The 72089-nt window shown below is 38.1% G+C and overlaps 2 protein-coding genes across 3 annotated transcripts; one reads left to right on the top strand and one right to left on the bottom strand.

The window, feature by feature from the left end:
• Window positions 1-14212: 14212 nt before the first annotated feature.
• BMS1 (BMS1 ribosome biogenesis factor) lies at window positions 14213-70281 on the bottom strand. Of its 2 annotated transcripts, none has more exons than XM_054576855.1 (23): window positions 70206-70281; window positions 68508-68722; window positions 67604-67794; window positions 65970-66049; window positions 61085-61273; window positions 60300-60442; window positions 59467-59588; window positions 58973-59166; window positions 57809-57948; window positions 49099-49856; window positions 48789-48890; window positions 47931-48088; window positions 43285-43366; window positions 24472-24545; window positions 23298-23462; window positions 20757-20945; window positions 20489-20669; window positions 20238-20296; window positions 19076-19198; window positions 17867-18014; window positions 17338-17513; window positions 15194-15355; window positions 14213-14697 (listed from the first exon to the last, which is right to left on the bottom strand). In XM_054576855.1, the coding sequence occupies exons 2-23, from the start codon at window positions 68681-68683 to the stop codon at window positions 14467-14469; spliced, it is 3843 nt and encodes a 1280-aa protein (XP_054432830.1). In that variant the 5' UTR covers window positions 68684-68722; window positions 70206-70281; the 3' UTR covers window positions 14213-14466. The 2 variants fall into 2 exon arrangements, with proteins under 2 accessions (XP_054432830.1, XP_054432829.1); XM_054576854.1 differs by lacking the exon at window positions 70206-70281 and adding an exon at window positions 69871-69942.
• Window positions 51297-51866, top strand: LOC129073175 (protein tyrosine phosphatase type IVA 1-like). Its single transcript, XM_054576856.1, has 2 exons — window positions 51297-51445; window positions 51535-51866. The coding sequence occupies exons 1-2, from the start codon at window positions 51358-51360 to the stop codon at window positions 51864-51866; spliced, it is 420 nt and encodes a 139-aa protein (XP_054432831.1). The 5' UTR covers window positions 51297-51357.
• Window positions 70282-72089: the final 1808 nt, after the last annotated feature.

The raw sequence follows: 72089 nt of genomic DNA, 5'->3' as shown, positions 1-72089 counted from the left end.
GGACCCTGCCGCGCTGGGAACGCGCTCAAGGAGCCCGCGTGAGAGCGCAGAGAGATCCCAAAAAATAGCTCAGCCCTGACCGAAGGGGTCACAGAGCTGCTCCAAGCAGGAGTCAGACACAGGCATTAGACTCCTGAAACACTCAAACAAACAACCCAAGGCTGTATCGGGTCAACAACTGACATCATCAGAGGCAAGCCCAGAAAGAAAAGTAAAGGACAAAAATACTTAACAGGCTCTCACAAAAATGGGAAGAAAAAGAAGTTCCCCTCCAATGAGTGGAAAAGGGGACTCCACACAGAGAGAGCTCAATGAAATAGAGGCAAGGGAACTATCAGATATGGAATTTAAAACAATGGTTCTAAGGAAGCTCAATGAGCTCAGCCAGCTCAAAGAGAATTATGAGAAACTGCAGAGAAACTATCAGGATCTTACAGCAAACTATATCAGCCTGGAAAAGGACATAGAAACTATCAAGAAGACACAAGAGGATATGAAGAATACCATTTCTGAATTGAAGAACACAGTAGAAGGAATCCAAAGCAGGCTGGATGAAGCTGAGGATCGAATCAGTGAGATGGAGGACAAGGTAGAAAAAAGCTCCCAGAAAGAACAAGAAATGGAAAAACGACTCAAAAAGAATGAAGAAGCATTTAGGGAAATGCAAGACAACCTGAAATGCAATAATATCCGTATAATAGGGATACCAGAAGGAGAAGAAGAGGAGCAAGGAATAGAGAACCTCCTCGAAAAAGTAATGATGGAAAATTTCCCTAATTTGAGGAGAGAAAGGCTCTCATGGATCCAGGAGGCACAGAGGACCCCACTCAAGAAGGACCCAAGGAGGTCCACTCCAAGACACGTCATCATTAAAATGGCAAATGTCAAAGACAAAGAGAGAATCCTCAAGGCAGCAAGGGAGAAGGAGAAAGTAACATACAAGGGGGCCCCGATACGCCTAGCAGCTGACTTCTCAACAGAAACACTACAAGCCAGAAGGGAATGGCAACAAATATTCCAAGCCATGAAAAGCAAGGGCCTACAGTCAAGGCTGCTCTACCCAGCTAGGCTCTCCATTAAAATAGAAGGAGAAATACAGAGTTTCCCAGACAAAAGAAAGCTAAAAGAATACATCTCTACCAAACCAGCACTCCAAGATATGCTAAGGGGACTGGTTTAAGCAGATGAAGGAAAAGAATGAGACAGAGAGGAACACAAGTACAAAGAGAAAAGATGAGTAAGTTTCTATCAGTAATATCTCTCAATGTGAATGGACTAAATGCCCCAATCAAAAGACACAGGGTAGCTGAATGGATAAGAAAACATGACCCACACATATGCTGCCTACAGGAGACCCACCTCAGAGCCAAAGACCTACACAGATTGAAAGTAAAGGGATGGAAAATAACATCCCAAGCAAATGGACATGAGAAAAAGGCTGGCGTTGGCACACTTGTATCAGACAAAGTGGATTTCAAAACAAAGGCCATAAAGAGAGACCCAGAGGGGCACGTTATCATACTGAAAGGAAGAATCTATCAAGAAGACATCAACATTGTAAACTTATATGCTCCCAATACAGGAGCCCCCAAGTTTATCAGGAAATTGTTGGATGACTTCAAAAAAGATAGAGATAGCAACACACTGATAGTAGGGGATTTCAACACCCCACTGTCAAAAATGGACAGATCTTCCAAACAAAACATTAATAAACATATCGTGGCGCTGAATGACACACTGAATCAAAGAGACTTAACTGACATATATAGAACCTTACATCCCAAAGAAGAAAAATACACATTCTTTTCAAATGCTCATGGAAGTTTTTCAAAGATAGACCACATGATAGGACACAAAGCAAGCCTCAGCAAATTCAGGAAAATTGAAATAATACCAAACTTTTTCTCAGACCACAAGGCCTTGAAACTCGAAATCAAACTCAAAGAGAAACTTCAAAAACTTGCAAACTCATGGAGACTGAACAGTACACTATTAAACAATGAATGGGTCAATAATGAGATAAGAGAAGAAATCAAGAAATTTCTGGAAACAAATGAAAATGAACAGACAACTGTCCAAAACCTATGGGACACAGCAAAGGCGGTCCTGAGAGGGAAGGTCATAGCAATACAGGCTTACCTAAAAAAGATAGAAACATTTCAAATAAAAGACCTAACATTACAACTTTAAGAACTGGAGAAACAACAACAAATAAATCCCAGAGCAAGTAGAAGGAAGGAAATAGTCAAGATTAGAGCAGAACTGAATGACATAGAGACAAAAAGAACAATTCAGAGGATCAACCAATCCAGAAGCTGGTTCTTTGAAAAGATTCATAAAGTGGACAAGCCTTTAAGCAGACTCATCAAGAAAAAAAGGGAGAGGACCCAAATTAATAATATCAGAAATGAAAGAAGAGAAATAACAACTGATACCACAGAAATACAAATGATCATCAGAAACTATTATGAACAATTATATGCCAAGAAATTTGAAAATCTTGATGAAATGGACAAATTTTTAGAAAAGTATAATTTTCCAACACTGAAGGAGGAAGAAACAGAAAGCTTGAACAGACCGATAACAGTTGGGGAAATTGAAGCAGTAATCAAGAAACTCCCAGCACACAAAAGCCCAGGGCCAGACGGTTTCCCAGGAGAATTTTACAAAACATTTAAGGAAGAGCTAACCTCTGTCCTTCTCAGACTATTCCAAAAAATCCAAGAGGAGGGAAGACTGCCAGACTCCTTCTATGAGGCCAGCATCACCCTGATCCCAAAACCCGATAAAGACCCTACAAAGAAAGAAAACTACAGGCCAATTTTGCTCATGAACATAGATGCTAAAATCCTCAACAAAATATTGGCAAACCGCATCCAGCAATACATTCAAAAGATTATCCATCACGATCAAGTGGGATTCATCCCAGGGATGCAGGGATGGTTCAATATACGCAAATCAGTAAACGTGATACACCACATAAATAAAAGAAAAGACAAAAACCACATGATCATCTCGATAGATGCAGAAAAAGCATTTGACAAGGTACAGCACCCATTTATGATCAAAACACTCAGCAAAAGGGGAATAAATGGGGCATTCCTCAACGTCATAAAGGCCATATATGAAAAACCTACAGCCAATATCATACTCAACGGGCAAAAACTGAAAGCTTTCCCACTAAGATCGGGAACACGACAAGGATGTCCGCTATCACCGCTTCTTTCAACATCGTATTGGAAGTCCTAGCCACAGCGGTCAGACAAGAGAAAGAGATAAAAGGCATCCAAATAGGAAAGGAGGAAGTAAAGCTATCATTGTTTGCAGATGACATGATAGTGTACATAGAGAACCCTGTAGACCGTACCAAAAAACTCCTCAACCTAATAAGTGAATTTGGCAAGACAGCAGGATACAAAGTCAACATTCAGAAATCAAAGGCGTTTTTGTACATCAGCAATGCAATAGAAGAAGAAGAAATCAGGAAAAATATACCATTCGATATAGCACGAAAAAAGATAAAGTACCTAGGGATAAATTTAACCAAAGACACAAAAGACCTGTATGCAGAAAACTATACAGCATTGAAAAAAGAAATTAAGGAAGACACAAATAAATGGAAGCATATACCGTGCACATGGATTGGAAGAATTAATATCCTTAAAATGTCCATACTACCAAAAGCAATTTATAGATTCAACGCAATCCCTATTAAGATACCAATGACGTATTTCACAGAAATAGAACAGACATTTCAAAAATTTATATGGAACCATAAACGACCTCGAATAGCCGCAGCAATTTTGAGAAAGAAACACAAAGTAGGAGGGATCACAATACCGGACATCAAACTCTACTACAAAGCCACTATACTCAAAACAATCTGGTACTGGGACAAGAACAGACCCATAGACCAGTGGAACAGAATAGAAAGCCCAGAAATAAGCCCAGGTCTCTATGGACATCTAATATTCGACAAAGGGGGCAGAAGCATAAAATGGAGCAATAACAGCCTCTTCAACAAATGGTGTTGGGAGAGCTGGATGGCTACATGCAAAAAATTGAAATTGGATCATCAGCTGACACCATGCACAAAAATAAACTCAAGATGGATAAAAGACTTAAATATAAGTCGCAACACCATCAAAGTCCTCGAGGAGAACATTGGCAGGAAACTCTCAGATATCCCACGCAGCAATTTTTTCACGGATATGTCTCCTAAAGCAAGGGACATAAAGGAAAGAATAAACAAGTGGGACCTCATCAAAATAAGCAGCTTCTGCACGGCTAAAGAAAACATCAGCAAAATGAAAAGGGAGCCAACCATTTGGGAAAATATATTCGCTAATGATACATCAGATAGAGGTTTGATCTCCAAGATATACAAAGAACTCACTCGACTTTACTCCAAGAAGACAAACGGTCCAATCAAAAAATGGGCAAAGGACCTGGGCAGATGCTTTTCTAAGGAGGAGATACAGAGGGCCCAGAGGCATTTGAAAGGATGCTCTGCATCACTAGCCATCAGAGAAATGCAGATCAAAACCACCATGAGGTACCACCTCACACCGGTCAGAATGGCCATCATAAACAGATCCACAAACAACAGGTGCTGGCGAGGCTGTGGAGAAAAGGGAACTAGTCCACTGTTGGTGGGAATGCAGACTGGTGCAGCCACTATGGAAAGCAGTGTGGAATTTCCTCAGAAAGCTGAAAATGGAACTGCCTTTTGATCCAGCGATTCCCCTGCTGGGACTATACCCTGAGAACACCAAAACGCCAATACAAAAGAACCTATGCACCCCAATGTTCATAGCAGCACAATTTACAATAGCCAAGTCTTGGAAGCAACCTAAATGCCCATCAGTAGATGACTGGATCAAAAAATTATGGTACATATACACAATGGAATACTACGCAGCAGAAAGAAAAAAAGAAGTACTAAACTTCGCGACAGCATGGATGGAACTGGAGAGCATCATGCTAAGCGAAATAAGCAAGGGGGCAAAAGACAAATACCATATGATCTCACCTATAAGTGGAACCTAACCAACAATGCAAAGAAGCAAGGAAAATATGACCAGCAACACTGAAAGGAAAAGAAATCAACAGAGACAAGAGAGAAGGGGGGGGGCAGGGAAGGGGAGGGAAGGGGAAAGTCAAGGAACATATAGCAAGGACTCATGGACAAAACCAAAGGGGAAGAGCTGAGGGAGGGAAGGTGGGAGGGGGCAAGGGAAAGAGGTGGGGGGAAGGCAGAGACAAATGTATTTAAAAAGTAAATAAATTAATTTAAAAAAAAAAGAAAAAGAATAATGTATCAGTCAGTCTAGACTCTGCTGCAGATGATACTGGTTTGGGCAAAAAGTTTGTTTTTCATAAAAATAAAAGACACATTTTTCATTTTCAAAAAAAATAAAATAAAAGAATAACAATAGGAAATTCACTAATTTTTAAAATTCATTTTTAGAGCTGAGTACTTTCCTGTAAAATAGTACTTCAGTGTCACCAGAGAAGAAAAGTTTCTCTCTATAGAAGTATTCTAGTTAATAAAAGGAAGAAATATAAGCATTAGGATATCAGTGCTTTGCAAGTCCCTAGGGAAATAATGCATCCAGGCAGTGATCAGCAGTTTTCATTTGCAGCTCAAAAAGAGGGACTACCAGGTTCTATGTGTTCTTGATAGGCATGTACAACACCATCCATTTAATATTTTTGCTAAAATATTCAACCTGAATCTGAAGAAGTTTCTGGAATGTCAGATTACAGGAAATACATGAAACTAGGGATATTTTAATAATGTAGTGGGAGTGAAATCAGAAAAACCCAGAATCCATTTCTTCGTAGAAGAAATTCTCATAGAAAAAAGGGGGAAACATGTAGATTAAATGATGTAAGAGATATAATAACCAAATGGAATGTGTAGACCTTATTTGGATGTAATTCCGAACCAACTATTTTTTAAATTATAACACAACTGGGGAAACTATTGCTGACTGGCTATATTTGATATTAAGAAAAAGTTTAGGTGACATAGTAGTATTGTTATATATTTTGAAAGAGTCCTTATCTTTTAGAGATACATAAAAATTATTTAGAATTGAAATGATATATAACACCTCGAATCTGTTTCAACATTAGCCAGTGGGGTGGCTGGGTGGAGGGTGCACATAAAAGTGTCCATGTGTTCTTGATGATTGAAGCTGGGTGATAGCTGGAGATCTGTTGTGTATGAGTATGTCTAAAATATTTCATATTGAGGTTTTTTACCCCCCGAAAAGGGCTGGTTTAGGCTCAGATTATGTCTGTAAGAAAACATACATCTGGAAAGTGAGACACAGCTGGATGATGACTATTTTACCTGTCATCCAGATGCGTGGTCCTAAATCAAATGGAAGTGATCACAAGTACAGGAAGATTCTCCAAAGGAAACAGAGCACAAGTAGCTTTGAAGGGGCTGATTTTCAGATCTCCGTTTCTGAGTGCACTCTTTCCTAACAGGCACCTGCCTGGGAGCAAACCTGCATAGCTCTGGGTCCTTTCTTCCTCACAGCCCTTTCTCCCGTCTCCATTCCACCATAGGGTCTTTCTAAGGTGCATTAGACCTCACCTGGGGTAAGCCCCCAACTGTGAGAGGTGCCTAGTGGAGGGAAATTTTGCCCTAGATTTTAGGGCAGCTCCCTTGTCACCCAATTCCGCACCCTTGCCTAGGTCTCATGCCTCCTTCTGAGAGAGGGAAGAGTGAGGCTCTAACCAAGGTATTATAACCTCTGCAGAATGCTCTGAATTTAGGTACATTGTAGTGGCAAAACTCAGAGTAGTATCTAGTTTTCCATCTTCTAAAAATTAGAAACATTCATTCCTCATTAGGGAGAAGCCTCTGGGAAGAGAGCAGGGAATATAGAATGCTTAAAATACTTCTTTTCCCCACTGATTTAAAGCATTTTTTCAGTTTTTTAAAAATCTCTAGAATATGTAGTCAGCTGGAAAGAAAAGCTTCTCTGAGTAGAGGGAGCAGGAGAGGGTGGTGATACTGATTCTTTTAAATGTAACTGGAATCTTTTCCAAAGCTACTAGAATTTTAAAGATTAACTGGATAAAAGTGGTGCATAAAAGTCTTAAGAATTTTTTTTGTGTTCATCATTCAATAGATATTTAAATCTTATTTTTAAACCCAATCATATGATGAAATATGTACTTGATGCAGCCAGTCTTCACTTTATTTTATGTTGTAAACTATTACAACATGACCTTATTCTGGCTTGCCAACCCAATTAATTTATACCACACACAACTTTATCTTTTATTAAATCAATAATGACTGTTTGAGCTGGTGTCTAAAGAATTCAGTGAAATTATTTCTAATTTCTACATATAATTATTATTTGATTATTCCCCAATGTTAAGTGCACTAAAGTTCTAGACACTTGAGAATATTTTTAACTAAGGAACATTTTTTTAATTATACTCCTCTCTTCACAGATAGTTTATACATTTCATTGCATTATTTTTATTACTTGGATATATTAAAATCATATTAGACCTGAATCTTTTTACATGTCACCATCTACTTTTAATAATCTTCCCTAAAAAAACGCATTCCATACTTTATCAGTAGCTTATAATATTCCTCAAAGCATATATTAACATATACTGGAACTGGAAGTGTAGTTATATTTTATTTTGACTGTAAGCAAATCTAATTTTTCTTATTGCCTTGACAACAAGGACTGACTTTACTGACAAGGTAAATATGGTGAAACGTATGAATTAAATCTCCAGCTCCAAGATTTTGATAAAAATATATATTAAGTATGTGATAATATAAGCTTTTTGTAAAAAAAATATTGTATTGAAAAAACATTTGTTGAAACTGATGTTCCCATTTTCTAAGTCCTTTTTAAGTATATAATATTAAATAGGTTTCCTCCGAGTAAAAAAGTAACATGTAATTTATAGTCATTTGTTAAGACATGCCTTTTCAATACACTTCTAAGAAAATGAGACAGGGAATGACTTAATAATTGTATGACAAATCATCTAATTATTTGCTTTCAATAAAATTGAATGAGTAAAAAAAAATAAAATAAAATAAAAAATAAATCAATGTAATCCACCACATAAATACACGATCTGGCAGAAGTATCGCCACTGAGTGTGAATGTCTCACATGAAATGGAGAGTCAATTTGAACATTTCACCTAAAATGTCATATGTTGTGCTTGAGTGTGGTATTGTTATGTTACAGAAGTACATGCTTATGACTTTGTAACAAAAGATTTTTATGTAATAAAAAGGGGTGTTATTTGTGCCAGACCCTATAGTATAAAAATAAAAAAACACATACACAAATTGATACAGAAAAGCATTTAGAAAAATTCAATTCTCATTCAAAATAAAAATTCCTCAAACTGAGAAGGATGTCGGTATAAGAAATGTCAAAACCTGTAAGAATTTTTGAGTTTATTTGAGCCAAACTGACAATAATTACTGGAGGGTTGGGGGGGACACCTCAATAGATTAAGAAAATACTCCAAGAATATGGCAGTTTTGCACCTTATTTTATATATTACAATCCAAAGAGAAAACACAAGCAGGTTACATGAAATCCATTGGTGACAGATTAGGGAGGCAGGAGAAAGCAAAGCAGGGAAACCTCTGGGATTGGATAAAGAGTAAAATGATAGACACATACTTCTTTTATATATGTAGATACAGGATAGTTAAGAGTCAACAATTAACATGCTAACAATAACAAGAAGGGAATTTGAGGTCTGCCTCTGGTGCAGTGCCTGTACTTTGAGGGATCTGGAAAAAGGAAATTTGACATTCCAAAGATCTGTTATCGTAGATGTAAAGAGACAATAAACAAGCTCAATTAAAGTGAAGACAAACTTTTATCAGAGATTCTAGCCTAGGACATAACTACCCATCATGACTCACTGTTAGTTACTAAGTTTTAATTTCAGACCACCTTTTGCGGTCACTTTAAGTATCTGAGTTTGTAAGACCACCATGCAAGCCTCGCCTGGGCTTGTCAGGTTAGTATGTGGCATCTTTTCAACAAGGAACATCTACAAAAAAATTGAGCATCAAGCAAGGATGTCCATATTCACCAATCTAATTCTACATTATACTGGAGGTCCTAGCCAGTGCAATACATCAAGAAAAGCAGGCACACAGTTGGAAAGGAAGGTATAAAAACTGTCCCCATTTGCAGACAAGAAATCTGCAAAAAAACAAAACAAGAAAAACCCTAGAACTAATAAATGGGTCTAGCAAGGTCATAGAACATAAGTTAAACACACAAAACTCAATCACTTTTCTAAAAACTAGCAGGGAACATTTGAAACAATAATTTACATAATTAGTCTCATTTGCAATGGCTCCAGAATTATTAAAAACTCAGGCCTAAATCTAGCAAAATATGCACAGGACTTCTATGATGAAAACTAAAAACTGGTGATAAAAGAAATCAAGGAAGACTAAAGTAAATGGAGAGATACACCACAGTCAATGATCAGAAGACTTAATAGAGATGTCAATGGGCTCCAAAACTGATCTACAGATTTAATGCAATCAAATTACGCAAGGGTTTTTTTTTTTATTAAATGTAGGCAAGTTTAATAAAATTTATGCCAAAAGATAAAGGCCCTAGAATAGCTGCAACAATTTTGAAAAAGAGGAATAACTCTACAGCAATCACACCACCCAATTTTAAGCCCTAATATAAAGCAACAACAGTCAAGGTTGTGTGGCAAAAGGACAGACAAATGGAACAGAATAGAGACCAGAAATATATCATCACAAATATGCCCAATTGATTTTTGACAAGCGTGCAAAGATATTTCAATAGAGAAAGGATATTCTTTCGGTCTTCCAACAAGTGGTATTAGAACAATTTATTGTCTAAAAGTTAAAAAAAAAAAAAAGAATACTAATCTAAGTCTCACATCTTATGTAAAAATTACTTAAAATGAATGTCATAAAGCTATAAAACACTTAGACTAAAACACAGGAAAAAATTTTCATGACCTGGAGTTCAGAAAAAACAGTTCTTAGGCACTATACCAAATGTATAATCCATAAAATAAAAAACGATAATATCAAAACTTTTGCAAAAGATACCGTTAAAAGAATAAAGACTGCTACTGACTAGAATGAAATATTTGCAAATCACATATTTGACAAAGACCTTATTTCAAAATATTAAAGAACTCGTAAAAATCAATATTAAGAAAATGGCCCAAATGAAAAGTAGGCAAAAGTCTTGCACATAAACTTCACCAAAGAGGAGACTGTACATGAAAGGTAATAAGTATATGAAAAAATGCTCAATATCATTTATTGGTCATTAGAAAAATGCAAATTAAAACCACAATGATATACCCCTAATATACTCACTAGAGCAGCTAAAATTAAAGGTACAGATGACTTTTGAACATCATGGGTTTGAACGGTACAGTTCTGCTTATGTGGATTTTTTTTTTCAATACTGTAAATGTATTTTTATCTTCCATTTCCTTAATAACTTCTTTTCTCTAGCTTACTGTATCATAAGAATACAGTACATAATACATATACAAAATATGTGTTAATCAGCTGTTTATATTATTGGTAAGGCTATTACTAGTTAAGTTTCAGGCTAGTCAAAAGTTGTACGTGGATTGTTTACTACGTGGGGATGTCTGATGTTCCTAAACCCCAAGTTGTTCAAGGATGAACTGTACTGGCAGTACCTAGTGTTGGTGAAAAGGCAGAGTACTGGAACTCTCTGTCACTGCTGGTAGGAATGCAAAATGTACAGACACTCTAAAAAAGTGTTACAGTTATATGAAACCGTATGACTCAGCAGTCCTACTCCTGGGCATTCATCCTGGAGTAATGAAAAGATACATTGACACAAAAGTCTGTACACAAATGTTTATAGCAGCTATAGTCAAAATTGCCAAAACTGGAAAAAAATCACATCAACCTTCATTGATGAATGGATAACCAATGGATGTCTGTTTGTACATTTGGGCACTGTTTAGTACTCAAAAGGAACACATCATTGATATACAGAACAACTGGGATGAATCTCAAAGGCATGATGTTTACTGAAAGAAGTCGGTTACAAAAGATTACATTACTGTATGTTTCCACTTACATGACATTCTCAAAATGACAAAGCTGTAATGATGAAAAACACATCAGGAATTATCAGGGGTTGGAGGTGGCGGATGGTTGGACTACATAGCATGACATACGTTAAAATTCATAGACCTATACATCTCTTTTAAATGAGACAAGAAACAGCTCTGGCTGGTGTGGCTCAGTGGATTGCGTGCCAGCCTGCAAACCAAAGGGTCGCTGGCTTGATTCTCAGTCATGGCACATGTCTGGGTTGCGGACCAGGCCCCCAGTTAGCGGCATGTGAGAGGCACCCAACACATTGATGTTTCTCTCTCTTTCCACCTCCCTTCCTCTCTCTCTAAAAATACATAAATAAGTAAAATGAGACAAGAAATAAAAAATTTAAAAATCTGTTCTGTACCATAACTTTGCATGTAGTCTCATTAAATCCTTACAACATGCAAGATTGGTTTATCATTTCCATCTTACAGACATGAAACTTGAAATCAGAGACACTCAGGAACTTGCTCAGAGTCACATCCTAGTGAGTGGCAGAGCCTGGAATCCCCACCCAGACCCTCAATGCACCTCAGCACTGGCATAGTCATCTGCGTGTTTATTAAGTAGTCTAAGGCATTGGAAAGACAGGCTTTCATCCTTGTTGATGTCACTTACATGTCTGGCTTCCATGCACAATGTTGCTTAGATGAACCTCAGGACGATCACATGGGCTTGTTGGGCTCTGATCTACATACAGGGCTTGAATTTTTTGTGAAGATATCAAACTAATGGAAAGAATACTGGACTGAGAACCACTGTGTTCAATCTTGACCCCTACTTAGCTGGTTTCACCCACTTCCAGGTAGGTACTGATGTCTGTCAGAAAGTGCATTTTAAGCCTAGATAGTGTATCAACCTGAGCTTTAAACAGTATTCCTAGTTCCACTGATGTCTCTATAAGGCCACCCCACAGGTACATGCTCTAAAAATGAGCTCATCACTCTACATGACCTATCAGCTAGCTCAGTCTCCGGGGCAGGTCCCTGAAAATCCCTTGTTTACAACATCCCCCATATCCAGTAAACTCATACTTTCAAAGTTACCGGCTAGAACCCTAGCGTCCTCCACTTCTGCCTCTCTGCAACCTCCTTCCAGGACTTATGCCTAGACTCCCTCCAAACTATTCTCTACCCAGCAGCAAAGGGAATTTTTCAAAGATGCAAAGCTTACCATGTTTTCCCAGCTGTGACCTCCAAGGGCTTCTTGGAGTCTTGAAATAAAGATAGCATCCTAATTTAGCCTCATAACCCCAGCCTTTCTACCTGCCTCTCCACTTCCTTCCTCAGCTCACTGCAATGCTCTGCCACTGTCCTGGCTCCATTCACACTGGCTTGTGCCACAGGACCTCTGAACAGACATCCCTGCTGCCTGACACACTACACACTCTTCCCCAAAACTCCTATTCTTTGTCAAGTTAACCTGCTTCTTCAGATCATGGGTCAAAGGTCACTTGCTTCCTTTAAGGAAGCCTTCCTTGACCTACACTATGTCTACAGCCATGCTATGTCCTCAACATAACAACTGGCCACACAGGCTATCAAGAAATTGCAGTGCACAACTGTTGCTAGGGAACTGAAAATTTAATTTTGTTTAATTTTAATTAGTTTCTATTTCCATTCAAAAACTGGTACTGGATGCAGTTATATTTGAAATAGCTAGAGTTAATGTAAATTTTACTTTACATTTACTTTAATTTACATTTTTAATTTACTTTAGATTTAACTGCAAATTTTATGAAATCAATTATCATCCATAAAATTTAGCATCTGAATTGAGAGGTGCTGTAAAATACACACCATTTTCAAAGACTTGACAAAAAATAGGAACATCAAATATCTCACTAATGGTTTTTATATTGATTATGTATTGTAATAATATTTAGATATAGTGGCTTAAAAATAAAAATATTCAAATTCATTTCAACTTATTTCCCTTTTGTTCATGTGATAGCACTGTATGTCTATCAGGTAGAGGGAAAGCCTAATCATGCAGGCCTTGTGGCAGAGGCTTCTCAGCAGAAGGCAGTGGGACTGTGGCTGGGCTCTCTCCTCCAGTCTGGCCAAATCCGTGCACCAGGGCCCATCTTCTCTTCCCTCTCTTCAGTCACGATTCCTTGAGAAAAATGAAAAATTAAGAAGATGGTGAAATCGCTGTACTTAGCAACTTCCCTACTAAGGTCTTATTGTGTTACTAACTGCAAAAACTTACGGTTTTTAAAGCAGATTATCATACTGCTGTCCTTCCTTCAACCTTGAGACTAGCAAGCCAGCCTGGGGTTTAGGGCAGGTGAGGTGTGCTCAGAATGGCACAGGGAGGAGAGAGAAAGCTTCATAGTAGCTCCTCTTTTCCTGTGCACTTGATGCCAGTGCACAGCACCTTCACAGGTAAGGAAAAACTAAAGCACAGTGATAGAGCAGGTATTTAATTAATTTACCCCTGTTTACTGCACAGCTATGAGGTGCTGACACCAACAGTTAGGTTCAAGGTACATGGTGGTGAGTAGTTCAGGATAGTGGTTCCCAAACATTTGGACCTCAAGATCTTCAAACTCTTACAAATGACTGAGGTCCTAAAAGAGTTTTTCTTCATGTGGGTTGTAGGAATAAATTTTTACTATACAGGAAATTAGAGCTAAGAAAAAACTAATAATTAGTTCTAAAAAAACCAAAACAGGCTATTATACGGTAACATAAATAGCATATTCTTGTGAAAAATATTTTTCAAAGCAAAAATAATTTGTAGGAAAGTAGTGCTGTTTTACATTTTTGCAAGTCTCCTTAAGTCTGGCTTACTGGAAGAAGCCGGATTCTATCTGCAGTTGAGCTGCAGCATTACTGCATAACGTATGTCCTATAGGAAACTTGTCTGTGCACTGTACATGTATTATTCTCTAAAATTTTTCTTTCAAGTTGAGGTTTCAAGTTAACATTTTTCCCCTTTCTGGAAGACTCACCATGAAGGGTAGAATAAGTACTTATCCACAATCATCAAGCATTCATCCCTAATGAAAACTACTAAGCCAAAAATTAAAGGGACAGTATTTTAATCATATTTTTTACAGCACAAAAAGTTAAACTGAGACAGGTAAGAGAAGTGTGAGGTAATCTACAAAACCATAAATTATATTGCTTTAAATCTTGATATAACCTAGATGTTGAGAACAAACAGGTATCCTATCAGCAGATTTCCATTTCTCTTTTCCAAGGCACAGTCTTTGTGAATAAATCCAACAAAGAGATCCTTCTGGGGCTCCAGTGCTCTGACCCAAATGATGGTCTATCTGTCTGGAGCTCACTTCATTTCCTCCTCAGGTCCCTTCAGACTAGACTTCTGATTTCTTCTTTCTTTTTGACCCTGAATTCGAAAGAGCTTCTTCCTGAGATCCTTCTGTCGCTTCAGTTTCTCTTCTTCCTCCTTCTGCTTCAATTTGAAGTGTTCTTTGTTGTGTAGATGCTGTTGCTCCTTGGCCTTCTTCATCTTGTGGCCATGCACCGTACTCAGTGCATCCAGCAGAGCCAGGACCTGACAAGGACAAAACCCAGTGAACATCAGACTGTTCCTGCAGTGACAGCACGCCTTCTTCCGAAGTTTAATGGGGCCTACACACCTCAGCTGACCATCAAAACTAGAATCAATTCATGATACAAATGAAAATTTATCCTGAACTAGGAAATTATAATTTGAATAAAGATATAAGTTGGAGCCTATTTACTTAGCAAAATACTTTAATAATGGTCTTCACCACAAAACTACCCTTGGATACTAAGTACAACTAATTAAGACAGTGATTTACGAGCTGTGGGCCTATTATTTCCAATTAAAATGCATGAGGCAGAGCATGGCTAAACAAAAGAAAAGGACTCTAGCCCTTCCTCTGCCAGTTCTAGTGTCTTGAGTAAGTCTGGCCCTTATCCTTTCCTGATGAAAAATGAGAATACAGTAGAAATGCCAAGTGTGCTACTGACAGCATTATTTTCACATCTAAATGCAGCACGCAAGAAGCCATTATTGACTGTACCTTCCTTTCATGAGGCTCCCGAATGACAGCGGGTCTCAGCCTGTCCCTGGGCGTCTTGCCTGCCTTTGCCTGGGTCTTAGGCTTGTTCTTAAAGGGCAGGGCCTTCTGCAAGGCTTTGGGAATGTGCAGTGAATTAAAATGTTTCTTCTGCCTCACAATCAGCTGAAAAGAAAAAAAAAAAAAGACTATGATACATTTAAGTTAGGATCTCAGTGCATTTAACACTTGCATAAAATCTTCTCAGTGAATTGACTTTCCAGAAGATCAGCAACACCAGAATCTGCTCACCATCAGGAATAAGGATTTAATAATCCATCAAATACAAACTGCCTCAGTAGACAAGCACAGCTCTAGGCAAAACAGAGAAATACACAGAATATATTTACAATTCTTCCAAAAATTCAACTGTGCTCCTTTCTACAGTATGAATTATGGGAGTCTCAATAGAGCAGATGAATATATCCAAAATTGTTTGTAATGCAAAATTCTGTCCTTATCTTTAGGGCACTGAGGTGGTTTCTTTCTAGACTAACAAAAATAATCTGGCTGTTCATCTTGACTATCAACCTCTGATTTAAGGACATAGTTCTTCCTCTAATCAGAGCCAATGTCCCCATCCTTGATTCTCATTGAGAAGGTTAATTTTATTCTATTTCTAGTAGAAAACCAGCTGAGAAAATTAAGATTTAAACAACAGATGAAGGCAAGGCACTCTCTACACTCAATTTTTAAAGTAATCCAAATTCTATGCATAAATTGAGATGCCTGAGAACTTAATAATAAGTAGAGAGTTTTGCCCCAGGCCTTAACCAAGGTCAACATCAACTAAGAATATTTCTGCTATGCCCTTAAATCATTAAAAACATCATCATCCACAATAATATTCAATATTCTGTTTTAGAAAACTAAAATGCTTTAGAAAACTAAAATGCTTTAGAATGAAAGAAATCAGAGAAATCACCTTTTCAAGAATAAGCACCACAGACTGGACAAGAGGTACCATGTACTGAATTGTAGTGTATTTTAAGAGACATTCGTGTAACATGATTCAAAATGTTATTATTAACTACTTTATAGAAAAAGTAATGCTTGGAAAACTTCTGCCTCACGCAGAATGGCAGACTAACATCCTGAACTACCATTATTACAAAACAATTAAATATCCTGCATTAAAACAAACAATTCTTTTCAAATATATTGTTAATCTGTGAAGAAAATAATGAGAAAGTTCTGAGACCAAAATCTAAATGAAAATGAGAATCTAGAAAGGCACCGAGAACTTAAAATAAAAAAATATCGATGAGGTCAACTACTGTCAAAGATATGGAACAATCAGAATTCCAATAACCTGTTAATGGGAGTCTAACCTGGTATGACTTTAAAATACTACAGGCATCATAAACTGAAGTTGAACACATGCATACTCTGTAACCCAGTAATATCACTTTTGGGGATCTATGTAACAGATATGTGGGCTCATGAATACCCAATAAGTTGCATGTGTTTAAGGCAGCATTTATAATGGCCAAACATTGGAATTAAAAGTCCATCGACAGATAAACTGATCTCTTCACATAACAGAATTCTACTCAATTATAAACAACAAATCAATGTCTGCTATATACAAGAACATGAATGAATTTCACAATACTATTGAAAGAAGCCAGGCAAAACTAATTTACATCTCAGGAGTTAAGAAGAGCGTTAGTGACTAGGCGAGGTCACAAGGGGGGCTTCTACTATGCTACTAATTCTATTGCTTCATCCAGATGGTGGCAATTTGGGTGTGTAAAGTTCACTGAGTTGTACACTTCTGATTTGTGTACTTTTCTGTATGTATGTTAACACTGTTATAAAAATGTTTATTAAAACTTTCCCCCAAGCCTACATTGCTTCAATAAGAATTAGCACATTGTTTCCAAAAGTAATAAATGTGTATGATGGAAAAATAGACCAAAAGAATAGACAATGCAAAGTCTCTTTTCCAAATCACAGAAACTACTATTACTCCTTTCCTGTTTCTTCTAAAATAAGTCTATGAATATACAACATGTTCATTCAAATTTAATGATAGACTTTCTACTTAAAAATTCAAAGCACAGAAAATATCACACACAAAGCATCTGGATGAGCCATGACTGTACCTTATACAGAGAATCTTTGTTGGACTTTAGTCTAACATGATGGGCAAGCCGGAGCTGACCAGTTGTCCGCATTCCTGACCAGGTATCTTTCTCACCAACTGGTTTCAGCAAAGATGTTACTGGGTTATAGAAGGCTGGAATTGAGACAGGATACCAAGTTCTCATGAAGACAATATCTGGAAAGAGAGAATACTTACTTTAACATTTTCAGAAGATTTATATCCATCTGTCAAACAAAAGAACAAAATGTTCACCCCAAACTTTTCTAGCTAGTTGCACAGTATTTGAAGACACATTTTACCAAGTGAACTACACTTGAATATCACAGGAGTTTTACTGGGTGTCAACTGCATGGCTCCAGATAAAGCATGACTTGGCACACTGCACAAGATACTCCAAACCGAGGAATGAGACCTCGGACTCATTCAAGCTTTCTAAAAACCTAAACTACAACCTCTAATCCATACTAGCTAGAAATCAACAGTGCATGGTAACATGCTGTCATGAACATACCACAAATGATATTTACCACTCATCAGCAACTTATCCTCAAAGCTGGCTCGGAAAGCTCCTTCTGGAGTTCGGAGTGCTTTCTTGATCTGTCCCCTTATTCCACTGACCGTTCGAACCACAGCACCTTCAAATTTGGCCACTTCTAAGGCAGAATTAAACATTCCCTACAGTATATATACATATATATATATAAAAAATACATACATACAAAATCAGATACTTCTTAGTTCATAAAGACATCCTTGGTTATAAAAACATAAAACAACACACTGAAGGGTGATAAAGATAATAATAAAAATGTATTTTTCCCTGTAACAGTGGAATTTCTAGGTCAAAGAGGATACGACTCTATTTGTCTTCCCCTAAATAACGTTAAGACTCTACTGTGGGCTCCTTAACATACTCATCACTGGTATTATTGTAGAATAGAAGATCAAAAGATATTTATGGGACTGAGCTGGACTAGACAACCTTTGTTGTCATCTCACAGGGCTGGACTGCAGATCATTTCCTATTACTTAAGGTGTACACAATCAGAAAATAAAAAAAGAGCAAGATAAATGCTACATTATAAGAATATTTTAATACCATCTTAACTCTGCATTAATGGAAACACCTCCTCTAATGAAATTTTCAACAAATGTCGCTCACACACTCTCCTATGTTATATCATGTAAGGGTACATTTCTCTATACACTTGCCAAGAAGTTTTTTGAGAACTGCTTTGTCTATGTTTCTGGTGATCTGTTTGACAAACCTATGGTTTTTCTCTTTTCTTGAGACAAATCAAAGAGGCAGGAAACAAAACCCAGTGAATGATTACACATTTCAATATTAGCTCTATGACAGTTTCACATTCAAGTATTACGTTAATAGCCTCATTTACTAAATATCTCTATTTTACTTCACCTTAAGATTTCTGATAATATTTAAGTAACACAGAGGTCAACAGAAGTAGTAAACTAAAAATATCAAAGATCAAGTTCATAAAAAATTTTAAAATCCATTCCTGAAAACATCAGACCTATATTTTAGAAGCATTTCATTCCTCCTTTAACAATACGGGGGTGGGCAAAGTAGGTTTACAGTCATAATACAAATAAATACAATAATTAAATAATAATAAAATAATAAACTATGTTTTGCATATTCACAACTATAAACCTACTTTTGTCCACCCTGTATATATACATTTATATGTATGTGAATATACAGATATACAGACCTTAATGAATGAAGTATTCTTGAAAATTTTATACGGAAAGCCAGTTAGCTTTAATTTTTTCACAATTTTTATGGATTTATCCAGATCAAGAACAATCCCTGTGGCAGCTATCCGGAAATCAGGCTAAAAAGGAAACCCCCAAAATTTGAATTCAGGAATAGTATCAGCAAGAGAAAAATGTCAATTCTCTATAATACAATAAATTAACGAAGTATATTGCATTTACAATCAGCTAAGGAAAAACGAGAAAGAATACCTGAACATGTGAAACAGTATTTTAACAAAAACAATCTGAATCTATAATACACACATAAGTCAAATTAAAGATGATGCCCTCAGTAATTTCCTGAGGGTGATTTCATAGTAACATAATTTCACAACAATGATGTACTTGGAATAAAAAGAAACATGAAAATTTGGTTACAATGTTTAAGAAATTAAGTTTTGGACCTTCAGGTTGGTCTCCATCTGCTTACTATTCTGTTTTCTTTTCTGTTAAATGGTGCTAATAAAACCTGCTCTGATTGATCAGATAAAGACTGTGTGAACATACTTTGCTAAAGCAAGATTACAGGGAGGTGGTCTTGCCCTGGCTAGTGTGGCTCAGTGGACTGAGTGCCAGCCTGCAAAGCAAGGGGCACTGGTTCAGTTCCCAGCCAGGGCACATGCCTGGGTTGCAGGCCAGGTCCCAGGTAGTTCATAAATACATCCTTGTATTTATGACACGTGAGAGGCAACCACACACTGATATTTCTCTCCCTCTCTTTTTACCTCCCTTTCCCTCTAAAAATAAATAAATAAAATCTTTAAAAAAGGAAAAAAACATCACAGGGAGGTGGTCTTATGTCTAGCTAGTATCTGGTATATCCCCCGACCTAGTATAGTACTTAGCATATGGTAACCACTGCTTAAATATTTTTAGAAAAATAAGTCCCAAATATGCATAAAAATATAAAATGTCATCAGTACCATTATAATTCTTCTTCTAACTCCCTTTTCTCCACTTTCACAATCTTAAAAAGATGTAGGAAAATTAAAAACAGAGAAATTTACTATACACACTAAGAACGAGTAATTTTCAACTTACAGTTTCAGGTACATATTCCATATTCAAAGTATATCTCGAGCACAATATATAAAATAAAACATCCAAGATATTTACCATTATGCCATTGACAAACTGTACTGCCAAGACTCCAGTTCCTTGTGGAGTAATAGGACCTTAAATAAAATAGAAAAAAAAATGCATAGTGAACCACAAATTTGGGATCTGTTTTACAAACATACTTCAATCCGAAATAAAGAAAAAAATATGAATTGAGATTTCATAAAAGGAAAAAAACAAAACTACAATGATAAAGCCTAAAAGGTTTAAATTAACCTATATGCAAATTATTCTTAATCACATTTTACCCCAAAAGGTTGCTCCACAATGCATGTGCTGTGGGGTGTATTTTAGAAGCCTTTGTCTTCCGTTATGGTCTTCGATATAATACAGTGGGATGGTCTGAAACCTTCTCCACCCTACAGAAAAAATTATTGGATCTCGAGACTTGAGGATTTTCTTATACCAACGATGTTTCTTCAGACGCATCTGAGAGAAGAGATTTCAATAAGATGATTCAGTGAAAGCATGTCTAAGAAAACCTCAATTATCAACCATACTACAAAGGGTACCTACCTGTACATATCCAAGACTGCCCTCACTATTGCCCAAACCACCCAAAATAATTGGGTAATGGGGGTCAAAGTTAAGCACGAATTCACAGGGGACATTCTCTATCTCGATTCGGACATACATCCCAGGTCGAAAACCCTCATATTGAACTCTGGCTTCATCATCTTGATCTTCAAATTCTGCCCGGTTAAGCTATATATGAGAGGAAAAAAATGTTTTAAATTAAAAAAAAAAACAAAACTCCACAATACTGTTATCTTTAATAAATGTAAGATTACTATATAAAAATGATCAATTTCAAAATAAAGGAACCATGAACAGGATTATTTAGGCTTTATCCTAATTAAAAATAATATATATTCTATCTTCACAGTTTGTTCAGGATATGTCGCAACAACTTTCTTCTGTTGTTTCAAGGCGTAGCAAACGTAAGCAATCCAAAAAGGATCCCTGAATGCTCATCGGCAAACACCCTCAACCTCCCCAGTTTATTTCACACTTTTTCTCCTTTCTTCAAACACCCAAAATCCACCTCTTCATCCTCATTCTTAGCTGCTTTTCCTAATTCACTCAAAAGCTAAGCAAATTAAAAGAACTTCAACAGCCAACCCTCCTACCAGGGTTTACACCCATTATCAAGCCTTTTATTATAGCTCTACACTGTTCAATATGATAGCCACAAATGGCTTTTTAAATTGAAATTAACTAAAATTAAATAAAAATTTTAAAAAATCTTGCCTGTTATTTCCCTCATCTTAAAACCTTCCTTTGACTCTACTTCCTTCAACTAACTCCGCATTTTTCTGCTTCTTTCTGAAGAAAAAAGCCACAAAAGTTTTCTGTAGTTGCAGTCCCCATTTACTGTTTCCATTCTGTTAAATGCCCTAAAACTGGACTTTAATTCACACTCCATAAAAATGCATGACAGAATCACTTACAGGCCTCAACATTCTTAATCCAGTGGTCAATTTTGTCTTAATCATAGTTAACACATCAGAGAGATGTGAAGTAATTTATCACTTCCTTCTAGAATGGCTTCCAGCACACTGTATATTCTCTTAGATTTCTGATGTCTCCTAAATACTGTTCAATCCCCACTGACGCTGCTTCATCTCTTCCCAGCCTCTTATAATGGAGTACCCAGTGTCAGCACTGGTCCTCTCTTCTCCTGTCTCTACATTCACTCCCCATGTCATCCCATTCATTTAATGCCTTTAAGCAGCATCTAGATCTAAGTTCCTGACCCCAACTTCTCTCCAGAACTCCTCACTCACTACTTGCCACTCTACTGTCTGAAAGATAACCCAAACCTAACAGATCTAAACTTCATCTTCCCAAACCTCTACCAACTAGAAGTTTTTCTGTATTACTTATGAAAACCCAGTTCTCCCAGTAAGTCATCCTTATTTTCTCTTTCACATACCCCACATCCAATCCCCACATTCAATCCACCAGGAAATCCTACTGATGTACTTTTAAAATAAAGCATACACCTAGGATTTGACACTCTCTCTTGCTTCCACTGCCACACACCTCCCCATCCCCCAATGTGAGTTATCTACCTTTCATCTTACTGAACTCTTGCCAGAGTAATCCTTCCAAAGGTAATTATATCATACATATTTCTCCTCTGATCAAAGGGCCACTATTTCACTCAGAGTAAAAAGGTCAGTCCTTTACAATGGCCCACAGGGTTCTAGGTAATTTTAAATTGTAAATGCCTGAAGCAAAGACTTCAGAACTAGCTTTGCATTTCTCAGTCACTTCTGTCCAATGTCAGTACAGATCTGGAACCACCATGTTCCAGCAGGAATCACCAGTAGAGATACTTCTTTGACTAGATGAAGGCCTAGGTTAAGTAAAACCTGTTGATCACGTTTTCACAAATTATATACTTAACTTGCAAAAGGTACATTAAGGTATGCTCCAGCTTACAGAGATTCTTGGTGCCCCCACTTGTCAAAGCACTCACCATCAACTGCATACACATCTTTCTGTGTCTTTCAAAGCTCAACGACCCCCCACAACTGGGCTAAGCTGTCTCCCTCTCAGCATTTTCCATGCCCCTTCTATTTCTACATCTGACCTTAACTCAAAATATCCCCTGACCTCTGACGAAGGTGAGTTTTCAGAAGACCTTTCCTGAAGAACACTGGTATGTGCATAAGCCACATAGGCCAAGAATCACCTACTTATTCAGATGATTTGATCATGATTGTAGGAAGCAGTAATATGAATGCTAAGGCAATGCTGTCATTTAAATAAATTCACTGTCTCAAATAACTACACTGCAAGATCCTCAAAAATAGCAGTAGTGTCTCAGCCATTTTTGTTTCATCAGCATTTAATGCTTTTATCTTTCTGGTGAATCTCTGAAATAAAGAGATGACTGGATGAATAAACACACTCAGCTGCACCTCAATCTTGGAGTTCAATTGAGAAGCACGGAAATAGGTCAGGGAGTAGAGAGCTAGAGAAAGTTAAGTATTCACAACAACATATCACAGGCCTGAAATAAGGCTGATAGGATCTTGGCTTTCTTACCTGTGCTTGTTTCTGCATTTCTCCTTTAAGATGATCAAAGTACGTGTTTTCACCTTCATCATACTCTGCATCAAACATCTCCTTCAATTTTCTCTTCTTATCCATATGCTTTTTCTTGGCACTCTCTTCTGCACTGGGGTCAATTTCTTCCTCTACATCATCAATCTTAAATTTCCAGAACAGAAAATTTTTTCAAAGTTTGTAAAGATCTTATTTATTTTTTAGAATTAAAACAGATTAAAAAAATTCAATTGAGCTGCAAAAATCTAAGTTATGATCATCATGAAAACAAAATACAGCCTTGGGAAAACCAAATAACATATACTGCTACAAGACATTTGACACCTGCATTACATGCTATTCCTTAATCTATCTGGGAATGCCAAAAATGAAAAAAATAACAGCCCAGATGTGCCAGGTACTGTTCTAAAGAAATCTCAGGGAGTACAGAGAATTAGTTTTTCTAAATGGCGTTAAAAATTTTTTTTCTTAGATATGACTATTTTCTTCCTTTTTTAAAAACAGAATTTATTGCAGGTGACACTGGTTAAGGAAATTATATAGGTTTCAGGTGTACAATTCTATCATGCATCCTCTCTTTATATTGTATTCTGTGTTTACCATCCCAAGTTAAAGTCTCCTTTCATCACCATTTATCCCCCCATACCCTCTTCTAACACACTTTCCCTCCTGTGATCATCATATTATTTATTGTCTGTGTTCATGAGATTTGTCTTTGTTTGCTTAATCCCTTTATCTTTTTCACCCAGGCCCACAAAGACCCTTCACCTGACAGCTGTCAATTTGTTCTCGATGAGCCTCTTTCTATTTTGTTTGTTAGTTTATTTTGTTCATTAGATTCCACATATGATTTAAGAAGAGAATGATGGCAAAAGGAATAGTGGAAACGAAGGTGACCCAGGAGCTAAAACTTTCAATGACTGAAGAATCATGACAAGAAGAGATAATAGGTATTACTCCAAAGATCAAGAATAACAAATAAACCAATAACCTTTGATATGACCCCACCCTCTTCACTTTCAGGAAGGAATCCATCCAGTTTCTAATATACACAGATAGTAAGACTAGGTTTTTGAAAAACAAGATCTCTCTTGGAATATAATTACCACAGATCAAGGACCAGTGGCTAACACAGGCAATGGCAAAGATATACCTGAGTATCCAGGCCTGATATTCCCTTGTGCACATTCCCTGTTTCCAGGTCTTCAAAGTCACCATAGAGCTCCTCTGGGAAAAGAACAACCAAATAACTCCTTTGTGAATAGGGAGTGCATGTGAAACTCTAGTACCACCCAAAACCAAATGGAGAGTGTGCTATGCACACCAAACTTCATTTTTAGTATTCCTATTGCTATACACCCCAGAAAAAAATCCTGCCCTTACAAACGTTTCTTTTTCTTAATTTTTTTCTTCTTTTTTTATTTATAAATCATGTTTATTCTATTACACTTGTCTCAATTTTTCCCCCTTTACCCCCTCCACCCATCCCACCCCTACCTCTTGCTCCCACAGTCAATTCCCACTCTGTTGTCCATGTCCATGGGTATTGATATATGTTGTCTAGTCCCTTCCCCTTCCTTCCACCACTGTCTTCTTGCCCCATCCCCTTTGGTCACTTTCAGTCTGCTCCATGTTTCCGCGCCTGTGGTTTATTTTGTTCATTAGTTTATTTTGTTGAATAGAATCCACTTATAGGTGAGATCATATGGGAATTGTCTTTCATCAACTGGCTTATTTCACTTAGCTTAATATTCTCTACTTCCATCCATGTTATCGCAAAAGGTAGGAGTTCTATCTCTCGTTCTTTCTTAAATGTAGATTGATTTGTTTTTAAATGTCAAAGTTAATTATAAAATATTTTTGAAAATTTAAAACCATTCTGAAGTCTCAGCAATTAAACCACATGACATCAGCACAGAAATAATCAAGTAGATCAATGAAATATAATGAGCATTCTAGAGATAAATGTATATATCTGATTAATATATGTATGATTAAGTTGATATTTCAGATCAATGGGTAAAATAAGACATTCAACAAATAAGGTGCATGGACCACTATTACTTGAAATAAAACAAACATAGAGCTCTATTTCACACATTATACAAGAAATATTCAGGTGAGTTAAAAATCAGTATGTAGAATCTAAGGAGTTTTAGAAGAAAATAGAACTAATATTTTTCATGACCTGAAGTTAAATATTTAAACCCCGAAGCTATAAATATTGATAATGACTACATATTAAACATTTAACTAAATAGTAAAAATATACATATAAAAAAGGTTAAAGGACAAGGAATAGAAAAGTACTTGCAACACATCTAAAACATGGTTAATAGGTTTTTTGTTTCTTGGTTTTTTGTTTTTTTTTTAGGGAAAAAAGTTCTACAAACCTTTAATCAATAAATGGGTAAAGAATACCAAAAAGTCATTTAAAGCTTTTTTCCTAAAAAATAATAGAAATAGGCAAGAAATATACTAAAACAGGTTTAGTTTCAACAAACAGTAAAGGAACAATGAAAATAACATCATTGTCATAATCAGATTAATGAGTATTAAAAACATTGGTAATTGTCAATATTGGCAACTCTGAAAGGAACTTTCATAGAAACTTTTTCTTCATCTTAAAGCAGTCCCTTTAGCATATTTTGCACTGCTGGTTTGGTGGAGGTGTATTCTTTTAGCCTTCTTTTGTCCAGGAAACTACTTATTTCGCCTTCCATTTTAATTGAGAGCTTTGCTAGGCAGAGCAGTCTTGGTTGCAGGTCTTTGCTTTTCATTACTTGGAATATTTCTTGCCATTCCCTTCTGGTTTGCAGTGTTTCTGTTGAGAAGTCAGCTGCTAGCCGTATTGGAGCTCCCTTATATGTTACTACCTATTTCTCTCTTGCTTGCTTTAGGATTCTCTGTTTGTCTTTGATATTTGCCATTTTCATGATGATGTGTCTTGGAGTGGGCCTCACTGGATTCCTCTTGAATGGGACCCTCCGTGCTTCCTGGATGTGTGTGACTTTTTCTCTCCTCCAATTAGGGAAGTTTTCCATCATGACCTTTTCAAACAGGTTCTCTATCCCTTCCTCATCCTTTTCTCCTTCTGGTATCCCTATTATAAGGATATTATTACGTTTCAGGTTGTTCTGCATTTCCCTAAATGTCTCTTCATTCTTTTTTGAGTCTTTTTTCATTTTCTTGCTCTTTCTGGGAGCTTTTTTCTATCTTGTCCTTCAGCTCGCTGATTCGGTCCTCAGCTTCATCTAGCCTGCTTTGCATTCCTTCTACTGTGTTCAATTCAGAAATTGTATTCTTTGTTTCCTCTTTTATTGATAGTTTCTATGTCCTTTTTCATGCAGATATAGTTTGCAGTAAGTTCCCTGTAGCTTCCCTGTAGTTTTGGTAATTCTCTCTGAGCTCACTGAGCTCATTGAACTTCCTTAGAACTGCTGTTTGGAACTCGATACTTGATAGTTTACTTGCCTCTATTTCATTTAGTTGTCTTTGTGGGGATTCATCCTTTCCCTTCAAGTGGGGCGTATTTCTTTGTCTTCCCATAATTTGTGAGACTCCTCTTTCGCTTCTGATTCTTAGGTTGATCTGTCTTGTTTTCCTGACTTTGTGGTATGAACTTCTATGTTTGGAGACCACTGTTTTTACTTTCTGGATCGGCCCCTGATGATGTCAGATGTTGACCCTGTCTGACCTTAGGCAGTCTCTTTGAAACTTCCAGGAATCTACTGTTTGTCACTGTCTCCTTCAGCTGTTAATCTATTCACTCTGCACTCAGCAGGCTGCCTTAGACTGCTCAGGATGGGGCAGAGTGCCTCCTGGCGGTGGGGTTATTGGGTCCTTTCATGCTGCTGCCATATGGGGGAAGAGTCTGCACTGTGATCTCCCCAGCTACTCTCTCCATTTCCCCCCCAAAGTTTCTGTCCCCGGTCTCTTCTCAAGTGTTGCCAGACCTCTCTGCGCCCCTTTAGCCAGGGATCTACTGTCTGTGGCTGCCACTTTGCACTCAGCAGGCAGCTTAGACAGCACAGGGTGGGGTGGAATCCCATCTGGGGGCGGGTCTATTGGGTCCTTTGACACTGGCACTGCTCAGGAGGAGTGGCCTCTTCCTGAGCAAAATGGCTGCTGCCACATGGGGGATGAGTGAGCACCGAGATCCCACCAGCTACTCTCTCAGTTCTCTCCCCAAAGCCTCCTTCCCCAGGCTCTACTCAGGCGTCTCTAGCCCACTCTGCCCCCAACAAAGGCTTCTTTTTGTTAAATTGTATTTCATCACCTATTTAGGTTAACAAACCCAATCCACATTTTCATACTTAACTTCAACATCCTACATAGCCAAGAGTTATTTTTCCAGTATAGGTAATAGACACTACAGGAAAGATGCGCAAAGAGTGGCATGCATGGCCCTGCAGATGAGGCCCCCAAAAGCAGAAGTTCAAAGAATGACTTGAAAAGCCACGGCTTAGAGAACAGCACATGTGAAAAAGAGTCTCACCAGTAAGCTCAACACAACACATTTGTGTGACATACCTAGGGAAAAATCTTAGATTACAAAATAGTACCTAAAAAAGTGCTGAGCCCTAAGGGGATAACACATGGAGAGTTCACTGATTCATACAGTCACTTTTGAAGCTCTTAAGTTTAGTTACGATTCTTACCCTTAAAAGAAATAAGGAAAGTCCTCTAGGAAGCAACTTTAGAAGGGTATTAAAACATTTTCATATAAGAAACAGTGAAAGAACCAAAGGAAATATAAAAGATGGGAAGATTCCCCTGAAATAAAAACAAAAAAATAAGGTATTTAAAAATAAACAAGAAATGTTATAAAACTTTAATAACTTCAATAATATAAAAGCTTTAATAAGCTACCAAAGGACACACAGAATAACATTAGCTAACACTTTTACGTGCTTTACATACCAGACACTGCTCAAAGCACTTTACATGTCTTAACTACATTTTTAAACATGACCCAGTGAAGAAGGTATTATTAATTTTACCTACTGAGCAAATAAAAATTACCATGTGTTTGGAAAGGAAGACTCAATATCATCAAGATGCCAATTCGCCCATTAAGTTACAATAAACATCACCACCACAGATCTGGTCTGGAAAAGATGGTGTATACAGGTTTCCTTTGTTCCTCCCAGGTATGTATATAACCATCAACTCCAGAAATAATAGAAGAGCACAAACAACTGAAACCCTAAGAAACTGAAGAAACCAAATGGGAATTACAAAACTAAAAAAATATAACTAATGGAAGAAGAAAAAAAACCTGCTAGATAACTCAATATGGTAAGTACAGATGACAGAGGATAAAATTAGAGGACCTTGAGGCCCAATCAATACAATTTACCCAGTCTAAACAACACAGAGGAGAAAAACCTAAAAACAAATGATCAGAGCCTAATGGACCTGTGAAACAGAAAAAAATATATCATTAAAGCCTTACAAGGAGTCTCAGGCTGAAAGAGATAATGACTCACAATTCTTGAATTTGGTGAAAGACATAAACTTACTGAGCAAATCTCAATCAGTAAATCCAATGAACTCCACACCAATCAAACTTCTGAAAACTAAAAACAAATAAACAAAAAGAATCTTGAAAGCAGCTAAAAAGAAACGACAGATTATTAGTAGGGGCACACCAATTCCAATAAAAGCATATTTCTCCTCTGAAATTATGGAGGACACAAAGCACATTTTTCAAGTGCTGAACAAGAATTGTCATCTATGATAAATTCTGTATTTGGTGAAACTATTCTTGGGAAATAAAGACACTGTCAGACAAAGGAAAACTACAGAAATTTGTCATTAGCATAGCTACCTTAGAAAAATGGACAAAGAAATTTCTAAGCAGAAGGGAAATTATAAAAGGAAAAATCTAGGACCAACAGGAAAAAAGAAAAAACAAAAAAAGACAGAAAATATGGATACATTAAACTATCCTCAGGAGTTTTTAAAATCTTACACACTATAAAAACACTGTAAACAAATCAAAATAGAAGAAAAAGGAAAAGAAGAAAACAGAAAAATTAAAAATAGAGTAAATAAATAAAAATAAGTAAAATATCAGACTTAAATACATACCCATAGGTACCTTAAATGTAAATGGCATAATAAATATGCCACATAAAAACACATATCCTTACTACATGTGGTTTACAAGAGACTCACTTCAAATTTAATACCTAAGTAGAATGAAAGTAAAAAGACGGAGAAAGATATACCATGCAAACTCAACTTTTTAAAAAAGCCTAAGTGCTATATTAATATCTTATAGAGTAACTTCAGAGCCAAGAAAATTATCAGAGAGGAACTTAACTGTAAAACTTAAAATTTCATGTGTTACCCTAACATCAATGAGCTTCAGAGGGTCCAAAGGCCTAGCTGTGAGTAGGCCTGCCAGATATGCTCCTAACCTATGGAAAAGGATCGCCACCCTACTAGTTCCTTTATCAGTTGAAGCAGCGGCACCTCATCTAGTCCTCAACCTAAAAGAACACGAATTTATTCTAAAAAGCTAATCCACCTTCCCAAACAAAAACAAATGGTTATCCTGTGCTCTTTTAAGTACAAAGCCTGCCTCCCAAATGCAATCCCTGCATGGTGTACTGGTGACCCTTTCCTGCCAGCTGTGAGAGTATCTGACAAATAAACTGCAGCTGTCCTCATCTGTCTAGTGTCAGGTGTTGGCTGTTCAAGCATACCCATAACACTAGGGCTGGAATCCCTCCCTCACAAATGGACTGAATAGGAAGGGACCATCATATATAATGACAAAAGGATCAATCTACCAGGAAAATGCAACAACCCTAAATGTGTATGCACCAAACAGAGCTTCAAATATATGAAGCAAAAATTGATAGAGCTCAAACAGATAGATAAACCTACAATTATACTTGGCAACTTCAATATCCTCCTCCCAGGTAGTGATAAAACTAGTGAGAAAATCAGCAAAGATACAGATTTGAACAGTCAAACCACCAGAATCAAACCGACACATATAGAGCATACTATCCTCAACAACAGTGTAATACGTCCACAGCACATCTACCAAGACAGGGCATAGCTGGTATTAAAGCAAATCAGAACAAACTTATATAGTTTGAAATCATGAGTATGGTGTTAGAAACTTCTGGTCAAGGTGGCAGTATAGTTAGACAGAACTCGGGTCCTCGCACAACCACTTGAAAATTACAACTAAAATACAGAGCAACCATCACTCAGAACCGCCAGAAATCTAGTTGAATGAAAGTCTGACAACTATGGATTAAAGAAAGCATATCCATCCAGAGTGTTACAAGCAACAGAGACATGGAACAGGCTGGTTCCACATCCACATGTGGTGGATAAAAATTCAGGAGGGCTACCTTAGGACCGAGGAGTCCCAGTCCCACACCAGGGCCCTGACCTGGGCTCCAGTGTCTGGATGCAGAAAGCAGTCGGGACTGAGTCAGTGTAAGAAACTTCTGGAGTCCCAAGCAGCTCCTCTTAAATAACCCACACATGGACTTATTCAGGCTCATTCCCTCTGAGCTCCAGCACTGGGAGAGTAGCTTGAAAGGCACCGGAAGCATACAGGGAGGAACTGGAGTGTCTGGCATCAAGGCGAGAGCTGGGGGACAGAGAAAGGTGGACAGAGGCCATTGCCCCTTCTGAACCCACCCCCCACAGAGCCACAGAGACAGCAGGCAGGTACCATATCTGAGACTCCATCAACCTGGCTAACACTGTTTGCCCCGCCCTGGAGATCTCCTGAGACTCCCTCCCACCCAACTTACCTGCACACACAACTGTTGAAGTGACTTTTCCATATGAATCCCTGGTCTTGGCTCATGCTTCACAACTTCCTAAATCTTCTCCAATAAGCAACAGCCAGCCTCAGTGAGCCCCCAGCCGCTCGTACCTCTCGCTAAGTGGCCCCAGGCCAGGCACCAACAGCAGACTTCTCAGATTGCCTTATAACCTATGCAGAGTGGGCCCAGACAGAACACAGGTAGGGGCTGACCTTGGCCTACACCACCCAGGAAATCCCAGAGCCTGCACAACCAGTGGACAGCTACAGACCACGCTGGCTCACCGCCACCTTGCCCTCGTGCAGCTGATCCTCTATGGAGGGTGAAGGTTGGTGGTGCGCGGTCACAGCCAGTCCTTGCAGCTGACTGGCCTGGGTAAGTCCCTCCCATTGACCTGCCAACAACAATGAAGGCTCAACTACAAGAGGAGGGTGTACTCAGCCCACACCAAGGGCACGCCCCAAGTACCCAGCTTGGTTGATAGGGGAGGTTGTGCCACTGAACCCTACAGGACACCTACTACATTAGGCCATGCTACCAAGACAGGGAGTCATAGCAGCTCTACCTAATACATAGAAACAAACACAGGGAGGCTGCCAAAATTAGGAGACAAAGAAACACGGCCCAAAGGAAAGAACAGATCAAAACTCCAGAAAAAGAAGTAAACAAAATGGAGATGAGCAATCTATCAGATGCAGAGTTCAAACTATAAGGATGCTCAAGGAACTTAGTGAGGCCCTCAGCAGCACAAAAAAAGAGCCAGTCAGAAACGAAGGACATGCTAATTGAAACAAAGAACAATTTACAAGGAAACAACAGTAGAGTGGATAAAGCTGAGAATCAAATCACTAATTTGAAACACAAGGAAGCCAAAACCACCCATCAGAATAACAAGAAGAAAAAATAAATTAAAAAAACAAGATTAGTGGAAGCATCCTCTGGGACAATGTCAAGCATCTCAATATTCGCATCATGGGCGTGCCAGAGGAGAAGAGAAAGAGCAAGAAATTGAATATCTATTTGAAAAAATAACGAAAGAAAGCTTTCCTAAGCGAGTGAAGAAAGTAGACATGCAAGTCAGGAAGCACAGAATGCCAAACAAGATGGATGCAAAAAGGCCCACCCAAGACACATCATATTGAAAACGCCAAAGGTTAAAGATAAAGAGAGAATCTTAAAAAGCAGCAAGAGAAAATAAGTTATTTACCTACAGGGGAGATCCCATAAGACTGTCAGTGGATTTCTCAAAAGAAACTTTGCAGGCTAGAAGGCACTGACAAGAAATATTCAAAGTCATGAAAGGCAAGGACCTACAGCCAAGATTTTTCTACCATGCAGATATTTAGATTTGAAATGCAGATAAAGAACTTCCAGACAAGAAAACACCAAAGGAGTTCATCATCACTAAACCACCATTATATGAAGTGTCAAAGGGATTTATTTAAGTAAAAGATGATCAAAACTATGAACTATATCATGGAAATAAATACATGTCTATCAACAATTGAATCTAAAAAACAAACTAAGCAAACCAGAAGAACAGAGACAGAATCATGGATATGGAGAGTGTTTTGATGGGAAGGGGTGTAGGAGAATGAATAAAGAGGTGAGAGGATTAAAAAGTACAAATAGGTAGTTACAGAATAGCCATGGGGATGTAAAGTACAGTACAGGAAATGGAATAGCCAAAGAACTTACACACATGAGCCGTGAACATGAACGATGGTGTGGGGATTGCCTGTTGGCGTGGGGGCGGGGGGCCTACGTGGAGAGGGGCAAAGGTGGAAAAACTTTGACAACTATAGTAGCATAATCAATAAAATTTAATTTTAAACAACAGCCCTGACTAGTGTGGCTCAGTGGATTGAGTGCCGGCCTGTGAATCAAAAAGTTGCTGGTTGGATTCCCAGTCAGGGTGCATGCCTAGGTTGCAGGCCAGGTCCTGGGGGCTGGTGGTGCATGACAGGCAACCACACATTGATGTTTCTCTCCCTCTCTTTCTCCCTCCCTTCCACTCTCTAAAAAGGTATAAATAAAATGTTTTAAAACGTTTTAAAAAATGGAATTACTTCTTCAAAAACTATATACATTTTAATTCTGAACTCAAGTGGCCCTAGACAAATGTCCTGTATTTCACACTCCTACTTGCCAGTTCATAGGTGAGCAGTGGTCTAAATTAATTTTACAAACCATTTTGGTAAATAAGGTGTATTATGTTTTTACTGGTATTACAGTAAAATTAAAAATTGATTCCGAAATAATTAAAACTTTTATGCTGTACTCAGTTCTCTCCAGGAACACATTCTACCTCTCTCTCTCTAGTTTTGTGCCTCACCATATATTTCTTATTGTTATTCTAGCAATTTGATATTTTTGATTAATTTTTAATGCCTTTTTGTCATTTCTTAAGTTAATGTGTTTTTTCCTTTTCTTAAATTCATTGATGTGATATACTAATAGACCTTTCACTCAAAATTTGGTTTGCATATTGAGACAGATGAGAGCTCATATGCATCAAAAGGACTCACAATAAATCAAGGGATTGATATAATGAGGCCATCTGCGGAGAGCAGAACATACTTCGCTAGTTCAAATACAGCTTGAAAGAGAAGGCAGGGAAAGGAGACTAGCTTTGGGGCTATAAATCGTGGTTAGGTGTGGAGTTGTACAGGGTGGGGCAAAAGTAAGTGTACAGTTGTTCATATGGAAAATAATACAATAATAGTACAAGAATAAACTGTTTTGTGTACTCAAAACTGTAAACCTACACTTGCCCCCTCCCATATTTCCTTGATGGCTAACGATGCTGAACATTTTTGTGTGCTTGCCATTTGTATATATTTGTTGTTAAAATGCCTATGGATGTGTTTTGCCCTTTTTCTAACTGGATACTTTTTTTAAATTGTTGAATACTGGGAGTTTTTTATATATTCCATTAGATGTGTGGTTTGCCAATATTTTCTTCCACAGTTTATCTTTTCATTTTCTTAATAGGGCCTTTCACAGAGCAAAAGCTTTTAATTTTGATGAGGTCCAATTTATCATTTCTTTTTTTTTTAGGGATTGTGCAGATGATGAATAGGAACAATTTCCTATTCCTAGACTCTGAAAATTTTCTTCGTTTTCTAAAAGGTTTTTTCTTTTAATATTTACTTATTTTTAGAGATGAAGGGAGAGACAAGAGAAACATCTATGTGTGGTTGCCTCTCACACGCCCCCTACTGGGGACCAGGCCTGCAATCCAGCCATGTGCCCTGACTGGGAATCAAACCAACCACCCTCTGGTTTGCAGGCCAGAGCTCAATCAACTGAGTCACACCAGCCAGGGCTGATTTCAAAAAGTTTTATAGCTTTTCTGGTTTTCTGTTTGTCATCTATTTTTTTTCCTTCTAAAATGTGAGATTTAGGTCAAGGTTTATATATTTGCCTGTGGGTATATGATTCCAACAGCACTTTTCTTTCCATTGAGTGACTTTTGCACCTCTGTAACACATTAGTTGAACACCTTTGAGTCTATTGCTGGGTTCCTTGTTTTTCATTAATTCGTGTGTTAGTTCCTCCAACAATACCAACTGTCTTAGTTACTTGTAGTAATGTAGCAAACATTAATAGTGGGGAGAGTGACTGCTCTCACTGCATTGTTGTTTTTTTTTAAAATACTGGTCTATCTATCCTAGGGTGACTTTGCATATAAATTTTACAATAAGTTTGTCTGCATCTACAAAGAACCTTGATTTTGATAGGAGTCACACTAAACCTATAGATATATTTGGGGAGAATCTTGACTAATTTGAATATTCTAATCAAGGAACACAGTATGTCTGTTCATTTGTCTTCAGTTTCTTTCCATCAGCACTTTGTAATTTTCAGCATACTGATGGTGAATATATATTAGGTATAAGCTTCTACCTACTTCCTTGTAATTGACAATTATGTTTTTTATTTTGCTGAACTCACTAGTTCTAGAAGTTTTTGTTGCTTTGGTTTTGTTTTGTCTTTTGTGGATTTCTTGGGATTTTCTTCCTTTCTTCTTTAAAAATATTTTATTTATTTTTAGAGAGGAAAGGAAGGAAAAAGAGGGAGAGAAACACCAATGCGTGACTGCCCATCAAGTGCCCCCCTCCCGCGGACCCGGCCTATATACTAGGCATGTGCCCCAACTGGGAATTGAACCAGAGACCCTTTCGTTCACAGGCCCATACTCTTCCATGGAGCCACACCCTGGGCGTCACACAGGGCGATTTCTAGGGATTTTCTACAGAGACAATCATGTTATCTACAAAAATGAACAATAGTATTTCTTCCTTTTTTGAATTGTGTCTTTTATTTCTACATACTTCAAAGTTTTTATTTATTGTAATGGCAAGGACTAACGCTAACAGTGGAAACCCTGCCTTGTCCCTATGAGAATCAAGATAGCACAGGAGTGAGTGCAAGTCACACTGACCTCCTCCCAGGACCAACCTGGAATTACAACTAAATTGTGAAGAAATCACCTGGAACGAACAACTGAACATTAGTGAGAGGAGCCTTTTACCTCAGACAGAAGAATCAGCTTTAGCACAATCTAACTGGTAAGGAGTGCAGCAGAGACTCAAGAAGGCGGGCCAGGTGCCTACAGGGGCCAGCACCAGAATGATACAGAAAAGACCAGTTGGATCCTCCTGAGAAGAGAGGAGTCTAAACCATAAGTGGGGATCTCCAGCCTACAAGCACCATAGCCCAAAAAGTACACAGATAACAGCCAGCTCCGTAAAGAGGCAGGGTTACTCTCTGACAGAGACAGGCAGCTGGAGACACAAAGAGCCACTTAAAGGGCCAATGCATAAATTTTTGTTTGCAGCCACTTGCCCTGGTCTCCAGCAAAGGCAGGGGCAGAGTGAGCTGGAGATGCCTGAGGAGAGACTGGGGAAGGAGGCTTTGGGGAGAGAACTGAGAGAGTAGCCGGTGGGATGCCAGTGCTGACTCCTCCCCCATACAACAGCAGCCATCGGGCTCAGGCAAACCACTCCCCTAAGCAGCAGCAGCAGCATGAGAGGACCAAATAGCCCTGCCCCCAGGAGAGATTCTGCACAAACCTGTGGTGTCTCTAAGCCGGCCAGCTGAGTGTAGAGTGACTAGATTAACAGCTGAAGGAGGCAGCCACAGACAACAGATTCCTTGAAGTCTCGAACAGACTTCCCAAGGTCAGACAGTGTCAACATCTGACATCATCAGAGGCAGATCCACAAAGAGAAAAAACAGTCTCCTACCACATAAGTTCACACTACAAAGTCAGGAAATCAAGACAGATCAACTTAAGAATCAGAAGCAAAAAAAGAAGAGTCTCACACGTAAGGGCAAGACAAAGGAACACCCCCAGTTGAAGGTAAAGGAGAAATCCCCACAAAAGAATGAAATGAAATAGAAGCAAGAAAAGTATCAGATATTGAGTTCAAAACAACAGTTGTAAGGAATCTCAGCAAGCTCAGTGAGCCCAGTGAGAAATACAGAAAACTACAGGGAAACTATGAGGAACTTACTGCAAACTATACTAGCATGAAAAAGGACATAGAAACTATCAATAAGACACAAGAGAAAATGAAGACTACAATTTCTGAATTGGAGGACACAGTAGAAGGAATCAAAATCAGGCTAAATGAAGCAGTGGAACGAATCAGAAAACTGGAAGGCAAGGTAGAAAAAAGCTCCCAGAAAGAGCAAGAAAATGAAATAAGACTCAAAAAGAATGAAGAGGTGTTTAGGGAAAAGCAGGACAACCTGAAACACAATAATAACCAGATAACAGGGATATCAGGAGAAGAGGAGGAACAGGAGAGAGAGAATCTGTTTGAAAAAGTAATGATGGATAACTTCCCTAATTGGAGGAAAGAAAAAATCACACAAGTCCAGGAGGCACAGAGGGTCCCATTCAGGAGGAACCAATGAGGCCCACTCCAACACACATCATCATGAAAATGGCATATATCAAAGACAAATAGAGAATCCTAAAGGCAGCAAGCGAGAAGGAGGTAGTAACATACAAGGGCGCCCCAATATGGGTAACAGCTGACTTCTCAACAAAAACCATGCAAGCCAGAAGGGAATGGCAAGAAATATTCCAAGTCATGAAAAGCAAAGGCCTGCAACCAAGACTGCCATACCCAGCAAGGGTCTCCATTAAAATGGAAGGTGAAGTAAGTTCTCAGAGAAAAGAAGGCTAGAAGAATACACCTCCACCAAACCAGCATTGCAAGATATGCTAAAGGGGCTGCTTTAAGATGAAGAAAAAGAGTCTGAACGCCCAGTTCCTTTCACAGTCACCAATACTTGATATTACCAATATTTTTAATACTTATTAATCTGATTGTGACAACGATGTTATTTTGTTTATTATTTGTTGAAACTAAACCCCTTTTTGTGTATTTCTTGCTTATTTCTATTATTTTTAAAAAGCTTTAAATGACTTTTTGGTATTCTTTACCTATGTTTTGATTAAATGTTTGCAGAATTTTTTCCCCTGGAAAAAAAACAAACAACTAACCCTTTTTTAGATGTGGTGCACATACTTTTCTATTCTGTTACTTCTCCTTTAACTTTTTTAAATCTGTATTTTATTATAGTCTTAATGTTTAACATAGTCATTGTCAATATTTTACTTTATTGCTTCTGGGTTTGAATATTTTACTTCAGGGTAAGAAAAATATTATTTTGTATTTTCTCCTAAAACTCCTTACATTTTACATATTGATTTTTAACTCACCTGAATATTTGTTGTATGTGTGAATTAGGGCTCTATATTTGTTTTATTTTGAGTATTAGTGATCTATGCACCTTATTTGTTAAGTAAGCCTATTTTCCCTATTGATTCGAAATACCAATTTAATCATATATTACAGTGTTAGAAAAATATATATATTTGTCTCTAGAATGCTCATTTTTATTTCACTGATCTACCTGATTATTTCTGTGCAAATGTCATGATTGCTGAGACTTTATAATGGATTTAAATTATTTAATATTTTATAATGGATCTTGACTTTTAAAATATAAGTAAAATCAATCTGCATTTTAAAAGAAAAGAAAGAAGGAACTCTTACCTTTTGCATCAACATGGATGGAACTGGAGAATATTATGCTAAGTGAAATATGTCAACTGGTGAAAGACAAATACATATGATCTCTCTATAAGTGAAATCTATTCTACAATATAAACTAATGAACAAAATAAAGCACAGGCAAGGAAACATGGAGGAGACTGAAAGTGACCAGAGGGAATGGGGAAGGAGGACAATGGCAGAAAGAAGTAGTAGTAACTAAACAAAGAACATGTATGAAAGATACATGGACATGGACAACAGAGTGGGAAGTGACTGTGGGAGAGGGAGGTGGGGTGGGATGGGTGGAAGAGGGCAAAGGGGGAAAAATTGAGACAACTGTAAAGGATGAACATGATTTAAAAAAAGAAAAATGCTTTCCAGCAAAGGGGGGGGGAGAAGAAAACCTGCCTTTTCCCTAATGTTTTTCACTGTTATGTATGATTTTCACTGTTATGTATGTTTGTTTTTTCTGTAGATGCTTTTTATCTGCTCTGATCCTCTTTATTCCCAGTGTACTGAGAAATGGGTTTTTTGTTTTGTTTTATTTTGGTTTTTTTTGTCATGAAATGGTGTTGAATTTTCTCAAATGCCTGTGTCAACTGATATACTCATATGAACTTTATTCTTTACACCTTTGATAAAGTGGATTACAATGATTAATTATTGAATGTTGAACCAGCCTTGTATACCTAAAATAAATCCCACTTAGTCATGTCATACAGTTCTTTATATGTTGTTGAATTTTATTTGAAGTATTTTGTTGAAGAATTTTGCATGTAACTTCATCAGAGATACCAGTCTGTATGCTGCTGGTTTGTTTTTGTTTTTTTGTCTTCATCTGGTTTTAGAATCAGGATAAAATTGGACTTATTAATTGAGGTGTAAAGTGTTCCATTTTTTTTTTTTTTTTAATTTTCTGGAAGAGATTCTTTAGAATTGGGATGAATTATTTAAGTGTTTGATATAATTCTCCAGTGAAACTTTCCTTTTTGGAAGCTTATAATTACACATTTTATTTTCTTATTGGTTATAGGACTTTAGGTTATTTATTCCATCTTGCCTGAATTTTGGTAGGAATGGTTTTCAGAGAATTTCAAGGCCTACTGGGGAAGTGAAAGCTTCAAGTGTCTTTTCTGAAAGGCCAGCCTATTGGGTATTCTGAGTATAATATTCACAGTATTGTATTAATACCCTTTTAATTATTGCAGGGTCAGTTATTTTGGTAATACCCTGTTTCATTCTTGGTATTTGTGATTTGTGCCTTCTCTCTTTTTATCTTTGTCAACAAGTCTTATTGATTTTTCCCCTCAAATAACTAGCTTTGTTTAGATTTTCAGTTTTCTAAATTTGTTTATGTGTGTGTACAGATTAATTTATTATTCATTCCTTCAACACCTCGCAGTGTTTTTATTAAGGCTACAAACATATTTTTCTAGGTTAAGAAACTAAATAGGACTCAGGAAGAACATGATACCGATGGCTACAACACAGATGTTCAGTAAATAGGGGAGAAAAAAGAGGTTAAAAGCAAGAGAAAAAAGGAGGAAAGCAAGAACATCATGGAGGATTTTCAAATTCATTTGTTACTCCAAAGGAACTGTTAACTTCTAATGGGCAAAAATTGTGCTGTTTTCACCAATAAATTTCCATTGCCTAGTACATTACCTAGAACATTTCATGAGTAAATAAATCAAGGGTCAGCAAACTTCTTCCATAAAGGGACCAAGTAATACTTCAGTGAATATTTTATGCTTCGGTAAATAGTAGGTATTTTACGCTTTGCAGATCACATATTCCTTGTAGCAGCTATTCAATCCAGCTCTGCCATAGCACAAAGCAGCCAAAAACAATGTGTAAACAAATGGGCTTGGCTGTGTTCTAACACAGCTTTACAAAAACAAAGGACTATGTATTTTACAACTTAAAAAAAAAACAAAACACACAAACAAAAACCCAAAAATAAAACGGTAGGCAATATTTCAATCAGCCTCTGAGATGAATAAATGAAATCAGATTCACAGATATACGGATTTGCTAAACAAAGGGAAGAAAGGAAGAAAAGAAGAAAGAAAAGAGGGAAGGGAAGATGAATGCTATCTCTCTGCCTTAGGTATAAAAGAAGAAAAATAAAAAAAGCTGGACTTAGTAAGGAAAAGCTAATGAAATACATTTTCCTCCAAGAAACTAAACCACGCTATAATTTTTTGAAGTTGAAAAATGTGATTTGTAAGCATTCTTCTGTTTGTTTCAAGCCCAGCCTCTCCTCAGGTATCAATGTAGATTCATCTCACACAGTGGCATTTTCTAATGGGTCCATCTCTGATGAATTTTCTTTATTAGAGTGATCATTCAACATTCTTCATTCTTTATCAAGAGCTCAGTGTTAGCAGGTTGGTGTCTGATGAGAGCTCTCCTGTTGGATTGTAGACAGCCAACTCACATGGCCTTTTCTTGGTGCATGCACTCTTCTAATTGTCAATATTGTTGATTTCTGCTGTTTATTATTTGTTTCTTGCTTATTTTAGATTATTTTGCACTTTTAAATTATCTTAGGTTATTGGTTAGAGAACTTGCCTAACTCTTATTGGGACTCCTAGTTTTTAATTTATTTTTTCTTCTTGTTATTCTGACGGGTGGTTTTGGCTTCCTTGTGTTTCAAATTAGTGATTTGATTCTCAGCTTTATCCACTCTACTGTTGTTTCCTTGTAAATTGTTCTTTGTTTCAATTAGCATGTCCTTCGTTTCTGACTGGCTCTTTTTTTGTGCTGCTGAGGGCCTCACTAAGTTCCTTGAGCATCCTTATAGTTTGAACTCTGCATCTGATAGATTGCTCATCTCCATTTTGTTTACTTCTTTTTCTGGAGTTTTGATCTGTTCTTTCCTTTGGGCCGTGTTTCTTTGTCTCCTAATTTTGGCAGCCTCCCTGTGTTTGTTTCTATGTATTAGGTAGAGCTGCTATGACTCCCTGTCTTGGTAGCATGGCCTAATGTAGTAGGTGTCCTGTAGGGTTCAGTGGCACAACCTCCCCTATCAACCAAGCTGGGTACTTGGGGCGTGCCCTTGGTGTGGGCTGAGTACACCCTCCTCTTGTAGTTGAGCCTTCATTGTTGTTGGCAGGTCAATGGGAGGGACTTACCCAGGCCAGTCAGCTGCAAGGACTGGCTGTGACCGCGCACCACCAACCTTCACCCTCCATAGAGGATCAGCTGCACGAGGGCAAGGTGGCGGTGAGCCAGCGTGGTCTGTAGCTGTCCACTGGTTGTGCAGGCTCTGGGATTTCCTGGGTGGTGTAGGCCAAGGTCAGCCCCTACCTGTGTTCTGTCTGGGCCCACTCTGCATAGGTTATAAGGCAATCTGAGAAGTCTGCTGTTGGTGCCTGGCCTGGGGCCACTTAGCGAGAGGTACGAGCGGCTGGGGGCTCACTGAGGCTGGCTGTTGCTTATTGGAGAAGATTTAGGAAGTTGTGAAGCATGAGCCAAGACCAGGGATTCATATGGAAAAGTCACTTCAACAGTTGTGTGTGCAGGTAAGTTGGGTGGGAGGGAGTCTCAGGAGATCTCCAGGGCGGGGCAAACAGTGTTAGCCAGGTTGATGGAGTCTCAGATATGGTACCTGCCTGCTGTCTCTGTGGCTCTGTGGGGGGTGGGTTCAGAAGGGGCAATGGCCTCTGTCCACCTTTCTCTGTCCCCCAGCTCTCGCCTTGATGCCAGACACTCCAGTTCCTCCCTGTATGCTTCCGGTGCCTTTCAAGCTACTCTCCCAGTGCTGGAGCTCAGAGGGAATGAGCCTGAATAAGTCCATGTGTGGGTTATTTAAGAGGAGCTGCTTGGGACTCCAGAAATTTCTACCACCTATCAATCCCTGCTGGTGTTTGCAGGCAGGAGTTACTGGCACTTATCTTCCTGGCACTGGAACCTTGGGTTGGGGGTCCTATTGTGAGGCTGGAACCTCTCGCTCCCGAGATATCCCTCCCATCCATCACACATGGGTATTATGTCCATCACACATGGGTATTTTAACCAACCCATTCTGCATCTCCGCCCCTCCTACTAGTCTTGTGGATGTGGTTTCTTTAATCCCACAGTTGTCAGACTTCCATTCAGCTCAGTTTCTGATGGTTCTGGGTGATGGCTATTCTATATTTTAGTTGTAGTTTTGATGGTCCTGCAAGGAGGCGAGTCACATTTGCCTATGCAACCGTCTTGATTGAAAGAGTAAATCCATTTCTCAGTATCTGCTCTACAGATACATTCCCACAAATTATTAAGGATGTTCACTGTGGCTTTATTTGTAAGAATAAAAAAAACTGAACAGTAATTAAATGATAGTTAAAGGTTACATAAGTGATGGCACATCAACACAATGTACAGCCATTAAAAAGAATCAGGTTGCTCCAAATAATGTGACAAAGAAGGATGTCTATGTCACAATTCTCACTTTAATAAATCTCTTATGAAAATAAAAAATGTGATTCACGAGTTATATCAAGGTGGTCCAGTGCAGTTATTTATAATACGGGCAAAGTAAACTGTGTCAAACAATATGTGAAACAATAAAACTATTAATTAAATTATAATACTTAAATCATAAACAAAATCTTCAAAAATATTTGACTGTATGTAATATGATTACTAGGAAAATTACATATATACACACACTTATATCTATATAAACATTTTAAATGATTCGAATGGTTAACAAAAGTTTTTTTATAGGTGGTAGAGATTATGATGTATTATGTTTTTATTCTGGGTGTTTTATAATACATACTATCTTTATCATTAAAAAGAAAAATATGTTATTTCAGTACGTTTTTCACACACACACATGCACTAATCTATTTTTAACAAATACATAATAAAATGTATGAAACATTTCCCACTCTTCTTCACTGTCCGTATCTGATACGTCATTTAACCAGGAGAAGAAAATAAGGTCACCATGGAAGAAAGAACGAAAATATTACCCATAACACTTGTCAGTGCTTCCCCAAGCATTTCACAATTATTTTCAACCATTAAATATATGGAAGAAAATAAAGAGAAGGCACTCTTCTCAGAAAAATATAGCCCTTTACTTACCATCTTCTGCCAAGATCTTGGCTGCATCTTTATCCTCTTCCCACTTCCCAGTCACAAAGCAATCTCTGATGCTGTTCATAACCTTACAAAGAAACATCAGCACTTATTAAAGTGGGTGGGGAAAGTCCTATGAGCCCTAGCGCACTGACCTCTTAAGTAAACAGATATTTGCTAATAACACTAATTTTCAGAGTTTTTTTAGTGTTCTTAAGGCAATGCAGTTAAACAGCATTTTTAGAAAGTTAATGTTACTATTTGCTACTCCAGACTTATTGTGCCTGTTTTGAAAACTTAATCCCTTTGACCAATTATAATATTCGGACAAAGTCAGACCGTCTTGTATGAGCATAACATCAGACCGTCTTGTATGAGCATAACAGTATAAAGAGTACTGATGAGGTTCCCAGTCTCAGATATGCCAGATCATCTAGTATACACATGTAGTGGATGCTTGGTGCACCTATCAAATACAGAATAAAACCTTGTACAAACTCTCCATTTCAGAGTCTGTTTCTTGAAGAAACTGACGTAACACAGCCCATGTCATTCACTGTCAAGGCCTCAAAACCACACTTATGTAAATCTTAACATAGGTCTAAACTTTCTCTTGAATCATATTTTGGTTATGAATCATGTGTTTCATACACAACCTCACTTTCAAAAAGTAGCCTCAAGGCTGGCATGATTACAATGAATGCTAAAGCAAACTTGTTCATTTACTCATTCCTTTATACTTAAAATCACTTGCTAAGTATTTACTGAACATATCTATTTTATGTCAAGAAGCTCTGTGGGTAAACTGTTCCCAGATGATCTTTATTAAGTTAAGCTTAATAATCAACTTAGGGAAACCAACGACATAACAAATTAAAGAAAGAAAGAAAGAAAGAAAGAAAGAAAGAAAGAAAGAAAGAAAGAAAGAACCTCCATTAAATGCTCTCAATACACTAGCAACAGAAGGAAACTTCCTCAACATGACAAAGGATATCCATTTAATAACTCACAGTTAACATCACATTTAATGGAGAAAGACTGAGAACCTTTCTCTCTACGATCAGAAACATGACAAGGATTACTGCTCTCACTTCGACATTGTACTGGAAGTTCTAGCCAGGGCAATTAGGCAAGAAAATGAAATAAAAGACATCCAGTTTAAGAAAGGAATACTGTTTCTATACATGAGTAATATATTCTGGTAAACAGGAAATCTTAAGGAATCCAATGAAAAACTATCAGTACTAATAAATGAGTTCAGCAAGGTTATAAAAGACTAGGTTAATATAGAATAATAAATTTTATTTCTATACATTGGCAATGAGCAATCCAAAAATGAAAATGAGAGAACAGTTCCTTTTATAATAGCACCAAAAAGAGTAAGATACAAATTCAACAAAAGTGCAAAGCTTATACTGTGATAACTACAAAACATTCCTCAAAGACATTTCAGATCCAAATAAATGGAAAAGCATCCCATGTTAATGGATCAAAAGACTTAATATTGCTAGGAAAGCAATACTATACAAAGTGATTTATAGATTCAATGCAATCCCTATCAAATCCCGGCTGGCTTCATCGAAGAAATGGAAAAGCTGATCCTAAAATATGGAAAACTCAAGAGATCCAGAATAGAGAAAACAATCTTGAAAAATAAGTTGGAAGATTCACACTTCATGATTTCAAAACTTACTATGAAACAATGGTAATCAAAACAGGATTGTGCTGCCATAAAGGCAGACATATAGACTGATGAGATACATTTAAGAGACAATAAATAAACCCATATATCTATGCTTGAACGATTTTTTTGTGGAGGGTGCTAAGACAAGGCAGTGGGGAAGGAACAGTCTTTTCAACAAATAGTGCTAGGACAACTGGATCTCCACATGCAAAAGAATAAAGCTGGATTTATCTCACACCAAATACAAAAATCAACTCAAAATGAACTGATCATCTTAATATAAAGTATAAAGGCTAAATTATAAAACTCTCAGGAGTCAGTCTCCATGATCTTGAATTTGGCAATGGTTTCTTGACTATGTTACAAAACACACAAACATCAAAAATATAGACAGACTGGAACTTCATGAAAATTTAAAACTTTATGCTTCAAAGGGCACAGAAAAGACAAGCAACAGGACGGAAGAAAATATTTGTAAATCATATATTTGATGAGGAACTTCTATCTTGAATATATAAACTACTTTTACAACTCAGTAATAAAAAGATATATAACCTAATTTTTAAAATGGACAAATGATATAAATGGACATTTAGTCAAATAATATATACAAATAGCCAATAAGCACATATGAGAAGTTGCCTGACATCATCAGCCATCAAGGAAAGGCAAATCAACCACTATAAGATACCACTCACACCTCTCAGGTAGCAATAATAATAGTAATAAAACAGATAATAACAGTGTTAGTGAGGATGTGGGAAAAAATCAGAAGTCACTTTTGAAAAGAGAAATAGGAGAACATATGAGGAAAAAAAACTTTAACTGTTTTAGTAACCATATTAATAGTAATGTGTAATGTTATGCTGACACTGTTATATGTATAATGTATCAAATAAAGTAAATGAGTAATTATACAGTTTTCTAATTTCACCAAACAGGGAATAATTTCTCCAGTGGAAAAACAGAGTTACAAATGTCTGATAGAAGAGGTTAAATAAAAACCCAGTAGTTCTGAATCTGAATTGGAAATATGTGTATAAATCCTCCTCAATCTGGTCACTGAAATGGCCTAGAAATAATCACCAACCTATAGCAATGGATATTCTTATGCCTAGATAATGATGCTGAAATACCATTCTGTACTGAAAGAAATCAGGACATTTCATGGCTGCTTCATGTCTGGCATCAGAAATATGACAAGGTAATGCTGGAACACCTTATTATATCAGACAGCAATAAAGCACTCAAAGACCAGTAAGATCATGTCAATAGAACACAGGGACCGATATGAAGACAATCAGCCACAGGTTAAATAAATCTGAGCATCAAAAAGGGAAACAAGTGCAGTGGAAAGAAACACTCCACTATATTTAAATTTGTGAGTTCAAATGATACTTAAAAAGAAAAAAGTCACCTTTGAATAATCATTCTGAAAACTAGTAAGTGAAATCAACCATTTATCCTGCTTATATATGGAACTGGGCAACCAAAGAGTAGATGAAGGGAAGTTTCCCTTTATAGATGTATTCTAGTTAATAAACACTACAGAGAAATTTTAACAAAATATCACCATTTTATAGCTTTATAAATTAATGGATCATGGCACTGAGGATCAATAGCTTTTAGTATCACAAGATGACTTTATGTGCCTCCTAATGATAAAATACCACCGCCTAGCAAGCAGTCTTGCTGAAAATAAAAATCCAACCTAAATCCAAACTTCTAGATGTGCTGTCCTTAGGATAGCTACAACCACGTGGGTTATTTAAATTCTAATTAAGGTTAAGTAAAACTTAGAATTAAAAATTTAGTTCTCCTGTCTCCCTAGACATAAAAGTGCTCAACGGCCATAAGTAAGCACACTGGACAGTTCATATATAGATTATTTCCATCATCACAGAGTTCTATTGCTATTTTTCTGTATCAACTCATAAGAAATACAGAGGACAGAGGTGCCTGACAAACTGCACATTAAGACTGCAGTGGAATCCATGAAGTCTAGAATATGAGAAACTATACACCATATACTTGGTTTCTTAAACATATTAAATTGAAGAGTGGTGGGGGAAAGACGAGCACAGAAAAAGAAACTGTATATTTAAAGATTAAAAAGCACAGTGAAAAACAAACCCCAAAAAACCCAGTGAAAGTAAACCATGGTGTTTAATGATGCAACCTTGGAGGATGAAATTACTGTATAAAGAAAAAAATGATTACCAGAGAGTCATGCTTCCTTCTGCAGGGACAGAAAGGACTGTGTCTAGGATGGACACAGTGCTTACAAGGGTGCTGACCTAGTAATCCATTAAATTAAACAACTATTTTATGTGGCCTTCTAAAACCTATATTAAATTTTACCATAAAAATGGTTGCATAAAAACTCACAAAGTACCTATGTGCCATTCAGTAAATTATAACTAATATGGTGATTGGACCTCTCTGAGTGACATTTAAGCTGAACTGAATTGATCAAAAGGAGCCTGCCTGGGAACATCAGAACATTCTAGAAGGGAAAACAGGCAAGAGGTGTAAGGTGGGATGAAGCCTGGTAAGTTTGAAAACTGAATTAATTCCAGTGTGACTAGGCAGTGGTGAGAAAGGAAAAATCTACCACTGATGTCATACATTTGTTTACAAATAGCATAAATTATAAATGTTAACTCGGGGACACAGGATTTATGCTAATTATAAAACAAAATATTTTAAATGTATAAAATTTATGTGCAATGAATCAAATACTACCCATGCTAAAAGCTGAGCATTTTCCTTTTCTCCTTAACACATGCATATGGTTTGACTAAACTCAGAACATGTTATTGCTTAGGATATGCAAAACATCCACTCCAACATCTGGGAAAATATGCTGTTATAACAAGGTAGGCAGTATTAAAATCACATGATCTTCTTTTAGAACAATTCTTTAATTCTCTCAAAAATCAAAGATACTATTCATATTCAACCTTACCTCCTCTAAATCCCAATCCTGGGGTATCTCCACGTGAAATCTAGAGCAGTCGAAAGACTCAGCCTTGTGCTTACACTCTCTGGTAGGCTGGGTGACACGAAACAAGCCTCCAAGCTCTTCCCTGCTACCACCATCTTCTGCTTCATCATCCTGTGTCACTAAAGAGACCACATGATGGAAGAGTGGATTTGGAGCTGAGGGTCCCTCTTTGAGGTGCCCCTGAACACATCAGTCAGAGAAAAGCCAGGGAACTACTGCTTACCATATCTGGGAGACTTCTGCCTTCCTGCAAGGCAGCAGCAGAGTCCATTGAGGAGGGAGAAAATAGAGGTTGGGGGAGGGGAGGGACATTTATAGGCAGGACTTTCAATTATTTCAAAGAGTTGCTCTGGAAGAATGTTGAGTCCCTAGCCACTAAGAACGCTTAAACAAAAACCAAATGGAAATCAGCACACACCAACCTCCTGATTTGATGCTCCGAACTCAATATATACTCCTTTGGCCTTGCTCTAATCACATAACTGGGGACCTCAGTATAAAGTTCACCAGAAAGATATTTTCTTGGCACTAAATTCTACTAAAAAATAATCCCAAAGGACTTTGTATAGAGGATACAAATTAACATAATGGAGAGTATTCACATCAAAAGTTTTATGACAAACCCATAAATCTCTTTCATACAACCAATTTATGGTTCTCATAAAGTGATTCTTAAAAACATCTGCCAAATATAACTGACAGCCAGAAGTATCATGCCTGTCACAGGTACCATACAAACCTCCAACCAATTTCCTCATTGCCTTTTGAGAAAATAATCTAAGAATCCATGCTTCTAGATCTGAACCAGAGCTCTTTTACCTGTCCCATAAATAAGCTTTTGAAGATTTGGAGTTGCTTGTTGCTGCCTCAGAAAGGCCTCAGCTGCCTTCCTGGAAAGGTCTTCCTTCCACTTGAGGGCACCTGAATGGACCAACACCAACATCATTTAAGTCTGTATACCGGTCACCTGTGTTTCAAGCGCACTGCTCATTCATCCTGAAATCCTTTTGTGAGGTATATTTGAATAGTAAACAAAATATCCAAAACAGCAGACCCCCCAAGTGCAGATATTCTATTTGTAGAACATTTCAGTGTCATTTATAATCGCAGTTAAATTAAATTTACATACCTGATGATTCTGTGGAGTATGTATTTTCTCCCTTGTAATCTTCCTCTCTGAGTAAATCTTCTACATCACTGGTCTCATCAACGCAGTTCTCTGACCCCAGTTTCTGACCACTGACCACCTGAGAAAGCCTTGGAAACTTTTTTCTAATAACCTCTTCATTTTCTGAATCCTTTTCTTCTGTACTGAGAAAAGAGCTTTCTTCAGATGCATCTTCAGATACAAATGCCTCTTCAGCAGTGCAATGACCTGAATCTGAAATAGTGAGGGTTACTTTTTTCATTGTCTTCTCCAGATTCAAACTGTCAACCAGACCATTACTTTGTAAAACACCTGGTTTACTGCCTTTTTCTATAGACTTAGGTTCTAAAATATCCTTCTCTCCTTCTGCAGAAGAACTTTCTTCTTCACTGCTTTCAGCAGCTTCCTCTACTTCTTCATCTTCTGAGCTCCTCTCAAGGTCATCATCACTGTCAGCAAATGCTGGCAAATCTACCTCAATGTCTTCTTCCACCTCCTTAAGTCTCGGTCGTTTGACAACCTTATCCGCCATATACACTTTACCAATCATTTCAGCATCTTCTTCCTCTTCTGTTTCATCACTAGAGCTATTTTTCGACCTGTCACCTTCAGACATTTCTTTATCATCTTCAGTATCACTATCTCCAGACTCATCATCTTCATCACCTCCAAAAACAGCTTTCCGACGTACTCGACCAGTTTTCAAATCCACCTGCTTTTCCTCTTTTGGCATCCGCAACCTAGATTACCAAGTAAAGCAAAATAATTCAATTTGTATAACAACCTGCTAATCAAGAAATAGCAAATCAATTACTATGCAAAGTAGAAAATAATATCAAGGAATGGTTTTAAACAACAACACAGAAAGGAATTATCCGATAAATACTAGAATAGTTAATAAGCAAACTTATGCATAGTTCCGTAACAAAACTCTCCCAATAAATTTAGAGAGATAATAAAGAGATAACCTTTAAAAAAGTAGACTAATTTTAGGGAAAAACTGCTCAAAATGGAAATGAGTGTTTAACAGATCTTTTAGAAAACTGATCATTTCCAAGATGATCCTCACGAAAATGGCTAACTACAGGTTCAAGGCAGGGAAAGTACAAAGTAAGCCTGGAAGTGCTCAAAGGGCAAAAGGAACAGACCAAAAGGACAAGAGACAGATCAAAAGGGCAATATATAGGCATTATAACAGGATAACAAACGGAATAAACAAAAAAGGCCATTAGTCAATAGCGGTACTAAAATAACTGGGGAAAGTGAAAGCTCCTTGTTAAAGAACGCCAGCTAACACTGTACAAGAAGTAACATTAAGAATATTGACATTTGATGTCACCAATACCTGATAAAGATCATCAAAATAATAAAACCTGCTGCTGCAGTGACATCCCGCGGGAGGCGGACTTCCGCCCCCGCTCTTCAGCGCTCGGGGCGGGGCGGGGCGGGGGGGGGGGGGGAGACAGGGACTGAGGCGGACGGCTCCCAGCCTTAATTCGTGGCCAGGGCTTCGCACGTTGCGGCGGCTATAAAAAAAGAGGATTTATGACGCAAGGGCGCCTCGGCACGCCTATTGGCTCGGTCAACTGCGGGCCGGCTTGGCTACGTGCTCTCCTAGGAGCTGTTCACTGCATGGTAGAGTCTCGTACCCCGCGCCGGGGTCTGCAAATCGTTCACTGCGCCGCCACGACCACCGCTGCCCCCTGCCCTGCTGCCGCCGCCTCAGGACAGGCTATATGATTAGGCCACAGTCTTCAATGAGTAAACATATTCCTCAGTTCTGTGGTGTTCTTGGTTTCATCTGGTGGAGTTCATCTTGGTTGTTCATCTGGAGTTTCTGAAGGGCAGTGGCGATTACTGCCAGGCACAGCACGACCTCTATGCAGACAAGTGAACTGTAGAAATTCATTACTACTCCACCAAGAAGCCCCTGTAAGAGTGGTTAACCTAGACACATAAGTATTGAATTGAAATCTGCAGAGCATTTTACAAGAGTTTTGACCTGGATGGGGTAAACCTTCGTGCACTTCCTTTCTATTGCCTCAGTATTGAAGAATTGCTGCTGCTTGTTAGGAGGTTCATTTCATCTTCCATTACTCCCAACTTCATACTGAAAGCACTGAGAATTTCACGTGGAGTACACTGAAGTAGACTCAGTTTCTTTGCACCATTTCTGTGTTCAATTTTTAAATTCTTTCATAACCCCATTGAGTGTTTTTTAACTAAATTAACATGGCTTGAATGAACCGCCCCGCTCCTGTGGAAGTCACCTTCAAGAATATAAGATTTCTTACTACACACAATCCAACCAATGCGACCTTAAATTTATAGAGGAACTTAAGAAGTATGGAGTTACCACAATACTTAGACTATGTGAAGCAACTTAAGACACTACTCTTGTGGAGAAAGAAGGCATCCATGTTCTTGATTGGCCTTTGGATGATGGTGCACCACCATCCAACCAGATTGTTGATGACTGGTTAAGTCTTGTAAAAATTAAGTTTCATGAAGAACCTGGTTGTTGTATTGCTGTTCATTGTGTTGCAGGCCTTGGGAGGGCTCCGGTACTTGTTGCCCTAGCATTAATTGAAGGTGGAATGAAATATGAAGACACAATACCGTTCGTAAGACAAAAGCAGCATGGAGCTTTTAACAGCAAGCAGTTTTTATATTTGGAGAAGTATCGTCCTAAAATGTGGCTGTGCTTCAAAGACTCCAATGATCATAGAAACAACTGTTGTATTCAATAAAAACAGGTGCCTGATGCCATTGCCTTGGAAGTAGAACTTGAGCTAGGACCTAATTTGTCATACACGTTAGCCAACATCTGGCTTGGTGAATAAGTCTAATGAAGCTTCCACAGGAGTATTAAAAAGCAGTTTTACCAGGCCACAAGCTTGACAGAATTGCAACTTGTATGTTTGGGTTTTGATCAATCATTTTGACACTTAGCAAAAGATTCTTACTGTTCAGCTTTAAAATGTGCTTATCATTTGTACCAAATGACTCTTTCTGAAAGCATGCAGTACTGAGTTATATCTTTAAATCTATTCCCATGCCAGAATATTATCAATATATGTGATTTAGAAAGATGAGGTGCCAAAATGTCCAGCACAGTACTTGTGTACTTTACGATCATACAGAACTAAAATCCCAGGAACTAGGAACACTCTGGACCTTATGTGGTTTATCCCTTCCATCATTTCAAACATAGAAAGTAGGGCCTATATGGTTATTTGCTCACTTCATGTTTACATCTCCCACATTCATACAAGTATACATCAGATTTGCTCAACTTTTTGATTTTTATACCAGGTCTTAGTGATTATTTAATGTTTTTCTATTAATCTCATTTTGTGCTGTTACGGAAAGCCTCCATTTTGAAAATCTACTTAGTACAGAAGCACATGTCTTTAATGTCTCCAGACAAAAAGCCTTACAGTTAATTTTAATGTTTGAACTTGGGGTGCAACTTATAGGGAGGGCCTGAGCAAAGAGTGGGAGGGGGCTATTAAGTATTTTTAGTAAAATGTTGCCTTTGTCTTGTGTGGAACATGCAGAGTAATGCTCTTTAGTAAATTTTTTTTTAAAGGTAAAGGTAGAGATGCTTTGTTGTAGCTAAAAACAATTCTTAATCATAAAAATTCTGAAATTCTTGTATTTGTTTTCATACATTCTGAAGTTGTTTACCAACTTATTTTTGTTTAATGTGTGATTTTTTTCCTTCCCACCCTCTCTTGCAAAAAAAAAGTGGGTTTCTGCTAATGAATTGAGCAGACATCTAATATTTTATATGCCTTTTGAGGTGTGTAACTTAATATTTGGATACTTGATAATTTATGATGTAATTGATAAAATGGTGATGTGTATTAATGTTAGTTCAACCATATATTTATACTGTCTGGGAATGTGTGGTTATAGTTCGGTGGGAGAAATAATTTGTCACTGTTCACCAGCTTGTAAAAAATCTAGTGCGAGAGCTTAAACATCTAAATAATGAAATTCAAAAAAAAAAAAAAAAATATATATATATATATATACACTAAAACCACAGGATGAAATAAAAAATTATGAACTATTTTAATGTAGTTGAAACCAATCATGAAAATACTAAAAATTATACTAAAAGAGAATGGACAGTCTAGAATACACCAATGACAAAAAAAATGATGACTATATAAGAAGACTATAGAAAAAAAGAAATGCTCACAATATAGGTATAGAAATTTTACATAAATTATGACTGTAACTTTTTGAGAAAGAATATCTGTGTAGACAAGGAATACTTATTATCTGCATCATGCCAAATAGTTTATGTATACCTTACTGCATTTAATCATCACAACTTCTGTGAGGTATTATAAAATTGATGGTTATACTGTTTGGGGTTGAGCAAAGAATATGATCAGTTTCCCAGGTTTCAGGGCTGAATGGGCACCACCTTGTCTACCAGACTCTGACCTGAGGCAAATCTCTTGTGTTCCTTAAATTGTTATCTATGATCTCTATTTGTTTTCTAGAGAGATGATTTCCCCAAAGAGCAGGCCTACTGCACTCAACTACCATGCTATACTGTTTGCTAATTAAAGGGCAGTGGATGATTATTTCTTCATTTGTATGTATTTATAAGTAATTATAAACTAGATAATCATTTTCAGACTGATTTTTATTGGTAGTCATAAGTCACTTCAATAAAACTAAAACATCTACTATGTATAATGTATACTAATTCCCAACCCAGACTGAAAATAATTCACATTAACCACATATTAGTGGGCAACTCACCCACACGAGATACTACAATGCGACGTAAGTAAAACTTTTAGAGACAAGATGTGTGGCTTCTGGATGGCCTCATAAACCAGCTCCCTGACTCTGCTTGTTCCACTATTTTGACCACTAAAAAGAAAGCCAAACAGGACTTCCGGCCAAGACGGAAGCGTAGGTAGATATACTCTGCCTCCTCCCACAACTGAAAGAAAGACAACAAATTTAAAAACAAAAAATAACCGGAACTGCCAGAACATTGAACTGTATGGAAGTCCAACAACCAAGGAGTTAAAGAAACATTCATCCAAACTGGTAAGACAGGTGGAGATGGGCAGCCAGAGCTGAGAGGACACATGGCAAGGCAGCAGTGGGAGGACCAGGCGGGAGAAGGGACTGGCAGACCAGGTGGTCCCACGTTTGCGTGCCAACGAACCGGAGGAACAGCTGGGGAGTAAGACAGACCACCCAACCCAGGGTTCCAGTGTGGGGAAAAAGAAAGCCTCAAAGCCTCCAGCTGTAGAAATCTGTGGAGGATATAGCAGTAAGAAAAACTCCCAAACTCACAGGAGAGTCCATTGGAGAAACCCACAGGGTCCTAGAACATACACACACCTGCCCATCTGGGAATCAGCACCAGAAAGGCCCAATTTGCTTGTGGGATGCGACAGAAGTGACTGAAAATGGGGCAAGAGCTGAGTGTGTGGCATTGTTCCCTCTCGGACTCCTCCCCCACAGACAGCATCACAACTCAGTAACCTGGGTTGCCCCGCCCTGGCAAATACCTAAGGCTCCTAAGGCTCGATGTAACAGGCAAGCTGAGACAAAGAAATATGGCCCAAATGAAAGAACAGCTCAAAGCTCCAAACACATAAACTAAGCGATGAACAGATAGCTAACCTATCAGATGCACAGTTCAAAACACTGGTAATCTGGATGCTCACTGAACTGGTTGAGTATGGTCGCAAAATGGAGGAAAAAGTGAAGGAACTCAAAGTGAAACAAAGAATAATATTTAGGGAACCAACAGTAAAGGGAAGGAAACAGGGACACAAATCAACAATTTGGAGCAGAAGGAAGAGAGAAACATTCAACCAGAAAAGAATGAAGCAGCAAGAATTCAAAAAAATGAGAAGAGACTTAGGAACCTCTGATGTTTCATTCCAACATTAGAAACATAGGGGTGCCAGAAGAATAGAAAGTGTTGGGAACCATCCCGCCTGGTTTCAGGGACTGCAGCCTTGCCGACAAAACTGGAGATGAGCAAGGAGGCCTTGGGAAAATAGGCCACTGAGGAGACAAAACCTGTCCCCCTCACATCACCCTGCTTGGTCTAGAAGGATGGCTGGTTAGTCAATGATGGGTAAGACCCCTCAAAGGCAGAGGCAACCTAAGACAGGCAGAGGTCCAAGGGGCCATCACAGGAAGGACTTGGGGGACATGGAGAAAGGGAAAAAGACCCTCACCCCTTGGCTTTGATGGCTGGAGTCCTCAGTCTATCTGAAAGAAGTCTCCTTAACTCTTGGCGGCTCTGCCCTACCCGCCTGGCTCAGGCTTGGAACAATACTAAAGGCAGGTATAGCCCTAAACTGGATTGGGCAGTACCCTGGGACAATTAGGCCTGGAAAAGGAATGCATTAAATCCTATGAAACTTACTTTGCTAAGAGTGCCCTCGAGTTAGTGAGTATTGATGTTTGGGGTTGAGCAGAGAATATGATCAGTTTCCCCGGTTTCAGGGCTGAATGGGCACCACCTTGTCTACCAGACTCTGACCTGAGGCAAATCTCTTGTGTTCCTTAAATTGTTATCTATGATCTCTATTTGTTTTCTGTAAACATAGCCTTTTGACATTGATTGATGAGCTTTATATCCACTCTGTATACCCGTGGACATATGGTTCTCAATAAAAGCCACTTCAAGAGAAGGGCTCAGGGCCTTCTCCACTAGAGGGAACTGCTACCCCTTCCCCTGGCAGACCGAGAGAAAAGTGTCTGGGACGACTTATTTTATTTCCCCATCCATGATGACCCAGAGCTTACTTTATGGGACAGAGTCTGCCCTCCGCTTTAGCGGGCACCCAAACAGGGAACTCCAGGACCCACGCCACCTCAAGGAAGAACAAGAAATTGAAAACTTATTTGAAACAATAATGAAGGAGAACTTCCCCAATCTGGCCAAGAAAATAGACTTCCAAGAGGTCCAGAGAGCTCAGAGAGTCCTATAGAAGTGGATCCAAGGAAGCACACACGAAAGCACATCATAATTCAGTTACCCAAGAATAAAGATAAGGAGAGACTCTTCAAAGCAGCACAAGAAAAGGTGACAGTTACCTACAAAGGAGTGTCCTTATGACTATCAGATGATTTCTCCAGAGAAACCTTGCAGGCAAGAAGGGGCTGACAAGAAGTTTACAAAGTCATGAAAAGCGAAGACCTACATCCAAGATTATTCTATCCAACAAAGCTATCGTTTAGAATGGAAGGGTGGATAAAGTGCTTCCCAGATAAAGTAAAGTTAAAAAGAGTTCATCATCACCAAGCCCTTATTATATGAAATGTTAAAGGGATTTTAACTATAAAAAAAAAGAAGACCAAAAACTATGAACAGTAAAACAGAGGGGATGGGAGGGGGAAGAATATGGTAAAGGGTGAAGAGAATAAGCAGCATAAATAGTAGGTATAAATAGGCAGGTGGAGGTTAAGAATAGTAAAGGAAATGGAGAAGCCAAAGAACTTAAATGTACAACCCATGGACATGAACTAAGGTGGGAGAAATGCCCGGGAGTGGGGTGGTGTAGGGTGGAGGGGCATAAAGAAGAGAAAAAAAATATGGGACAACTGTAATAGCATAATCAATAAAAAATACATTAAAAAAAAAGAAACAAGGGATACACTCATCAAAATAAAAGAAAAAATTACAGGGAAAATACAGCAAGTGGATGAAGCCAAGAAACAAATCAATGATTTGGAACATAAGGAAGCAAAAACCACCCACCAGAACAAGGAGAAAAGAGAATTAAAAAAAAACAAGGATAATGTAAACAATCTGTTGGGACAACTTTAAGCAATCCAACATTCATTTCATGGGGGTGCCAGAAGAAAAGAAAAAGCAACAAATTGGAAACCTATTTGAAAAAAGAATGAAAGAAACTTCCTTAATTTGGTGATGGAAACAGACATGCAAATCAGGAAGCACAGAGAGTCCCAAATAAAATGGATGTGAAGAGGCCCACCCCAAGACATACCATAATTAAAATGCCAAAGGTTAAAGATTAAAAAAAATGGGGGAGGGGTGTAAGTGAGAGGTGAGGGGATTAAGAAGTACAGATAGGTACTTACAGAATAGCCATGAGAATATATAGTACAGTATAGGAAAGGGTTACTCCCTTTGCTATAACTTACATGCATGACCCGTGGACATGAACAAGGGTGGGGGGATTGCCTGAGGGCATTGGGAGTGCTGGTGGAGGGGAGCAAAGGAGGAAAAATCAGGACAACTGTAATACCATAATAAAATATAATTTAAAAAAACAAACTATAGGTAGAGACCTATTTAGAATCAAGTTGTAAACATGGGAATGATGTTTGATCTTTCCCATCCACGTATGTATGAAAATAAATACAGTACCTGACCAAAAAAAAAGCCTAACAGCCCCAGATCTCCTAAAGAGCAATCTATGGAAAAGGTTTTGTGATAGTTGAGGAATATTCTTGGTTTGTTAAAAATGGAATTCTCTCTATTCATTTAAAGAATGTCATGTAATGTCTCATGTAATGTCACCTAAATGAAGAGCCCTCAGAAACATATGCACATAGAAAGCAAAACAAAACAACCTGGAATGAATCACACCAAAATGTGTTATGATGGCAGTTATGGATGATGTAATCTTCTATAACATAATTTTAAGAAAAATAATAAACTTACCACTGATTATCTATATCCTCTGACCCCAGTGGTCTGGAATCAGAAAAAAGTGTCACTCTACTTGAAGCCATCTTGGCATCAATAGTGGAATGGGTGGAAATGAGGCTCTGGACCAGTTCATGGGTGGGCCTAGCTTCATCCTGTCAAGGTGACCAAGAAAGGGAAAGTGAGGAATGAACAAGGATTCTGAAGACAGAGACACTGGATTCAATTGCTGTTTCAAAATTACCCAAAACACAGTTCCAAAACACTCTACTAACTGCCCCACAAAAGGAAATTCTTACAACAAAGCCTAAACCTGATTTCTTCCTTTTTTAAACTTTTCCAAAGTTCACAGAGTATACAACCTGATAACCTAAATACTTAGCTAGAAAAACCTTGGGTGCTGATGCTGTAGAATGCACTCATTTTAGCCCAATAAAATATCATTTCAGAACAGTAAAAGACATAAAAATCTGGAGTCCATTAAAAAAATTCCTACTTTTTAAGTCAAAAATTTCACTTCAAGGAATTTACTGCATAGAAAGATTCCGCCCAGTGAGCAAAGCTACATGTGGAAGGTCTTACTGCATCACTATTCAAACCAGGGTATATGGGGTGAGCCCCTTGGCACTCCAAAGACTGCTTTAGTAAATGAAGTTTATCCATACAATGAAATACTACAAAACTGTACAGGGGCAGAAGCAGCTCTACAAATACTAAGAGGGAACAATGGAATCATCTATTCTAATGTGCCCCCAAACTTGTAAAAGCATTTAAATTTGGATCTCATATAACAAATATGACTTTTTTCCTCTCTCACACACACACACGATAACAACACTGTAGTATTTACATACATGTAATAATCTAAATAAGTGTGTATATGTTTAAAGAGGGGGGAAAAAAAGAGAAAGACCAAATAAAGCTAGAAGACATATTGTTTTTATATAGAGTGGTGGAAGAACAAGGTACCAAACTGCCTGCAATGCTCACAATGGGAGATGAGAGATCTCCTGTGGATCTTGCAGCAGAGAGGTACAAAGGACATGACTTTCACTTTCTACTTGGTGCAGTTAAGTATTCTGCATATTTACAATAGCTATTATCATAAATATAAATACAGATTTAAAACCTTAAGTAAATAAAAGCTGACTGTACTACTTCCTGTAACTTTCCTCTCACCGATTCCTGAAAGCCATGGCTGCCACCAAGGTCGACATAGACAGCATCTTTGTCATATAGCACACCACCAACTCCAGAGAGAGGTGCATAAACCAACTTCTCCTTTTCATTCAAACAGCGCTTCTTTTGTTGTTCAGGAAGGGCACAGGGGTCTGGTAGGTAACTGATGTCACTCACAGCAAAATCCCCAACACCTGGAAGAAAGACAGGAAGACTGCTTCAGCTGAAAAATTTAACTGTCAGCAAAAACAGTCCATAGTCAGAAAGCTTCAACCAGGACAACAGCACCATTGAACACCGGCACTTTGCCTCTCTAGCTGAAAAACAGCATCAGAGCAGAAGAGATCTGATCAACTCAACATCTGCTGGCCAGTGCAGAGCTGAGTTACTCTCAAAACCTCCAGCAAGGGAGCTTTATCTTGTTTGGCCATTTTTCAGTTTGCCTTAGAAATGAAGTCATCTCAGAAGTTCTACAAACATGAGCGAAAGAATACCTGGCATGTGAATATGGCTTTTATTTTTCAAGTGTGCTCCTCTTAAATAACCATAAAGAGACAACTTTCGGTCACACTTGATATTTGTTCGGATATCTTCTGGCTTTGTCAAATCTTCCATCCTAGAAAAATAAAACTCAATCACATGGCAAACATGAATGTCAAAGTTCTTGCACCTCCCTTCATGTGTCAATGACTCATCACATTCACTAGTTCACTAAACATGTTTAGAAAATTAGAGAAAATACAGAAATAAGGAAGCACAGTTCATCATCTACCAGAGGAAAAGAAGCAAACACAAAATTGCACCTTTCTAAGACTCTATGTAATATATATTCCATAAGACTGCAGTAATGGGAAATGCATGCCCTGGGGTCAGAAAAGAGTAGAGAACATACACAGAAAAAAACATTTATGATAGAGAATTAAGTTTTGTTCTGGGTTTGTTTGGGTTTTTTTTTTTTTTTTTTTTTTAGTGTGGCTTAGGTTCTGGCAGGTAGAAAACGATACTCTAGGCTGAGAAAATATGAAAAAAAAGCATAAAGGAAGGAAAACACAATACACGTCTGAGTGGCTGGAGCACCATGATGGAGCCACATCCCGTAGCACTACATGTTTCAAAACCCTCATATTTTTCTAAACATATCATACTTTATTCCCAAAATCACAGCATTTTTAAATGATACAAAAAAGTATTTTTCCATCAACTACATTTCTCCCCCCACTACTCAAAATTAAGCACAAAATAAACCTCTTATTACTGTTATTTTTCTAACATCCTTAGCTTTGAAATATCTGGGCAAGGAAGAAATAAATGTACATTCACTTTTTACCTGTCTACCAGAATATAAGAATGAGAGGTTTGCCATGTAAGAGGCCTAAACTTCATAACTGTAATAAAACGACCCAGATTGTGAATTTCTTGGTTTTGATATTCTCCATGTACCATTCCAGAAAGGTAGAAAAGCTTGGCACCCTAAACATTAAAAACAAAAAAAAAATATTAAATTTCAACTAAATTCTTATCAACAACTGCATGATAATAAAGGCCTCTAAATAAGAAGCAATCCTAAGAAAGGGAGACTTCTAGGAAACCTCTGGGCCAATGCTTCCAGAACCTCTCTGGTCTCTTTCAAGAACCATCTTGTTAGGGCTTCCTAAGGGCAAAACTGTAAGTACATTTAGTTTCAAAACTGCTCTCCAGTCAAAGAGTGGCATCTGTCTGGAATATTGCAGTGAGTCTCCTGGGCACAGAAAACATCCTGTAACCAATGGGCCATATTGGTGTACGAGGGAAGGAGGAGTAGCAGTATGAGTGCACTATAGTTCTTGGTCCTATAACTACAATATAAGAAACTGGACAAACTCTATTAAGTCACAAATCTAAAACACTTAGAGCCAGACACTGCCTGATGCTGGGGAATAGGAATAAATAGACACGCCAAAAAAGGTCCAGAATAAAGACTATCTTGAGAAAATATGCCAGGGACTATCAACAGGTATATAAAAGAAACTCAGGAGGTGAATCCTATAGAGATACGTGTTAACACCTCATACTCATCCAGTCTATTTTTAAAGGATTATAGTATTAGTATTCAATAATTAATTCTCTTCCTACCGGGTAGACTTCTGTCCAGAATCTGTGCTTTAATCGCTTCTTTGTCTTCTTTAGTTGTTTATTATTCTTGAAGGAATCTAGGTGAGTGAGAACGCCCATAATTTTAGGAAAGCCATGTACTTGACAGATGTTTAGAAACTCAAATGTTTCCATTTCAAACCCGAAGCTGGCATCTATAAGCATCAGAACCTAAAAACAGATGACAATCTTTCAAGGAAACTACCCAAAACAGATCATCAGCAAACCATGGCTTGTGGGCCAAATCTGACCCATCACTTGTTTCATAACTAAAGTTTTACTGGGACACAGCCATGTTAATTCATTTATATATTATCTACATCTGCACTACAACTGCCAGGTAAAGAAACTGCAACAGAAGCTATGTTCCAGAAAACCTAACATATTTATTATCTGGCCAATTACAGAGAAAAGTACTAACTCCTGCTCTAGACTAAATCAAATGATTAGTTAGGGATAACCACAATAGACAAAGAAAAAAACCACCCTTCCATTTCACGCATTTAAATGTATGAGAAAGAACTCAGAAAAGGCTGGGTCTAATTTAGCCCTTACCTGAAAAGTTCTTACTTCAAGAAATAAAGTGTTCAGAAAGGTGTTTAAGCTAAGTAACAGGTCTCTAACAAGGAAACAAAACAACAGATCTTGACATTCAAAAATGAAAGTGGAAATAAATGAGAAACATAAAAAATGTAGAGAAAACCAAGTATTTGTTTCAATCTTCTCATGCAGAAAACAAATTGTTTTTGTAGCGAAGTATGTAGTAGAAAAGCTCTACTTTATATATTAACCTGGAACACACAATTGCTCAGAAACTTAAAACAAAACAAAAAAAAAAGCTAAGCTGAGAATTGAGTCAAAAAATAGTAAAGTCATAAATGGTAATCTATAAGAAAGTGTAAGCAGATAAGGCCAATTTTTTAAATTTATGACTCTCCGAACATGAAAAATAACTTTAGAGTGTATTCCTGGAGATTTCTAGTTTTAAGATATTACATCCCTGTCTTCATCTTTCTGTAGCTAATTAAATATAATTTTAAATGAGTAAAGCTTATCTTTGATTCAGTTATGGAACATTCGTAACCCTGAACTGCGAACTCCATAAAGGTGAGCCACTAGATATCGTGAGAAAGTCCAACTGCCACTGTAGAGCATACGGCAAGTGGGCACAGAGTTTTCCCACATGGAAGAGGTTGAAGGTGAGTGAGCTACTTGTTGAACATCCCTATCTATCATCTGACAACATGGAATGCCAAGCAGCAAACAATTACTTGTAGAATCAGAAGAATAGGTGGCAAAACAGTCCCTTTGCTGAAATCTTTTTCAACTAAAGATAAATGAAACCTGTATTACTCCTACAATGCAACACACATGTGCATGCAAACACATATCTATGCCTGGGCTATGACTTAGAGGAGGCTTTGTATCAACCCAGAGAAGAGCAATCAACATAAGCCAGGGTAAATAAATTATGGTACATACAACAGAACACTTAAAGAGTAAAGTCTCCAAGACACAGTAACAGAAAAAGAAAACAAAGCACACCCCAGTGCTTATAAAACTGTGTGCTTTAAAGGGTTGCATGTATATGCATCTAAAAGGATATTGCTTTGAGGCAAACTCGGATATTAGGGGCCAGAAAAAGCATACATTGTTTCTGCCCTGTGGTACAGTTTGAATGTTTTACCAAATGTATGTGTTCTTGATAAATTTTAAGAAGATGTATATGGAAGGCATCTTAATATGTTTATGCTTTTAAAATTAGGACTTGCTATATTTTACATAAAAGAGAAACTGATAACTCATATGCTAAACTTTCAATCATTTCAAATATACGAGATTTAACAAGTTTATACTAGTCTGTGTTGACAATAACATATTTTTATTAATGGCAGCATTACATGTTGAATATGTGAATGTATTTAGCTTTCTGATATTAAAATGGCACAGTATATTAAGTTACTATACTATAGTCTATATTATCTATACTAAGTTACTTTTATATTTTAGCAGATTACCTGAGCCAAAGAATAAAATCTATAACTCTGACACCAAACAGTTATCCAACAAGTGTTAAATCAAAAAAAAAAAAAAATCAGGCACAAGACAAGGATGCCTGCCTTCACCACTTCTATTGAACACAGTACCAGTTCTAGACACAGTGATCACACAAGAAAAAGAAATAAAAGGCATCCAAACTGGAAAGGAGGGAGTAAAACTGATATTGTTTGCAGACGACAGATAGTGTACAAAGGAAACCCTGGAGACTCCACCATATTCTCGACCTCATAAATGAATTTGGCAAAACGGCAGGACACAAAGTCAACATTCACAAATCAAAGGCATTTTTGTACACTAACAATGAAATATCAGAAACAGAAATAAGGGAAAAAATCCCATTTGCTCTAGAACTAAGAAAAATAAAATACTTCGGAATATACTTAACCAAGGAGGAAGAAGACCTGTATTCAGAATTAAGGAAGGCACAAATAAGGAAGCACATACCGTGTTCATGGACTGGAAGAATTAACATCATTAAAATGTCCATACTACCCAAAGCAATCTATAGATGCAGCACAATCCTTATCAAAATACCCATGACATATTTCACCAACACAGAATATTTCAAAAATTTATATGGAGCTATAAACAACCCTGAGTAGCTCCAACCATCTTGAAAAAGAAGAACAAAATAGGAGGGATCACAATACCTCATATCAACCTATAACACAGGGCCACTATAATCAAAACAGTCTGGTACTGGCCTAAGAACAGACACAAGACCAATGGAACAGAAAAGAGCCCAGAAATAGACCCATGTCACTATGGTTAATTAATATTCAACAAAGGGAGCAGGAACATTTTTAAATGGGGTAAACATAGCCTCTTCAATAAATGGGGTTGGGAGATCTGGACAAGTACATGCAAAAAAATGAAACTAGACCACCAACTTACAGCATGCACCAAAATAAACTCAAGATGGATAAAAGACTTAAATATAAATCGTGACAGCATAAATGTCGTAGAGGAGAACAGAGGCAGAAAAATGTCAGATATCCCATGCAGCAATATTTTCACCAATACATCCCCTGGGGCAAGGGATATAAAAGAAAGAATAAACACATGGGACTACATCAAATTTAAAAGATTCTGCATGGCTAACTAAAACATCAACAAGATGAAAAGGGAACCAACTGCATGGGAAAACGTATTGGCCAATGATACCTCGGACAAGGGTTTGATCTCCAAAATACATTAAGAACTCACACAACTGCACACCACGAAGAGAAGCAATCAAATTAAAAACTGTGCAAAGGACCTGAACAGACACTTCTCCAAGGAGGACATGCAGAGGGCCCAGAGACTCGTGAAAAAATGCTCAACATCGGAAGCCATCAGAGAGATGCAAATTAAAACCACAATGAGATACCACTTCACACTGGTCAGAATGGCCATTGTAAACAAATCAACAAACAACAAGTGCTGGCGAGGTTGTGGAGAAAAGAGAACCCTAGTACACGGTTGCTGGGAATGCAGACTGGTGCAGCCACTCTGGAAAACAGTGTGGAAGTTCCTCAAAAAACTAAAGATGGAACTCCCTTTTCATCTAGTGATCCCACTGCTGTGATTATACCCTAAGAATCCTGAAATACAAATTCAAAGAAACCTGTGCACCCCAATGTTCAGAGCAGCGCAATTTACAGTAGCCAAGTGCTGGAAACAGCCTAAGTGCCCATCAGCAAATGAGTGGATCAAAACCTGTAGTTCATATACACAATGGAATACTACACAGCAGAAAGAAAGAAAGAACTCCCGCCTTTCATGACAGCATGGATGGAGCTGGAGAGTATTATGCTAAGTGAAGTAAGCCAGGCAGTAAAAGACAAACACCATATGATCTCACCTAGAAGTGGAACTTAATGAACAAAACAAAGAAAAGAGAACTGGAGACACGGAAATAAGGAACAAATCGGCAGTGACCAGCAGAGATAGGGTAGTGGGATAACAGGGGAAGGAAGGAGATGGGGCAAGCCAAGGAACATATAGAGGTTCCATGGGCACAGACAATGGGGTGGGGATTGACTGTGGGGCAGTACAGGGCTTGGGCAAAAGGTGGGACAATGGCAACTGAACAAAAATGAAAAAAATGTATGTTTCCCCACACTTTATATGGCTTAATTTTTTAAATTTTCGTTTTATTTTTGCTAGTTTAAAAAATAATTGATGAGCAGTATCATTTCTGTCAATGAAATCAAAGCTGCACAACATTCCCATGTTGAGTACTATACAAATTTTTTTTTTTTTAATTTACAAACTCTGACAACTTTTCGAGGGCAATCCATGTGTTTATTTTATCATAATCATTTAGAATGGAGGTTCTAGCAGCATCCAAGAGCTGAGTTCCCACTCCCTAACAAATCATTTAACTTCTGGGAGCCTTGATTTCATCTTATGTAAACTGGAAATGATACCTATTTATCTCTAAGGCATACTGGGGAATTAGATGAGCTAAATTTGCAGGAGCACAGTGCTCAGTAAGAATCCAAGAAATGGTACTTATTATTGTATGTATGTATGTATGCATGCATGCATCTATGTATATCTTAATGAGCTTTTATTAGCTATGATCATTAAAGATTTCCTTCCTGTGATTTGCTTTTAGATTTTAAAATTCATTGTGCACCTTCTAGTTTTATTATAAAAATAATTATTATGACCATCATCATCAATTCAAACACATCTGTTGCATTCCTGACAACACATTTATCTACTTATTATAAACCTTTATTCCCTTCAGCATGGGATAAATAACCTACCACATTGCTAAAAATCCCCATCAAAAATTCTACTGCCCACACTAACTTACCAAATCTGCTACTTTAGCCAGGTCAATCATCATGTTAATGTCACAACCACATTCAATAATGGTGAGCCTGCGTTTTTTACCTATAAGTGCAAAGGTGAAAATTGTACTTTCAAAGAACTCTTGAAAAAAAATACATCCATTAACTCTAATTAACATTTTCAATTGCATCCGGTAAAACACTATATACACTTACAGGAAGGAGTATGCAAAAAGATCACTTTTATAGGTGAAAACTGATAAAATATATTCCATCTTGGTTTTCTTGTTATGGTCTCTAATTTTAAAGCATCACCAGATGCCGACTCAAATGAATAAAGTGTTCAGACAGGTAAAATTCCAACTAAAATGGGCAGACAAGTAGGTTTCATCATGACCCTGATCCTGCTGTTCTGCAGTGGGCCAATGCTTCTATCTCTATCAAAACGCCCTGTGTTTCCATTATAGCTAAAAAATCCTCAAACCTAATGTAACAGAATGTTCATGGAACAATCTTTATTTCTAAACTAAGTTTAAAAAAAATCACCATAATAGAAACGCCTTAAAGACAAAGAAAAGCCTCAGTCCAACTATAGCTGACCCTTGAACAAGAAGTCCTAAAGACATCTCTGAGCAGTTGAAAATCCACATTACTACTTTTGACTCCCCAGAAACTTCAGTCATCCCTTGGTATTCATGGGGATTTGGTTCCAGGATGGCCATAGACATCAAAATCCACAGGTGCTCAATTCCCTCACATAAAATGGCATATGACAATACACAGAGTTGGTCTCCACCTGCAGATTCCTAACCACGGATCAAAAATACTCTTTTTAATCCATGGTTAGTTGAACCTGCAGACGTGAAATGTAGGAATAGAGATCCGACTGTACATTTATAAAAAAAAAATCCACGTATAAGTGGACCTGTGCAGTTCAAGGGTCAACTAAACATTGCTATAATAAGAGTTCAGATTCTAGCACTGTCATTTTGGGAATTTCTTTCATCTTTCTTCAAATTTAGGCAGGGCACCATCTCCCAAAGCAGATAAATTCTCACAGGAAAAGAAGAGAAAAACTCCCTTACTTCCAAAAGAAGGGAAGTACTTGCTCTCTGTTAAACGAAGGTGCGCACCATGACCAAGCCAGCATGCCCACACCTGCCAAGCCTTTCAGAGGAACATACCCAGTATATCCACAATGCAGTCAGAATAAGGTATACATCGACATCATTATTATCTCTAGGAATCTATCTTTTTCTGAAGCTACAGCCAACTTATTAAAACTACAAGAGAGGTAGTTCATAGTTCAGTGACAGTATTACTTTAGCATTTACCAGTCAAAAAAAGTGTTCAACAACCCTGGCCATGTGAGTCAGTTGGTTAGGAGCATTGTCCCATATATCAAAAGGTTGCGGGTTCAATCCCTGGTCAGGGGACATACCTAGGTTGGTTTGATCCTAGGTTGGAACGCATACAGGAGGAAACTAATAGATGCTTCTCATATTGATGTCTCGCTCTCCCTCCCTATTCCCCCATCTCTCTCTCTAAAGTCAACAAACATACCCTCAGATGAAGAGTAAAAGAAAGTTCAACAAAGACATGTGTGCTTCTCAAACACCACCACCTGCCATGTCAGTCTTAGGTAGCACCCCCCTACCTGACACAATTGTTACAGGGCCTCTGATCTCTGTCAGCTTCTGCCTGGTGAAGTTCCGAATAAGGCACCGAATCAAAGTGCTCTTTCCAACTTTTGGAGGCCCCATCACCACAACCACTATTGGAGGGGGCTCTAGTGGAGTTCGATCAACCACTGGAACATGATGCTTTTTTGTCTTCAAATCCTGAGTCCTATTCATTAAAAAAAAAAAAAAAAAAAGTATATTCATTTACAAAATATAAAAGACATTATCCTTATAGGTAAAGATTTTAAAGAAAGACTTTAAAGAGAGCAGAACAGACAATATACAGATACAACTTGTTAACTTCTGGCTCCAATCCAAATAACCACTTCAACAGTGCGGAATGTTGTATAGTTTTATTAGTTGATTACAGCAGTTTAAAAAGAAAAAAGACAAACATGGAGGCAGTGCATCATAATGAATAAGAGCAGAGACTATGGTGTTTACATTTGGCTCTCCTACTGGGAGAATCTAACTCAATCATGTTTAAAGTACACAGCTTGGCACGTAATAAAAATTCATTAAGTAAAGCAATTTACTACTACATATTACAATGACATAAAACCCCGAGGAAAAAAAACATAAGCACACCGATTACCATAGAAACTGTTTAAAGTTTACAAACATACCAATTCTATAAAGAAAAACTCCTAAGCCTTTTTTCTTGGGCTAAAAAAAGCCAATTAGTATACAGATGGTGGTAGCAAGGCAGCTTCCACAGGAAAGCTTCCTTAAATTTTAGTAAAAGAAATATGGTATGCATCCCCATGTCCATCAGAGCTGAAGAGACTCATGAATCTAAAAATCACATGAAGAGACTCCTACTGTTTAAAATTAAAAAAAAAAAAAATTAAAGAACCACTGGAATCCAGCTAAACATACCTGTGAAAGGATCGAGCCATCCGTACAGCAGACTGGACTGCAAATGCTTTGGGGTTTCTCTTCTGGGTGTTGTCTTCATCTCCAACTAGGAGATCCTGCAGATGCCGTTTCTTTTTCTTATCAGCTTTGGGCCCACTGTTTTTCTTTCTGTGTTTCTTCTGGCCCTTAGTCTCCATAGTGACTTTTAACAAATTCACAAGTAACTCTAACCTACACTGAATGAGGTGGGGGTGAGGGAAGCATTTTACAATCCAGACAACACTCAGGGAAAAAACAGTAAATTTCATTTTTTTCCTTTCAGAAGTTACGTATTTGTTCACCCAACATGGGTAGGCACAGCTTAATATTATGCCCAAATTCACTGCTTTGCTATTCTATAAATTAGGTTACTTCTGTTTAGGTTACTATCTATTCATCATAAGTTTCCATGTCAACAGTGTTCCATTTCTGCAACAAAGGAAACATTTTATAGCTGTATTTTCAACACCATAGCCACTAGCCACATGCTGTACCAAGTGAAACTGAAAAACTTAAATTTTATTTTAATTAATTCAATTATAAATTTAAATAGTCATATGTGATCAGTAGCTATCACACTGGACATCTCAGCCCTATGTATCAATTTCATTAATGAAGTGGTTCCAAATGTACACTATTTTCAAGACAGTTTATTTTTTTAAAATTAAAGCATTTTAATAACCCTCCAACATGATAGCAGTATTACTTTTGGTTTGATTCTGTTCAACTTTTAAATTATAATAATCACCTACATACATTTAAAAAACAGTACTGTGTACCTGTGTGAGATATGATTGGTTGTGGATGATGCCTAGAGACCACACAGATTTGCAGAAACCCTGACGATTTCTGAACATACCAGTAATTCATGTCCCATAAATTGGGAACCACTGGATTAAGTTTTTTAAGGAAACCAGGCTGCATACAGTATGAGAGCATGATTAACAAAAAAGGGGAGCAGAGGCTCATGTCATCAAATTAAGATACAGAATTAACTTCAGTTCAAAAAATATATGTGTCTGCCTATGATGTGCAGGAGATAGCCAGAGCACTGTGCCAGATGACTACGGCTATGATCTGATCAGTGGAGGAAATTCAAACTAATGTCTTCAGAGCCATGCAGTAAGGGCAACATCAGAAGGCTGCATGCACTGTACATCAATCCGATTTCTACATACACCAGCGGATATATTTAGGAAGTCCATGAATACCACATAATGTCAAGAAATACTATTCGGGAGTTAGAAGAGCTGGATCCTAGGAGCACGATGAAACTAAATAGCTGTGTGGTTTCAGGCCATTACTTTTCTTCTCTACTACATTTTGGTTTCAAACTTGTACGTACTTGAAGACTTTATCCTTTTGGAGGGCACAGGCGACGGGGGAGCCAGCGTATTTTGGAATTAAGAGACGTGCTCAGGTCTAAGTCACCGGCTAGGACTACTCCCCCACGAAATGACTTCTCAACTCTCCCTGCCATCCCCTCTCCCAGTCTAGGCCTTCCAAGCGAAATCATCAGCCACACCGCCAACGACTTCGGAGCACATCTCCCGCAGCTGCAACTGAGTCACTCCTCGGGAGCAGAGTGCCCAAGAGACTGAAAGAGTACTTTCGCGGCTCGATTCGCGATCCTCCCAGAGCCCCAACCCCCACCGTCTCCGCCAGGCCGAGGCCAGTTACCTAGCTTCTCGGGGCTACTCTTCCTCAGGTCCGCGTGGACAAGCGGAAAGGGAAAGGCTCCCTACACCAGTACCCAAGCCCCGACAGGAAACAAGGCAGGGGCAGAAGAAAGCGACCGGTGGGGGGACTACTTTCCAGGGAGAGCCACGAAGAAGACTTGTGATTGGCTAATGGTTGGGCGTGAGGCGCGTCTGCGCAAAGCGTTCTGCCTTGAGCTGCCATCTGCCCTAGGAATCCTGGCGCGCTGGCATTGCACCTCACAGCAATTACCCTATTTTGCAGTGTATAATGACACTTTTTTGGCCCAAATTTTTGGGGGGAAAATAAGGATGTGCATTATGCATGGATAGTACCTGAAATAACTGATAATCTGTTCTGTTTTATAATTATGTTACATAAAATTTATTGTACGATAATATGTTTAAAAATAAATGCTGAAATTCCTTTAAAATATAAAAAAAAAAAGTATATAAATATAAATAAATAGCCCTGGCTGCTGTGGTTCAGTGGATTGGAGTGCTGGCCTAGGAACCGAAGGGTCACCAGTTTGTTTCGCAGTCAGGGCACATGCTCGGGTTGGGAGCCAGGTCCCCAGTAAGGGGTGCCCAAGAAGCTACCATGGAGCACCCCTTAAAACATTGATGTTTTTATTCCTCTCTTCCCCTCCCTCTAAAAATAAATAAGTAATTTTTAAAAATACATATAAATAAATAATTGAATTTAAAAATTAAAACGAAAGATTTTTTTTTTCCTGAAAGTTTGGACCAAAAACGTGGCTGTGCGTTATATGTGGTAGTGCTTTTGACAAGGCCAAATACGGTACTATGCTACTGATCTGAGATTCTGAGTATTCTGTGTCACAGATGCCAGAGTGACCCACGAGGCTGTGGGAACGGTGCAGCCTGGCACCTCTTCCTTGGTGCAGGACAAAGCCGGGAGTAACATTTTGTTCTGGTCATCCGACAGTCACCAGTGCCCGTCCTCCAAGTGGCCAAGTGGAATAGCACTCGGTTGGGAGTCGCTGTGGCTTGTCCACTTGTTCGGCCTTAAAGGGGACAGAGCTGGACATTTCTTTGGCACCATTCATGCTGTAATTTCCTCTTTTGCCAGGACCAACAGACTCTGAGGGCAGGAACAAGCTGACCCCACATGAAAGGCCTCAGCCTTTCTCTGTTCCTGGGAAAGGGGCTTTTCATGAAAGAATGTAGCCTCTTGCAGGTTTCTTCTAGCACAGGTTTGTCCATTCCCACCTGAAGGACTGCCTTGGAGTTCATCTAACTCCCTTCTCTGGTGAGCTGGATGCCCTTGTGCCTACAGAGTTTACATCTACCACTTGTCTTGGAGGTTTTTGATATCCTATCATTGCCCCCCAGGACACAGTTCCTCTGCCCCACAAAACTAGGCGCAGTCTAGTAATCGAGGCCCCTCATACTTCATACCCTTACAGTAAGCTTGTTTTCTCCCTCCGTATCCCACAGATGTCCCACTCAGTGTCACTATACACTCTGCTATTCTAGAGAGGCTACCTTCCAGGTTGTGCACTTTCCTCATCTGTGAAGTGCGTATAATTTTATAACTTGAACGCTATCCATCTTACTTCTTGGAGATTTCAGCAAACAGGTAGATAATCCTTCCAACAACTGCTGGGCTCCACATATCTCACTGTCTCTGTGCTCATGTCCTAGAACTTACCAGATCTAAGGTCTGCAAACCCTGAAGCATCCCACTCTGACTACCAGCTCCTACCTTTCTAGGTTGCTCCCTGAAACCAAAACTTCTGTACCCCTACCTGTACCTCCAACCCACATCTTACTACCTTCCTCCGTTAATGACTTCTTCTTCCTCCCTAGTAAGCTAGCTTAAACTCCATGATCAAACATTATC

Source organism: Pteronotus mesoamericanus, unplaced genomic scaffold, assembly GCF_021234165.1.
Source record: "Pteronotus mesoamericanus isolate MK-2021 breed Mesoamerican mustached bat unplaced genomic scaffold, CSHL_Meso_final contig_35, whole genome shotgun sequence".
Lineage (NCBI taxonomy): Eukaryota > Metazoa > Chordata > Mammalia > Chiroptera > Mormoopidae > Pteronotus > Pteronotus mesoamericanus.
The sequence above is the reverse complement of the archived record's forward strand: the minus strand, read 5'-3'. Positions and strand labels throughout refer to the sequence as shown.

Excerpts from the sequence above, each read along its gene's own strand:
- LOC129073175 (XM_054576856.1), top strand. The coding sequence starts at position 51,358 with ATGAACCGCCCCGCTCCTGTGGAAGTCACCTTCAAGAATATAAGATTT. Across the intron at positions 51,446-51,534 it reads CAATGCGACCTTAAATTTAT|ATGTTCTTGATTGGCCTTTG; the intron begins AGAGGAACTTAA and ends AAGAAGGCATCC.
- BMS1 (XM_054576855.1), bottom strand. The coding sequence starts at position 68,683 with ATGGAGACTAAGGGCCAGAAGAAACACAGAAAGAAAAACAGTGGGCCC. Across the intron at positions 61,274-65,969 it reads TGGCTAAAGTAGCAGATTTG|GTTCTGATGCTTATAGATGC; the intron begins GTAAGTTAGTGT and ends ATCTGTTTTTAG. Across the intron at positions 24,546-43,284 it reads CAAGATCTTGGCAGAAGATG|AGGAGCTCTATGGTGACTTT; the intron begins GTAAGTAAAGGG and ends TTCTTTTCCCAG.